Below are 55,227 nucleotides of genomic sequence, written 5' to 3'. Positions count from 1 at the left end.
CCCCACTCCTGCCCACCCCACCCAGACCCTCCCGGACCCCGGGCAGGAGTGACTCAGCCCAGAGCACTGGCAGCGGGTGGCTCTGCCCATGGCATTCCTGGGCTGAGCCATTGCTGGCTGGGCACTGCCCGGGGCCCAGGCCCACTGCCCGGGGCGTGCTCATTCCCCCTGACTGGGATTGCGCCCCCTTGGGGGTGGAGAAAGATAAGCAGGGCCAAGGGGACCTCAACGCTCGGCTTTGAGTGGAGGTCTGGGCTTTTCTGAGAGCTGGGGAAAGCCGGGTGGCTTCTGTGTGGGAGCAGGTGGGCTTGGGAGCCAGCTGGGACGGAACTGCCAGCCAGGTGCACGCCTTGCAGCGGGGAGGGCCGTCGCAGGGTGGGCGAGCCCGAGGTGGGCGTGCTGGAGGGAGCACCATCTCAGGGACCAGTGAACGTGGCCAGAACGAGGTCTTGGGGCAGCAGGCATGGTTTTTGGTACCAGTGGGCCTGGTCTGGGGTGGTGGACATGATTTCATGCACTGATGGATGCAGTCTGTGGGCTGGTGGGTGGCCTCAGTGGGCGCGGTCTGGGGCAGGTGGGCTCTGTCTGCACAGGTGGGCGTGGTCTGGGGCAGGTGGGCGCGGTCTGGGGCCATGGACGTGGTTTCCGGGCGGGTGGGCACCGTCTCAGGGCCCTTCTGTCTCTCCCTCTCCCCCAGGGCTGCCCAGGGCCCTCCCAGCGCCGTGCCTAGTGTGCCGTGGCTCGCTGCCGCCCGCCGGTCCCTGGAAACGCTGCTGCTCGTTCTGCGCCGCCGTCCTGCAGGGCGCCTCCGTCGTGCCCCCCGGCAACGGGCCGGGCGGCGGCCTGTGCACCCCGTGACACCAAGGACCAGGCCCCGCGGCCTCCAGTGCGTGGCGTGCTTCTCTGGAAACCTTGGCATAGACGAGGGGCCTTGTGCACAGAGCTATTTTAGCAAAGTTGTGCAGTCTTCACCATGGTATTTCTGTGGAGCCTCAGTCCCCACCCTCTCCCAGCGCCTGCAGCCCATGCCCACCCGCATCCCGGGCCCCTCGCCCTGCATCCCACGTGCCACACCCACACCCGCGTCCCCAGACCCACACGTCTCTCCTCACCCCGCATGTGAGAGGCATGCCCTGGGCATGTGAGAATGAGAGCCTCCTGGTGTGTGGGCTCCCCCGCAAGACACCCCTCCTCTGGAGCCCCTCCCTCCTTGCTGGAGGGCCCCGGCCGGCTCCCCAGCGGCCCCTTGTTCACTCATTGATTCAACAAAAGTCTGGCTGTGCTGGTCCAGGTTCTTTGCACCCAAGAGCCTCCTTTCAACCTGGGCTGAGCGAGGGGGTGAAGGGGGTCCCTGCACTGGGTCAGATCCCCTCAGATTGTACCGCAGGTGGACTTTCGGGCCTCTGGCTCTCAGTGGGCCGTGCAGGCTGTGGAGACCAGAGGTGGGGGAGCCCCTGCAGCCTCTCTGGGCTCAGGCTGGGGTGTCCCAACCACCCGAGCCTACAGGGGACAGGGGGCCTGCGAGGGGTCTCGAGGGCCGCTTCTTTGTGGACACTGGGGGGATCTGCAGCCCCCAGCCCTCAGAGGCAAGACAGGAGACCCAGGGGTCAGGGGCCTGTCCCCACCATGGTTCTTCCCCATGAAGTCGTGTGGTTGGACTTGCCGTCCACTTCCGACCACCTGCATCTCCTTGGCACCGGGATGGTGTGCTCAGCACACCAGGGTGTCACCTGGTGGGTGGGCCTGTCCTGGGGCGGCCCTGTAGAGAGGGCCACTGCGGTGCCTACTGGGCCGCATGGGGCCTCTGTGCCGCTCTGGGGAGAGTCACTGAGTGCGGCGTCCCCAGCTGTCCCGTGGGTGATGATAAAGCAGGCTGTGGTGGAGGGCAGCGCCGGGCCGCGCAGCCTGAGCTCCGGCAGCACGTCCTCTCCCGACTTACGCCGCCCGGCTGACCTAGGGCCCCAGGGACCTCCTGCAGCTCAACTCGGGGGGGGGGGTGGGCAGAGCAGGGGCAGCGGGAGGACTAGCGCCTGGACTTCCTGGCCACCCCGAAACACGCCAGCCTGTGGCTGACCGCACCCTAGGCCAGCCCCACAGGTGAACGCGGCCGGGCATGCGCCATCCCCATCAGCTCTGCCTCACTGACAGGGCAGAGTGAGGGGTGGTGCCCAGAGCCCCGCGGTGCTCACACGTGCTCCGGGCCTGGTGGGAGCAGCGGTGAGGTGCAGGCCCGGAGGGAGGGAGGCTGGGCCGTGGGCTCTGGTGCCTGGGCGGGGGTGGGGTGTGGGGCCCGTGGTCTTGCGTGCCGTCTGCCTGTGGGGCCCATCCTCTGGTGCCGAAGCTCCATCAGGTGTTTCCCAAGTTCGTTCCTGCCTCGGGCCTGAGCCCACTTCACGGAGCACTCGGGTCAGACAGGGTGCAAGAGACGGGCCGGCAGCCAGGGCCGCCCCAGGGGCCCGCCTGCCCAGGGTGCCGGCCTGGGGTCAGCTCCGGGTCAGCTCCTCTCCACACCTGGGGTGCCCTGTTGTGGTTTCAAGCAGAGCCCCAGCCCCCAGGGCCAGCACAACGGGGGCGGGGTGTCCCCAGCTCTCCAGCCATACGCCTTTTCCATGCCCCCTTCATGGGACAGTGCCCTCCCAGGCCGGAGGGTGCAGGAGGAGGGCTGGACACAGGGAGGATACCAAAGGGCCCCAGAGCCACACCTTGGCTTCTGGGGCCGGACAGGGTGCTGGGAGCCGCTGCCTGGAGACGTCTCCCCTGTCCAGGAAGATCCGAACGGGAAGGAGCAGAGCTCCGCCGCCAGCAGAAGCCAGGCCCCAGAGTTACAGGCCAGGGGGCGCTGCCCTCTGGGGTGAGGGATGTCTAGGCAAGGGCTCAGCAAAGTGGGGGGCAGCCTCTCACATACAGATGGGTGACGGGGGCACTCGGGGTGTCCCCAGGCTTGCAGGAGTTGGGGCTGGCGCCAGCGGCCCTGGGAGACAGGCGCCTGGGATGGCTCCCACCCCTCTGCCAGCCCCGCTGAGCTCGACGACCACGGCCCCTGACCACCTTCCATCCCCCAACCACAGGACGGGGGCCTGAGAGACAGGGGGACACCCGGGAGCCGTGGGGGAGGCAGGTGGCTCCCTGATCGCACAGGCGCGCAGCCAGCCCCAGGGGAACGCGGTTACCTGAGACCCCAGAGCCTCAAAGTTCCAGGATGTCTTCTGTGACAGCCTGGAAACAGCAGGGCGTCTGGCCAGTGTGAGCCTGCAGGAGGAAGCTGCGGGCTGTGGGCTGTGCCCGGCCCATCGGGAGGGGCAGCACCCGCCCCAGGGAGCGAACTCACTCCAGACTCTCTCCTGCTTGTCTCGGGGCTGAGCTGCGGCCAGAGGGCGAGGCGCAGCCACGGGCATCCTGCTAGCCTTGCCCGGCCGTCACTTCGCGTCCAGATGCTGGCTGGGCGAGCCCTCGCCTTCCTCTCCCTGGCCTGGAGCGCTTACCGGAGCCTGGCCGTCCCCAGGGTCGCGGAATGCAGCCTCTCCTGTTCCCAGGTGAGCCCTGCCCCCCAGGCTCTCCTCTTGCCCTGGTTCCCCTCGGTGGGCACTAGCCGTTCCCACCCCAGCACAGGCCAGGGAAGCCGGCCCGGGGCGGTCGGTGGCGGGGGCCTGGGGGCCTGGGATCCCCACGAGGTGGTGGCCTGACCCCGCAGCGCCAATCTGGGAAACGTCTGCCAGGAGCCTGAGGGGCAGGGGCGCTGACGCACCTGTGACCTGTCCCTCTCCGAGGAGCCACGTGGTGGGGGGCAGCCCGAGAGCCCCTCCTGCGTTCACAGACCCCGATTAGTCACCCAGGGCGGCGTCCGCGCTTCTGTGGATGCCCCGCTAAGGAAACGCCGCGGGTACCAAGCTCATCCTGGGCGGGAAGGAGCCGCAGGGCCGGGATGCGGCTCAGAAGTGGTGGTGTCCCGGAACTCTCACTGTCCCTGGGAGGCGTCCCATCCGGCAGCACCTGCCCGCAGAGTGTGCCCGCGTCCCGGGGGGTCCCCCGGTGCGAGACTGGCGGCCGGCCCGCTGGGACGGGCTGGGGAGCGCCTGCTGTGTGCGCTCCTCCAAGTGTGGGCACAGCAGGGACCTGCGGAAACGCACCTGAAGCAAGATTAGGCGGTGGTGACTGCTGAGCAGGGTAGCCTGGCGTGAGGGCTCATGGGCCTCTCAGGGGCAGTGGCCGGGCCCCCCGGGGGACACGGGGACACCCGGCTCCCAGTCAGGAGGAAAGGCAGCTCCACGAGGCCTGCGAGAGTGTCCAGCAGAGGTTCCAGGGAGCTCACGGATAGACAGAGTGGGCTTGGGTGGCCGGGGGTCAGGCTGGGCTCAGATCCGAGGTGCAGGGACCCATGGTGGCGGTGGAGGTGCGTCTGGCTCCTGGTGGGAGCAGGTGGGTGCAGAGGAAACAGCTGAGCCCAGGTGGGAGGGGTGGTGGCCTGGACCGTCCCCACGGAGATGGAGAATGGGACGGGGCCACTTTGGGGTGTACTTTGGAGGTAGAGCTGGCAGGGCAGGGGACCCTTGACCTTGAGGGAAGGAGAAATCCAAGATGGACCTTAAAGTGTAACCGTAGCCCCTGGGCCGATGGAGGAGATGTTTCCTGTGACGGGGTCTGGCGGGCAAGGGTTCAGGGAGGAAACTCGTTTTTGAAATATGGGATTTGAGAAGCCCGTCAGACGTGAGAACTGGCGTTGGTGCAGCTGGGTGTGGGATGGGCCGGCCCCATGGTGGGATGGGCCCGGATGTGGGGCGGGCCGCGAGGAGGGGAGGGACCCCGGAAGAAGGAGGAGGGCCAGGCCAGGGGAGGGAAGCAAGAAGGGAGGGTCCCCCCGCCCCGCCGCTGCCCCCCATGGGGACGGCCAGGCCTGGGCCCCACTTTGCACTTGGCCGTGGAGCTCCAGCCACTGTGGCACCCGGCTGGGGCCGTGGGATTACAGGAGGAGGGCGGAGGAGCAGGGGACGCGGAGAGCCCGCGAGGCCCGGGGGCTGCTGGCAGCCAAGGGAGGGGGTCGGAGAGGGGGAGTCACAGCTCCGGAGGAGGGGTCTGAACGGGAGGGGCTCCAGAAGCCCAGGGCGGCGGGCGGGGCTGCCTCTGTGGGGCGAAGCAGAGGACTGCTGGCACGGCTGGTGCCCCCCGCACCAGCATGTAGACCGCTGCAGCCCATCGTGCCCCTAGGAGGGCTGTTCTGGGCCTTGGCACGTCTTCAGTCATGGCACAGGGTGGGGCGGACAGGAGCAGATGACCGCAGGGTGCCTCAGGGCGGAGTGGGGCAGACCGAAGGGGCCCCTCCTGCAGCATGCAGGGCCCCGCCCTCCACACCCAGTGGAGCCGCAGGGTCAGGGCCCAGACCCCACCCTCGGGTCCCTCCCCACAGACCCCCCCCCCCCACGCCCGCCGCCCTGGGAAGCCCCGGGAAGCCCGACGGAAAACCCCAGAGGCGGGGAGGGGGAGGTGGGGCGACCACTTCTCCCTCCTGGCCCCACCCTACAAAGGGCCCCAGGGCCCCGGGCCAGCTTCTGCCGGGTCCCCACCCCCAGCTCCCAAGATGCCAGGGTCCCTGGGCGCCGGAATCCACAGGTGCTCTCTGACCTCGACCTTTGCCCCCGCTGGTCCCCAAGGCAGGAGAGGGGTTGCGGGCACCGAAGGGCCAACTACTAGACCGCGCCCACCCCCGCTCCACTGGAAACCCAGGGGCCACAGCTGCGTGGTCCTCAGGCACAGGGGCAGCAGGAGGTCCCCAGTGGGCGGGCAGTGACCCTGGGCCAGGATGCAGCTGCCCTCTAGCTCCTACCAGCTTGGGAGGGGGCTGGGCTCGGGCCACAGGACAGAGGATGCCAGGGGGTGGCTCCAGGCATCTGGGGCCGTGTCAGGGAGGGAGGGTGGGCGAGGACCCAAGCCACTGCCCCTTTGTCCACTCAGGGCTGCGGCCCAGGCCCAGCTGCTGCCCAGTCACCTTCTGGGCGCGGCACCCAGGTGGGTGCAGCCCCTTAGTCCAGCAGAGCCCTCCTGCCACCCTGGGCCGGCCCCGGAGTCAGGCCCCTCACCCGTGAGAGCCGTGGGCAGGGCCGCAGGTCGCCTCCGTGGGGGTTGTGCGTCTGGAGGCCTAAGGGGGCGAGTCGGCGTCTCTGGGAGATGTCGTGGTCAGAAGACAGGGTGGACGCGGGGTGACAGTTAAAAGGCTGGAGCGGAGGGCTTCCCTGGTGGCGCAGTGGTTGAGAGTCCGCCTGCCGATGCAGGGGACACGGGTTCGTGCCCCGGTCTGGGAAGATCCCACATGCCGCAAAGCGGCTGGGCCCGTGAGCCATGGCTGCTGAGCCTGCGCGTCTGGAGCCTGTGCTCCGCAATGGGAGAGGCCACAACAGTGAGAAGGCCGCGTACCGCAAAAAAAAAAAAAAAAAAAAAAAGGCTGGAGCGGAAAGGCACCTGGGTGGAAACGGGCGAATCCCGGAGTCTGGGGCTCGCCCAAGAGTGACACCCACTTACCCGAGACGTTAACGTCGGGCGTCACTGGGTAAACCTCAGCGCCACCTTTGCAACTTTTCTGTAAATCTAAAATTATTCCAAAATGAAAAGGCTGTTTAGAAAGGGGGGTGGAGCTGGAGCTGGACCACCCTGCAAACCCCAGGGACAGGAGCAGACCCCCTTCGCTCCTCCACCTCCCCACTTGTGCCGGCAGGGTCTCTACCTCGGGCCCCCAGCTGTCGTTGCTCCCTGGGCGCCCCCAGAGGGCCCCCACTGCGGCTGAGCCCGGGCCCAGGGCAGCGACCCTACTGGCTTGTATTCCGCCGCTTCAGGTGCCCGTCCCCGGGCTCCCAGAACTCTGCCGACCCCATCCTCCCAAGCTTACCGTGGAGCCCCTCAGCCCACCCACCAAAGTGGGGTCCACGGGCACGGCCCTGGCGCCTTCCCCCACCCACCCTGTCTGAGCCTGGTCCCTGGTCCCTGGTCCCGACCCCTCGGGAAGCCGTCAGTCCAGCGGGAGAGGCAGTGTGCATGGGCTAATCCCTGCCCTTCCCCGGCGGTCCCCAGGCCAGACCCAGCGAGGCCACCCCCGGCAGTCACAGCTCTCACCCTCCTGACCGCTCGGTTATCGTCCCCCACACTTTTCAACAGCTGACGTTAAATGTCACTTTCTGACGTCGTGTGGCTGCCCCGGCTCCGAAGGCAGCTCCTCCGAGGCCGGGATCGTCGCCCATTTTCTTTTCTTCCTGAAGCCCAGCACCCGCCCAGCACGGGCACAAGGGGGCCGGGGGAGCCGCGGATGCCAGCACGGGAAGTCGGTGCGGTCAGGGGGTGGGGGCTCTGAAGGTGCACGGGGTCCAGGTCACACCGGGGCGGGGCCCGGGGTGGGCGGGGGACAAGAGGCAGCCAAGCTGACCTCCCACCCCTCTCACTGTTCCGTCCACAGGGCTTCGCCTGCAAGAGCCGCGTAAACCGTGAGTACAGCTCAGGCCGAGGGGGACTCGCTGCCCTTCTGCTCCTCGTCACCCTGCCCTCCCGGGAGCCAGGTCTGCCAGGCGGCCGGGGTCTCCCTCCTGTGCAGGAAGAGCTGCCGCCACTGCCACCGCCCCTCCCCTAGCAGAGCGCCGCCCCCCTTCCCTGCCCACCGCCTGGTGCAGGAGGGCAAGCGCCCCGTCAAGCCCAGTCGTGGGCTTGCTGGACGTGGGAATCATGCGTTCCTGTTTTCACGGAATTCATTGCTTTGCAATAAATTTCTCATATCACACTTTTTCATTTTTTCCCATTGTAAAACGATATTCCATTTTAAAAATAGCTTTATTGTCTTTGCAGACACTATATTTCATTAAAAGGGGCATAAGAGATGCAAAATATATACGGCAGAAAGTGCAAATAATCTTGCTCCAAAGCCCCCATATAGACATAAACATTGTTTACATTAGGAAAACATTATTCTAGACACTTTTGTAGGCGAATATACTGTTTGTGGGATAAACGTAACAAATATTTTATAGAGGTGAAGTTACCTTATGCCATGTAAACTAAGTATTTTATTTAATTTGACTTGACTGTAATAGGAAAAACTAAAGAAATGGTTAAACTTGAAGTGTTTCTTCACCTCAAGAGGTGTTGTTTCCTCGAGGACCCCTGCAAGGTTAAGGAGTGAGATTATGACACGGGCTGCTGGGCCCCGAGCCGGGGACACGCCCCCACCCCAGGCAGCATCCCGTCACCGGTTTGTCGGACCAGCGGTCAGCGGTTGTGGGGTGTTGAATAGCATCAACTCGGCGGCAGTTCTGTCCCTGGACTCTCCCCGGAGGGTGAGAAGCCGAGGCCACCCTGGCATTTCTGCCGAGGGGCCTGCGGGGTTCTCCTCCGCCCCAGGCCATCCCTGGTCCAAGCCGGGCTCCGTGATGCCCGTTCTCCCATCTGATCTGACCTCAGTCACCTCCGCCTTCCATCACCTGCTTCCATTCATTTTTCTCTTTCTCAACGGCTTTTGCCATGATGATCTCAACTGTTCCAAGCCGGCAATTTAATTTCCAGCCACGTCTCCTGGTTCCTGCGTCCTCACTGTACTTATTTGTCCTGAAATTGGGTCGTCTGGCTCCTTGACTGGTCCTCGGCGGGCACGGCTCCGCTGAGCCTCCTGCCGTGTGATCCCCTGTCGGATCCCTTGTGTCACTGAAGCCGTGTCCTTGTCACAGTGGAGGTGCCTGAGGAAGAGTCCCCTCTATTCCTCCGTGACGTTTCCTTGCCTCCCACGTTCTGTGTTCCTTTTCCCCTCCCTTCTTCCATGTCTTTCCTCCATCCTTATTTTAATTTTTCCTACACTCCGTCTGACACGCTTTCCATCCTGGTCACACTTCGGCAGCTCCCTACAGACCCCTGGTTACTCAGGCTGGCTTCTCCTCTCTTCTGACTGCAGGTCCATGGTGTTTCCCCCAGGAGCTGTGTGCGAGGGCTAGGTGTCAGGACGGCCCCGGGCCTGGCTGGGGAGACAGGGGACTCGGCAGGCGGGTCCTGGGGGCCGGGGAGAGGTGTGGGGAGGGGCCCTCGGCTTCTGGGGGGCCCTGGGGCCGCCGCAGTCTCGTCCCTCCCACTCCTTCGCCCGCACGCCAGTCGGAGCGGTGACAATACAGGACACCCAGCCGGCCTCCTTCTCTCCGGACTCGGGGGAGGGGGGCTTGTCGAGAATTCCGAGGCTGAGTCACCCCACGAGCAGGGCTTCTGGGGAGCGGGGTCGCCAGGCAGGGAGACACCACGGCATCTGGGTGATGCTCTGGCCTGTGTCCGTGTGCTTTGCCTGCTGCGGGGGCCGTTCTCTGGCTCTGTGGCACCTGTGGTTCTGGTCGTTATGGGGGAGGGGTTTCGTGAGGCCACAGCTTCCCCACCCCCACTTCCGTCTCAGTCTGTGTGTCTCTGATGACGCTGAGACCCGTGTGGTCTCCCCCTGTGCCTGACCCGCCCTGGGCCAGCGTGTGGGGGTGGTCACCCCGCGTCACAGAGAGTCCTTCCACTTTCTCAGTCTCAACCTCATGGTGTGAGTCACAGGTTTCAGTTTTGATGCAGCCATGTCTACAAGCCTCCCCCTTCATGGATTTTGTGGATATGGGGGGGTCTTTCAAGAAAGTCTTCCCAATCCTGAGGTCAGAGAGATTTTCTCCCTGTATTTCCTATATTTCTGTATTAAAGTTTTCTTTCTCAGATTTAGGTCTTTGATTCATCTAGAATGTATCTCCGTGTATGGTGTGAGGTAGGAACCCACCTGTGATCTTTTGCTACCTGGAAATCTGGCTGTGGCCGCACCACGTACTGGACGCCCCCCACCCCGTCAGATTTCCACGCTGTGTGCACGGTTCCCTGACCCGCCCCTATCCCTGAGCGGGGTCACACTGTCTGAGTCCATATGGAGCTCAGCTAGATACTGATTTCTGGTGGGGCAAGCCCCTCTGGTTCCTTTCTTTCCTAAATTGTCCCGGGAGATTTCCTAAATCTTTCCTAAATTGTCCCGGGAGATGATGGTGTGGTTGTAGCTTCCCTGAATCCTCAGACCCAAGAGCAAGGATGTAAAACAGAAGTGGGGTCCACGCTCCCAGACCCCAGAGACGAGCCCCAGAGCCCCAGGCGGGAGCATCAGTGGGGTCTGTGCAGCAGGGAGTGGAGGGGTGTCTGAACCCCACAGACGGTGAGAATCGCTGGGGAGCACACCCCCCCCGAGGGGCTGCCCACCACTGCGGCAGGTGGGTGCAGGGACCCCTTGGGAGAGGCCCTGCACAGAGAAGCTCGGAGTGGCATCAAGGACAACAGAGGCAAGAAAAGAGCAGCTTCAGGTACGAAGGCAAGGGGGGAAAGAGCTAAGAAACTCAACAGCGATCCACCCTATTTTTAAACACTACCCAAAAGTGACAGCAGAGGGAGCTCTGCGCAGTCAGGAAAGCAGACCAAGTCTGCTAAGAGCTCTGGGAAACTGAATTCACGTAAATGTGGGCAACGGAAGACTGTCAAGGGCAAGTTCCAGACAAGTTATGATAATTAAAAAGAAAAGAAGGAATGGAATGATGTGCCGACAGGCAAAGGAGGTGCGCCAGAAGAGCATCCTGAAACCCACAAGTGTAACAGTTCATTTCAAAATGGCTTAGAATATTCAAGACAATGATACGTTAAAGAACGACGTGAACAAAAATTAGAAACGTTCGGAAACGAGGTGACTAGAAATAAAGGAAAAAATCATTGTATAAATGAAGACTGCATTGGAAGTAGTGAATACACCCAATATTAAATGCCTTGAGAGAAATAGCAGGTGAAAAGGAGATTTTTTTTTTAATCAAAAAGGAATGTCCTACTGTATAGCACAGGGAACTATTCAACATTCTGTGATAAATCATAATGGAAAAGAATACTTTAAAAAAAGAATGTATCTATACGTATAACTGAATCACTTTGCTATTCAGCAGAAATTAACACAACATTGTAAATCAACTATACTTCGACTTAAAAAAAGAATACGACTAAAATTTGAAAGGAAAAAAATCAAAAAGAAATGTAAAAAGAGATAAAATGATGTGTGAATAATGGTAAATGTTACAGATAGTCAAATGATGTCCGGAAGGCAGATGATATGAGACCCTAAAGAAAACCAAAGCAGCAGAACAAACACTAAAAACTACAGTTCACGGAGAACAAACATTTCTTTCTTGACAGTAGATATTGAAAAGGCAAACCATGAACTGGAGAATACCAGGCCTGGATACCACATCCAAAGTTATTCTAGTAAAATGGCTGGATTTTAAAGGGAAAGAGAAAAATCTTTGGGCCTCTCGGCAAAAAGAGCTGTACAATTTATAATGGAAAGAAAAGTATATCAGGCTTTTCAAAGAGCGACATTTTAACGCTAGAAGAAAATGGACAGCAAAACCATAATGCAGCTATGGTGCGTATAGACACAATACTGCATTATAATCACCACACTTGCTAAGAGGCTAGATTTTAATTATTCCACAAAAGAAGAAACGATAATTATGTCACTTGATGGGGTGCCTTTGCTACGATGACAATTATTATTACAACATATAAATGCATCAAGTCAATATGCCGTACTCCTTCGATTTACACGATGTTATACGTCAAATATGTTTCCGTAAAAGAAAACTGACCTTCATGTATAAAGGTACAACAGGCGGGGACTCACGGACTATTGTCCCACGGCCCCTCCTGGGGACTCTCCGGGAGAACAAGCCTCGGGCAGCCAGACTGCAGGAGGGTCAGATAAGAAATGGGTGAGAATTACTACAGGGCTAGTCGCAAAACTGAGACTACCTGTGGAAAAGGAGACAGTGCGGTATTCACAGCTGTACGCTGATGGTGTAAAAATGGGGAGAGACTGAGAAAAGTCTACGCAAAGGCACGTTTCTGCTGTTTCCAGTCACCCCGGTGGTTTGTGCTGTGACCCAGACTCGTGTACGGCGTGTGCAGTACAGCAAATGGCAGTTAGGACATATTTTCATTCTATCCTCCCCTGTGTTCTTGAGAATCAAGCATGGAAGAAAGGAGATGCAGATGTCATGTAGAAAAGGTGCTGTAAAACCTTTACTCTGAATTGGTAACCTCAGTATGACCTCACGAGGTATTGCTTTAAATACGTTGCAGCTCTGTCCACAGAAAAATCCTAGAAACAACGACCAACTCATAGTCATGAGCCTCCCTAGTGCTGTGGCCTTGAAATACCATTTTTCACCAAAATAAACTGATTTCCAGTCTGGGGCAGAAAATGTACCAGAAGAGCCTGGGACATCTTGTCATTCCAGATGGAGGAAGCTCTCAAAGGCGGTGGTGACAGGTCTGCAGTACATGGAGGCCAGAAGGAGCTCCCACCTGCCAAGAGGTATTGTTTGAGCTTCAAAAAAGAATAAGCACTGCGATGAGTTGCAGCCCATACTTAAACCCATGCATTCTTAGCGGTACTGTTTAAAAAAAAAAAAAAAAAAAAGAATTGTTCGTCTCTGTGGATGATAGGGAACCAACTCACCTTGAAGATTGGGTAAATAAAGGGAAGGAATCAAACCTCCATCGTGCCTTTCTTCTACAAATGCTCCCTTGGAACAATTACTCCAGCCAATAAATGGAAGCAAAACAACAGAATTATCGTATCACCATTTTGCGTCTCCCAGTGAATTGAGCGTCCGTGACAGCTGGCATTAAACATGGCCAAGGTCCAGACAGGACACGAAGGCATTCAACACCAGGTCTATTCCCACCAGAGACTCAACCCTGAGCCCTTCAAATCTTCAATCGGAATTTTTGATTGTCAGTTTCCTGAAAATTTCAGCAGGCATTTTCCGGTGTGTGTATTTTTCAACACCACCAAGTAATTAACTCAACTCTGACACTGTCTACCTGGAGAGAGCCTCAGTTCCCACAGGTGAAGGGCTCAGTCCCACAAGACACCCCCACTTCCGGTGCCAGTCAAAACTCCAGGTGTCACCAATACTTCTGAGTGACCGGCTATAAATTGGAGACTCCCCGCCACCTGCTCCTCAGGTTCAATTAATTTGCTTGAGTGGCTCACAGAACCCAGAGAAACATTTTACCTACTAAATTACCGGTTTGTTATCAAAGGATATAAGTCAGGAAAAGCCAGATGGAGGAGACGCCCAGGGCGAGGCATGGGGAAGGATGAGGAGTGTCCCTGCGCTCTGACTTGTCATTTCTCTGTGTTCATCAACCCAGAAGCGCTCCGAACCTGTCCTTTTGGGGTTTTATGCAGGTTTCATTACAGAGGCATGGTTGATTAAATCATTGGCCATTGGTGATTGAACTCAACCTCCAGCCCCTCTCCCCTCCCCAGAGGTCTGGGGGGTGGGACTGAAAGTTCCAACCCTCTAATCCCATTGTTAGTTCCCCTGGCAACCAGCCCCCATCCTTAGGTGCTTCTAAAAATCACCTCATTAACAAACTAGGTGTGGTTGAAACAGGTTCGTTATAGATAACAAAAGACACCTTTATCACTCATCATTTAGGAAACTCCAAGAGCTTTAGGAGTTGTGTACCAGAAATGGGGACCAAGACCAAATATATATTTCTTAATATAAATCACAATATCACATGTTTTGCTTGGAATTGCACTGAATTTATTGACCAATTTGAGTCAGAAATGACATCTTATCCGAGGTGAGTCTTCTAACCATGAACATGGTATGCCTTTCCATCTTTGAGGAAGTTAGGTCTTCCTCAAAGTATTTATTTATGCCCTTCAGAGGTTGAAGGGTCCATGAATGGGTTCCTTATTTTATCACATTTTCTAGTTGGTGTTTGCTGGTGTAAAGCAATGCTAGTTTCGTGTATTAATCTTGCATCCACACATTTGTTACACTTCCTTTGTTATTTCTAGTAGATTTCCCACTGAGTCTCTTAAGTTTTTGTATATAGATAATCACATACTCTGCAAATAATAACAGTTTATAACCTACGTTTGTTTTTGTCCTTATGGAAGTGGCTCAAATCTCCAGGACAATGTTGAATGGGGAACCACTGTCTCAGTCCTGATATTAAATAGCAATGATTCCCAAAAACGTACCATTAAGGATTAGGTTTATTGGGCGTTTGGAGGAGACGCCCTCCATCTAGACAAGGAAGTGTCTTTCTTTTCCTAGTTTGATAAACCTTCTTTCATCATGGGTAGGTGTTAAATTTTATGAAAATTTTCTGTGTCTATAAAGATACTCATACAATTTTCCTCCTTTAATCTTTTTAATGAGGTGATAGATTGTCTAATGTTGACCACACCTGCAGTCCTAAAACAACTCCTATCTGGTCATGTTTAATATATTATTAAATCAATTTGCTAAAATGTTATTTAGGATTTTGCAGCTATATTCGTAAGTGGGGTCAGCTTATACTTTTACTTTTGTGTAAGCCTTAGAAAATTTAACCATCATCTCAGATATTGCCTCTGCCCCATCCTCTCCTTTCCTTCTGCAACCTCGATGGACACACCTCAGACATTTCACGTCTTTCTTCCTATTTCTCAGTCTCCCTTCTGCGTTTTCCATCCTTTGTCTCGTTGCTGATTTCTGTATCATCCACTGTGATCTTTCTCCCACTAATTCTCTCTTCAGTGATGTCCAACCTGCTCTCCAAACCATGTATTGCTTTTTAATTTCTGTTTCTGTGGGTTTGCTTCCAGAAATTCTATTTGTTTCTTTCAAACGTGCTAGGTCCCTCTTTATAGTTTTTTCCCCTATATTTTCAAGCCTATCCTTTTAGCAGGTTGGTCTGTCTGTGTCCGACCTGTTGTAGCCCTCCATGGACCCGTCCATGGCATGTCTCTGCTGGTTCTTTCTCTTGGTGCTTTGTTTCCCCAGCAACTTTGTTTATCACTAAATATATCTGCTCCAGGGAATTCCCCAGCGGTCCAGTGGTTAGGGCTCCGTGCTTTCACTGCCGAGGGCCCAGGTTTGATCCCTGGTTGGGGAACTAAAATCCCACAAGCCACGGGGTGTGGCCAAAAAAAAAAAAAATGTCTGCTCCATGCCCCTGAGAAATGATGCCTTCCCCACAGCCTAGGATGTAGGCGCCTTCCCCCAGACCAGGTTCCCCGTTGCTTCTGAGTGGCACCCAGGCGGGACATGTGACTATCAGGACCATTTCTAACTAAGTCATAGATTGAAGTTTCTTGGATCTTCCTGGGGGTGCAGACCACGGCCGGGACCCAGCACCCAGGCCCACGGAGGCTGTGGGCTCTCCAGGAAGCTCCGCTGCCCCTGCCCTCCCACCACGCCCCAGGACTCGGGGAGGGGGCAGGGTTCTCCTGATTCCCCTCGCCGTGACGGGGCAGCCCTGGGATCCCCTGGTCTGGGCCGCACGCTTGGAGCCCTCAGCGTCCGGGCTGGGAGACGCCCAGGAACGCGGCTTCCTGTGCTCTGCGTCCCTCTGCCCTTCCTCAGGGTTTATACTGATGATCCTGATTCTTTATCAGCTCTCACAGGTTTTTTTTTTTTTTTTGAGGTACACGGGCCTCTCACTGCTGTGGCCTCTCCCGTTGCGGAGCACAGGCTCCGGACGCACAGGTTCAGCGGCCATGGCTCACGGGCCCAGCCGCTCCGCGGCATGTGGGATCTTCCCGGACCGGGGCACGAACCCGTGTCCCCTGCATCGGCAGGCGGACTCTCAACCACTGCGCCACCAGGGAAGCCCTCTCACAGGTTTTTAAGAAGTTTTTTTACATGTATGTTTTTTTTCTCCAGCATTGTAAGTTGTTTTCAGTAGAATTGGTCCAAACAGCGTGGGCTACCGTAGGCTGGGAAATGGAACTCGCAACTTGTTTTTAAACAGACAGGAGTCCTTCTTTCTCCTGCTGCCCTCCCAGCATGAATTTAAATTCACCACCGTGTTCTACCCATTCCTGTGTTCACTGTTGCTTTCGTAACCCACTTCTTCCTTTTGAGTTCATATTTCTCCTTTTTAAAATACAGCTGTCAGGTCTTCTTTTAGGAAGCCTCTCTAAATGAGACCAAGTATATTTACTTCTCCGTAAGTATTTATGATGAGCTTTGGGTTCACAATTCTTTCCACACAGTAGCAATGAATTATTTTCCCCATTTTGAACCACAAATAATTTAGTGTTTCTGCCTCACTTTTTTTTTTTTTTTTGGCCGTGCTGCACGGCATGCAGGATCTTAGTTCCCCAGGGATTGAACCCCAGCCCCTGCAGTGGGAGCGCGGAGCACTAACCACTGGACCGCCAGGGAAGTCCCCTGCCTCACTTTCTTCTATATACTCTCTCCTGTTTTGTGAGCTTAATTTGGGACAAGAGCCTGTTCTTATTTTTATTCATTTATTTACAACAAGCGACTTCTCCTTTGCATCCATTATACTTAACTATGTATTTCATCATTTCCCATGGTCACCACGCTCTTCTATGGCTCTACCTTTTTTTTGGCTCTGATCCTTTCCTTGCTTGGCTGGAAGGTCTTTGTTTTTTTCCAGAAAAGGTCAAAAGTTGCAGACTTCTCATTTTCTGCGCAGAGGAGGAAGTTTTCACACGCATGAGAGAAAATTCTAAAGCACAATCGCTTCTTTCGAGAAGGCTGCACACCGAGCTCTAAGGATGACTCTCAGAGCAGGGAAGCGTCAGGCTTGGGACACAGTCCTCGCCACGACGTTACGTGACGAACCCACCGGGCTTGACCACTAGCCCCTGTGGCCAGACAGACACTCAGCTGTCTCCTGCAGGTGGCCTCTCCTCCTATTCCAGCCACTGCCCTGGGGTGCTGTCCCCCTCTGAGTCGTCCATCTGACCCCACACCTTAGGTACATCAGCTCCAAGATGACAGTGGGCGAAGGATGCAGTTGGGGGCCAGGCTGGGGGCAGGCTATCATTTAGATCTTCCACCAACGGGGAAGATTTTATCACCAACACTGTTTAGAACTGCCAGCGCGTGTTGATAAAAAAAGGCAGACCAACTACTCGCTGGCTTTATTATTTTTTAAACCTCCATCAGTCTGGGGGGAGGATGGTGGAAGCCTGCGGCCCCCTCCCGCAGTCTACCCCTCCTGCATTGGGGACAGACAGGCACTCATTTTATATTGTGTGGTTGGTTTCCTTATCATTGAATTTGGAAAGTTCTTTATAGATTCTGAACACAAGTTCCTTAGCAGGTGCATGATTTGCAAATATTTCCCCCCAATCTCTGACTTATCTTTTCACTCCTTACCAGGGTCTTTCAAAGAGCAGAAGTTTTAAAGTTTGATGAAATCCAATTTATTCATTTTTTTCTCTTATGGGTCACGGTTTCAGTGTTGTATCTAAGAATTTTTTGCCTTACCTAAGGTCACAGAGATTTTTATTGAATAAAAATGTGTTTTCTTTTAAAAGTCTTATAGTTTTAGGTTTTACATTGAGGTTGACGGTCCATTTTAGGTGACCTTTGTATGTTGTGAAAGCTGTGGACAGAAGCGCATTGTTTGCCTGGGGACACCCGGTTGATCCAGCACCATTTGCTGAAAAGACTACGCTTTTCCCTCTGAGTTCCCGGCATGTCTGCTGAGAATCAGTCGTGCATATGTGGGCAGGGATAGGATGCTAGGCGGGCGGGGTTTGTTTCTCAGTCCCGCAGGGTCTTCGTCCCCATCATCTTCTCACTTGCGTTGCTCCCGAAAAGAATTCTGCACCTTCCTTACCTTGGCTCCTCTGCACATCACGTCTTTTTTCCTCTGGTGGCTTTTACAGTTTTCTCTTTACCACTGGCTTTGAGCAAACTGATCCTGGTGTGCCGTGTAATTTCTTCATATTTCTTATCATTCATCAGGCTTCTTGGATCTGTGAGTTTATAGTTCTCACCAAGTTTGAAAATTTTCTATCGTTTTTTCAAGTTTTTTCTTTCCCTCATTCCTTCTGGGACCCTAACCACACATACATTAGGTCACTTGAAGTTGTCCTACAGCTCCCCAATGCTCTGTTCTATTATTTCCTCACCACTGTCACCACCACCTTCACCATCATCATCAACACACCTTCACCATCGCCACAATCTCTCTCCATCTACTTTTGGATGTTTTCTGTTGCTATGTCAAGTTCTCCAGGGTTTTTTTTTCCAATGGCTAATCTGTTATTAAACCAGCTGTTGTATTTTTCATCTCAGGCACTGTAGTTTTCATCCCTAAAAGTTGGATTTGGGTTTTTTTTTTAAATCTCTTTCATGTCTAACATGTGGAATACAGTTACAGTAACTGTTTGAATGTTCCTGTCTACTAATCCTAACATCTCTGTCGGTTTTATTTGATTTTCCCCCTCATTCTGGGTTATGTTTTCCTGATTCTTTGCATGGCTTGTAATTTTCTATTATATGGTAGACATGGTGATTTTTACCTGTTGTGTGTCGGATATATACTTTTATCCATACAAATATTCTTGAGCCATTTCTGAAATACAGTTAAGTTCCTTAGAAACAGGTTAACCTTTGGGGGTCTTTAAGATTTGTTAGGCGAGGCCAGAGCAGTGCTCCATCTAAGGCTAGTTATTCTCCTACAGAAGCAAGACTCTTGCATACAGTGTACCCGGGGCCCCGTGAATCACGAAGTCCCCAGTCTGGCTGGGAATGGGGATAGTCCTGGCCCCGGGTGCGGACAGGACGCTGTCCCCGCAAACCCCTTGGGCTTCTCCTCTTCCTGCAGCCCCTCACGTCCATGTGCTCATCCGCTCTCTGCCAAACACGCATTCCCCTGCTCTCTCTGCATCATCCCTCCTCTTGCGCTCATCCTGCAAACTCTGGCCACTTCCGTCTGCCCCATTTCTCCACTTCGGGAGGGTGTCAGGGGTCCCAAATTCCCCCTCCCTCTGCCACAGCCGGGAAAGGCTCTCAAGACAGCAGGGCCCTCGTTGGGCTCCCCCGTCTGTCCCCATTCCTCGGGCATGGCCGTCTGTCCCCGTCCCTCGGGCATGGCCGTCTGTCCCCGTCCCTCGGGCATGGCCGTCTGTCCCCGTCCCTCGGGCATGACCGTCTGTCCCCGTCCCTTGGGCATCGCCGTCTGTCCCCGTCCCTCGGGCATCGCCGTCTGTCCCCGTCCCTCGGGCATGGCCGTCTGTCCCCGTCCCTCGGGCATGGCCGTCTGTCCCCATCCCTCGGGCATAACTGTCTGTCCCCGTCCCTCGGGCATCGCCGTCTCTCCCCGTCCCTCGGGCATGGCCGTCTATCCCCGTCCCTCGGGCATGGCCGTCTGTCCCCGTCCCTCGGGCATGGCCGTCTGTCCCCGTCCCTCGGGCATGGCCGTCTGTCCTTCCCCACGTCCGGTGTCTTGAGACTGTATCTTGTCTGGTTTCCAGGCTGCTTCAGGCTCGAGGGAAAATCTGACCCCTGTGACTCCATCTTGGCCACAGTGGGATCCACAGCGCTGGGTTTCTTTCCCAGGAACATTTCAGACCTCGTAGTTCCTGCTGCCTCTTTGAGTTGTTTCTGATACGGTCCAGTCGGGGCTCTGTTGAGCGACGGGCCAGCGCGTCCGTCCGTGTCTCAGCCGCGGTGCCTCTGCCCCCCCTTCTCCAGGGTCTCGGTGGTCAGCCACCGTGGTCCGTGGGGATGCCTCATTCCTGCTCCACTTTCTCTGCAGCGAGGAAGCCTTTGATGCGCCCTCGGCCTCTGCTTCCCCCCATCACGTGCATTCAACAGTTCCACCTGGTCCCACCCGTGTCCCCTCTCCTCCCAGCATTTTCGTCCTTTACTTCCCCTTGACTGTCAGCCCAAGAAGCTGGTCTTCCTGACATGCTCCCGGCGTTCGCCTGGGGCCCGGGCCCCCTGGAGGCACCGCTGAGCACACACACCTCCCCTTCCTGGGCGCACTGTCCCGCCCGGGGTTACTCCCCAGTCTGACACGTCACCAGGCGTGAACGCCACGGCCCTGAGCGCAGCAGAGAACCTGGGCTGCCAACTCCGTGGGGCGCGGGGCCCCCTGGGGTGTGGTGGCTCCCGTGGAACCAACGCCCCTCCCCGGACCTGAAGCGTCCGCCGGCGAATCTGCAGAGCCGCGGCCGAAAACACTGCTCGGCCCTCGCGCCTGGACGTGAGAGCCCAGCTCCCTGCACAGCCCCTGGGCCGGCGCAGCCGCCTGCCGGCGGTCAGGGCCTTAGGCGGCAGTGCCCTTGAGGTCAGGTCCCCTGTGCCCCCAGCACACCTTTGCTGTCGCCCATCTTTGTTGTCCGTGGGGCCCGCCAGCTTGCCGAGGGGGGCTCCTCTGCCCCCTTGCTGGCCAGGCGGGGGCCCACTCCTGGCACCCAGCGGCCATCTCTGAGCATGGCTCAGGGTGGCCCACCACTCACCGGGGGCCTGGTTCCCTGACTGCACTGGGGCAAGTAGGGAGCACTCTCCCCGCGACTGTGCAGCCCCAGAGCCCCCCTCCCCCACCCCCACCCCACCACCCAAAGAGCCTTACCCAGGCCCTGGGAACCGTGGTACTCACTCTCCTTCTCCCCTCCCCAGGAAATATTTTCAACAGCTTCTGCCGCAAGCCCCCCACGTCCATGTCCGGGTCCGTCCTGGAGGCCCTGACCCTCTCCACTGCCATGAAGTGTGCCCCCCCCGACGGCTGCTCCCTGTTCCTGCGCGTCAAGGCCTCTCTCACGCTGCATGGTGACCATGATGGTGGTGACACCCAGGAAGTGGGGTGGTGGGCTCAGGGCTCCTCTAATCCCTGTGACAAGCCGGGGGTGGGGTGGGCCAGGGAGACCCTGCTAACTGCCCTTCACAGAGGAGGGGAGGGAAGGGCTCTGACAGCCCTGCCGGCCCCTCCCTCCACCCAGAGGGCCTGCGGGGCCTGGAGGCCTGCTCCATGAGCCTGGACACCCAGGAGACACAGTGCCAGAGCGTGCGGGTCCCCAGGGCCTCCCGCCGGCTGCAGGTGGGGCAGCAGGTGAGACCAGGGTCTGACCCGGACTTGCGGGTCCAGCCCCAAGCCGGTGCCGGGCAGCTGCACCTGTCCCCTGGCCTGCTCCCAGCTGCCCTCCCCTCTTGGCCACCTGATCCATAGACCGTCCTGGGGCTCTGCCACCCCAGGCCCAAGGAATGGGTGCCCCTCCTCCTCTGCCCCAGACCCTGGGTTCCAGCTGTGCGGTGTGGAACTGGCCTGGCCATGGGTGGGTGGACAGAGGTCCCAGCTCCACCAGTTCCCACCCGTCCCTGCCCAGCTCCAGGTGCACTTTGACTGCTTTGAGGTGAGCGTGGCCCAGAGCCTCTACGTCACCCTGAGGACTGTCCCCCACTTCTGCGGGGTCCAGCTGGACGAGCGGTACCATGTGGAAGGTGGGCCGGTGCGGGTACAGCTGCCATCCAGCTTCCCGGGACTGATTCAGGGCGGGACTCACCCAGGGCAGGGGGCAGGGGGCAGGGCCCCGCGCTGGACGGCTCCCAGCAGTGCATTTGGCTCAATTCAGCGTCTCCGCTTCCCTGGAGAGGAAGGCCTTCTGGAAACCACACGGGCAGAGGCCCAGCTGGGGGGCGGCCCCTGGTGCAGAGCGGGCTGGGCCCAACACTGCCTCTGTCGTTCTCAGACTGCGCAGACGAGGACGTAGGGAGGAACGTGCCCGACTGCTTTGGTGAGGCCCCCTCCCCGGGTGGGACCTGGGCCCCATGGCTCCTGGGAAGCCTCTCAGGTGGTGGCAGACACCCACGGGCCTCCCACTGGGCTCTTCTGCCCTCCGCACTCGGGAAATCATGATGGGTCCTCAGGTGGGAGACCCCCAAAATACCGGGGTCTGGCAGGGGTCACCACCTGGAGGCTGTCAGCGCAAGGGAGCCCCGTGCCTGGTGACCTCTGGCCCCAGCGTGACCTCACCTGCTTCCCTTCTACAGCTGGGAAGCTCTCCTACTCGGTGGACCGCAGCCGCAAGGTCATTCTGGTACAGGTGCCAGAGTCAGGGGGCCCCGACTACCACGACTACTACGTGCGACTCTGCCTCAAGTGGTTCACCTGCGAAGACGCGGGCGCCCCAGTGCGAGTGAGCCCCGCCCCGGCCCCGCCCCCGGCCCGGCCCCGCCTCTGATCCTCGCTGGCCGCCCGCCCACGGTGCCTTCACTCCCCTGCAGGTGACAGCGAACGGGGTCTCCCGGAGGGTCTCTCTGCCCTACAAACAAGAGTTGTCGTGCCTGTGCCTTGAGGTCAGTGAGGATGTGGCCTTGACCGCCGGGAGTGGACAGAAGGATGGGCAGACCCTGCGCTGACCCCAGTCCCTCCCGCAGGGCTGGTCCGCGACGCCTGACGCCGTGCGGATCCAGACCTGCCCCTTCGAAGATGGCAAGTGCCCCGTGGTGCCAGGGGGGAGCGAGGAGAGAAGGGTGGGAGATGGGAGGGTCAGAGGTGCCCAGCAGGGTAGGGGCTGGCCTGTCCAGCTGGGACGGCTGACTCGAGCGGGGGTGAGACGGGGTTGGGGGACAGGCCCAGCCTCAGCCCTTGAGCCTGCTTCGGACGGCAGGCAGCCAAGTGTGTTCCAGGCAAGCCCTCCAAGGCGGCAGAGCCTGCGCGTGGACGTGAGCGTGCAGGAGAGCGCGTGTCGGCCGGTGCACGCACGTGTCGCAGCCAGGCCACCTGGAAGAGCCCAGGCTGCCAGGAGGGGCTCCCGGAGGGGTGCGGGGTGCTCACAGAACACACACACAGACTCGGGTCAGGCCCAGAGCCCCCGAGAGAAGGCACCTGGGTCCTGGGCCAGCCCGATGGTTACTCTAGCAGGTGCTCAGTCCTGTGGCCCACGGGCGGCTGGGGTAGCGCCAGCTGATGCCAGCCCTGGGGGAGGGTCCCTGCAGACACGGAGACACTGTGGGACGCCATCCACTACCACCCGGGGAGCCAGGAGCTGAGTTGGGAGCCTGCCTGTCCCATGAGTGGCCGTGTGAGTCTGTGCTGGCGCCCAGGGCCAGGGCCCCAGTGCCTGGAGCTGGAGCAGTCCAGCCGGCCTGCACACAGCAGGGTGAGTGCCCCCCAGGCAGGGATGGGGCGGGGATGGACGGCCAGGGCCCTGACCTGAGCGCCCCTCAGGTGCAGTACCCTCTTGTGGACACCCAGCCCCAGCTCTGCCTGAAGGTGAGTGGGCCAATCCGCAGCCCGCCTCGTGCACTACCAGGGCTTGGGGAGGGGGCCCAGGGCATTGGGGCAAGGGGCCTGCAGCCACATATCCCCCTGTGCCTTGTCCAGCCCTGGGTCCAGCTACTCAGTGGCCCCTCTGATCCCCTCCTGGTCCCACGGGGGCGGGGCGGGGCGGGGGGAGTGTAACCAGTCCCAGAGGGCCACGAAGGAGGCCCGCCTGTCCCGGCCCCCCACCCGGCCCCCCGTCCCTGCACACGTGGCCACACCCCGTCCCTCGGCCTCCCTGCAGTTCTCCACGAGCCTGGGCTTCCCGGTGAAGTGCCCTTTTGAGCAGCTGCGCTTCCCAGGTGAGCCCCCCGCGGGGCGGGAGGGAGGCCGGCTGGGGCCGTTGCAGGGCGGCCGCAGCAAAGAAGGCCCTTTGCTTGTGTAAATGCCTCTTGGTCGGGGGGAGGGGGGGCAAGACGACAGGGTGCGGTCACTTGTGGGGTGGCGTGCTGGGCCTCACCCCTGCCCCCCGCAGCCTGGAAGATGACCGTCCAGCTGGCACCCGCTCCGGGCCACCTCCGGGTGGCCTTCTTCTCGCCCAGCCCTGCCCGCTTCCAGGTGTGCCTGTGTCACCGAGGGAAGACGTGGCCCCCCGCGTGCCGCCGGCTGCTCCAGGCCACCCCCATCCCTGCGGTGAGCTGGGTGTGGTGGGCACCGTCTTGGGGACCTGGGGGGGGCGTGCTGACCCCTTCAGCTCCCCGCAGTCCCCAAGCCAGCCCTGGCGGGGAGGCTGCTGAGACGGCTCCGCACTCCGCAGGGACGCAGAGGAGCCTGGTCTGCACCCCCGCTGCCCGTGACCCACCCCTCCCCCGCTCAGGGTGACCCCACAGAGGACCCTGCGGTGGCCTTTGTGGACATTCCCGGGGACCAGGCCTGCGCACCCGGCACCTGCATCCAGGTGGGTGGTGCTGTCCTGCCCACCTCCTCCACTCCCAGACCTCAGGGGAGCCCCCGCCTCCCCAGAGCTGCCCTGGGGGCCCCTCCAGCTACGCAGTCCCTCCAGCCGGTGCCTCTGGGGAATGCGGGCGGGGCTCAGGGAGCGGCTGCAGGCTGTGCTGACCCGCTCTCGCTCTCGCTCTCGCTGCCTTCGACCCCGGCCTGCAGGGCAGAAGGACCGACATCCAGTTCTCCGTCCCCCAGCAGCTGTGCGACCTCCAGTGCGGTGAGCACCGGGGCCAGGCCTCAGCCAGAGGGGGCAGGGAGGACAGGCCCTCGGGGGGCTGCAAGAGGCAAGGGCTGGACCCCAGGCTGGCCCCTGGAGCCCCGTCTCCCATGTTGGAGTGGGGGCGGGGTGCACGGCACAGTAGACTGGGGCTCGGCAGGCGACAGAGGGGCCACCTGCCTCGGAGTCAGGCCCGGCCCCGCCCTGACTTGGGCGGTCAAGTCCGCCCCAGAGCCTCCAAGCACCCAGCCGGGTCCCACGGTGTCAGGTGCGCTGCGTCTCCTCCCTGACTGCTCCGACCCCAATCAGGGCTCTGGTTCCAACTGTGCAGGAACGCGATGTCCCCAGCCCACCCTTCGCCCAGCCAGCCACGGATGAGCCTAACCCTGCAGGGCCTGGGTGTGGCCCAGCGGGGTGGCTCCTGCCCCGGGGTGGGGTGGGGGGGAGGGGGTGGGGGGGTGGGGGTGGGGGTGGGGGTGGGGGGAGGGACGACACCAGCGCAGGGTGAGTGACAGCAGGCACAGCCACCTGCAAGCACAGAACCTCTCCTGGTAGCTGTGGAGAGTGGACCCCCTGGTCACGGGGGGAGCATTCCGGCGCCCAGGGCTCTCGCAGCCCTTTCTGCACATGGGCAGCTGGGTAGGTCTTGAATGGCCTCTGAACTCAGCTGAGTCACAGCAATTCCAGGGCAGCCCCAGTCCTGCCCGCCTTCCCCCGGGAAATGCCCCGGGGCCCGCGGAGGCTCCTCACGCCTGTATCCCCCAACTGCCCCCCACTCCCTGACCCAGCAGAGCTTTTCAGCCGAGTCTGGGTCCCATTCCCCAGCAAAGGTCACCTCCAGCAGATCACAGGTCAAAGGGGCGATGGTCACCCCTAGGGGCCTCATGTCTGGGCTGGGGCTCTAATACCTGCCAGCCAGGTGGCCCGGTGGCTGGCCTGGGGCCACGGCTGGAGCCCCAGTGTTATGCTGGGCGAGTCCCAGAGTCCCAGGAAGCAGTGAGAGTGACTGGGCCCAGCTCAAGTGTGGGCACCTGGGGGGCATACTGCCCTTGGGGTCTGGGCGGACTCCCCCGGAGACGGGACCCTTGCCTGCCGCGCGGGCACTGGCTCAGCTGCACTGGGCAGTGCACCCTGAGCGACTGGGGTCTCGGACCCCTCTCCTGCCTTCCACTGCACAGGCAGGGCTGGGCTGGGGACGGCTGTGCCCCCAGACGAGGGTGGCACTGGGCCGCCTGAGCCAGCCCCCCATTCCTGTCTCCCCAGCTGCCACCCAGGGGACAGCAGCCTGAGGCCACGTGTCTCACCAGGAAGAAGCAAGTGCTAGGGCCAGATTGCTGGGACGTGGTGAGTGGCAGCTCACGCCTGGGCACGCCAAGCCTCTGTGAAGGCTGGGCCTCAGAGCAGGCGGTGGGGCGGGTCTCACCTGGCCCCAGACCGTGGCACCTATGTGCCTCAGCTCTCCAGAGGCCTGCGGCTCCCGCGGGCCCTTGGGCCATGCCGGGGCTTCCAGTCAAGGACCTTCAGCCCCTCTGAACCCCCCGAGTGGGGTCCAAGAGAACGGCTGGGTGGGATGCACCCTTCCCCGGGTGGCCCAGCCCCTGACCTGCCCCATCGCAGCGTGGTCCCGGCTCCCTCTGGACATCTGGGGGCACGGCCTGCACCCCTGGTCCTGAGGACAGTGTTCTCTGAAGTGCAGAGTGTGGCCGCGCCCCTTCTGTAGCTGGGCGGGTCTGGGGGCCGGGACATGCCCACAATGGCCGGGCTCCACATACCGGGTGGCCCCCTGCTGCCCAGGCTGGGCCTTCACTGGCCCCCCAGTGTCCCTCACACAGCTCTCCCTCGACCCTTCAAAGACTCTGCTAAGAGCTCGAGGGAGCCCACGGCCCGAACACCACCCTGCACCAGCCCCCCGCAGAGCTCAGCCCACCTTCCACTCCCCAGGCCCCCAGCGAGGCCAGTCCAGTGAGGGCCGGCTGCTTCCGTTGGCCTCAGGGGCCACGTGCCAGGACGAACCATTCTCAGACAGTCACACTCCCTGAGGGCCACTATGTGCCATCTGTGCTCAGGGACCACAGGGGGACCCTTGACCCTGCAGTGTCACTTCCGTGTCCCAGGCCAGGGGTCACCCAGCAGTTGGCCGGCTGGGTCTGCCCTCCCAGGACCCTCCTGCCGGCTCACAAGGACCACCGGGCCACACCTCCCAAGCTGTGTCTGGGGTCACCTCCACGAGACCACGGTGCATCCAGGCCCCGCCCTGGACGTCAGCTGCGCTGCGTCTGCAGATGTGCCCCTACACCCAGGCCCTGGCTGGGCTGTCCCTCCTTCAGCCGGACACAGTCCACCGGGCCTTCTCCTATCCCTCTCTCAATGGGGCCTGCTGCCCCCAGCCGACTAGGGGGGCAGGCAAAGCCAGCATGGCCCCTCGCTCAGTAAACACTTGTCCACCTGGCTCGCCTCTTTCCTTGACGACAGAGATGGCGTCTGCAGGGCAAGGTGGCCCTTAGGGTGGGGTTGGGAGGACCACGGGCCTGGGCTTACCTCCTAAAACGAGATGGAGGTCAGGACTGCAGCTGGGGCGAGGGTGGAGCCATGGACACGGGCGGAGCCTGCCGCCCTCCGCCACGTACAGCCCCGCCTGTATCGCAGGACATCCCCAGGCTAGGAACTCCAACAGCCCCACAGCCGCCCCTGTGGGTGGGGGGAGAGTGGTGCCCACAGGCGGGTCAGGGCCACCCCATGCCCACTCAGCCCGCAGGCCCGCCCCCTGACGATTGGCAGGGGCTGAACCACCCCTCAAGCCCCAGGCTCCCACTCCCCTACCCCAGCCAGGCCCAGTCCCCTGCCCAAGGGCCCCCTGGAGACCCCTGTCTGCCCCAGGTGTCCCCTCCCCATCAAGGCACCCGGGAGGGTGGGGGACCAAGGTCCCAGCTCTGGCTGGGGCCCCCTCTCCCCGTCCCACAAGCTCCTGCTTCCCATGCCTGGACCATCCAGGGGTCCCCTGGTCCACGCACAGAGACCCCAGCGGGACCCAGGGCCACCCCAGGAGTCCTTGCCGCCTGGAGCTGGAATGGTGGATTTGCTGGCGGGGGGTGCGGGGAACTGACCGGGTGCAGGCTCCCCCAAGACTCCTCAGCAGCCCGGGCTGCCCCAGATGGCGGAAGCAGAGGCCCACACAGAGGCAGCGGCCGTGCTTCTCTCCAGGACCAAGGGTGTGCAGGGCCACAGGGGACGGGGAGGGGAGGAACACGCTCTGGTCCCAGCTGCCCCACTGTCCAGTGTGCACCGCCACCAAGTGGTGGCAACACTCAGCGCCCGCTTCTGAGCTGGACCTTACCTCCCGCCTCCACATCAGGATCTGGAACCACACCCGGAGCCCCATGGCCCAGCAGGCCCACCGCCTTGGCCATGGACCAAGTAAGACTGGCCCCCCTGCCCGCCAAGCGGGAAACCCCATCCTCACCCCTGCCCCGGAGAGACGTGCGGATGCGCTCAGGCCCCGGATGAGGGATGACTAGGGTCACACCCGCCAGGGCTCACAGCTTAGCTGGGACGAGCCTTTGGACATCTGTGTACCTCAGTCATTCCTTAAGCGGGTACTGAGCGCCCACTGGGTGCCACCCTGTCCCAGCACTAATAACAAACAGCACTGGCCCCGGAGCGGGGGAAATACCTGGGTCTGCCCTGAACTGCGGGGCTTCTCAGGTCAGGATTTTCAGCCCTAAACCCCAGGCAGACAGGGCCATCGGCCACCCTACCTGGAGCGGACCTTTGCCTGGGGAAGACAGACCACAAACAGCTGAATATGTAACTTATAACGGGGTGCCCAGTGCCAGTGCGAGAAGAAGGAGGTCAGGAAAGCAAATAGGAAGTGTGGAAGGGCTGCCGTTTAGAGGAGTGTGGTCCCGGCAACGCGTGAGTCTGGTTCTAACAGGATGGACAGGTGAGGGGCTGTGGCAGGCAGGTGGGGCCATGGGGTGCCCTGGCTTGGATACGGGGGTACGAGTCAAATAGACCAACGTTCCTCAGTGTCTGGGGTTGGGGCTCCATGGGCTGGGACGGAAATGTAGCAGCAGGAGCTGGTGTTTGCACGTGGTAAGTTTGAGCTGCCTCTGTTCGCCAGTGCTTCTGTAGGGCCTTCTGGGTATCACTCCCTCAGTGAACAAAACAGACACAGATCCCTGCCCAAGGGAGAGAAGAGAGGCATAAACATTAAAAAAAAAAGAGTAAATTATCTAGGACATAAAAGGTTTATTCAGAAAGAAAAATTGGAGCAGGTTAAGGGAAGGAGATGGTCTTGGGGGCAGAGTGGCAGGCTGGGTCTCACGCCAAGACAGGAAGGAGATGGAGCTGGTGGACCAACAATTAAAGCCCAGTGAGTCAGACTTCCCTGGTGGCGCAGAGGTTAAGAATCCGCCTGCCAATGCGGGGGACACGGGTTCGAGCCCTGGCCCGGGAAGATCCCACATGCCACGGAGCAACTAAGCCCGTGCGCCACAACTACTGAGCCTGTGCTCTAGAGCCCGCAAGCACAGCTACTGAGCCCACGAGTCACAACTCCTGAAGCCCACGTGCCTAGAGCCCGTGCTCCGCAACAAGAGAAGCCACTGCAATGAGAAGCCGCGCACGCAACGAAGACCCACCGCAGCCAAAAATAAATAAATAAAATAAATAAATTTATTAAAAAAAACCCAAAAACCCAGTGAGTCCTTCCACAAGGGTAGAAAGGGATAAAACAGTTTTATTATTGGATGAGCATTAAGAGACTGCAAAGACAAAAACCTCACCCTTTATATGATCCAGGCAGGTACAACCCATTCCATACGGGATCTCAAGAAAAATAACTGAACTCGAGCCCATTTTGCGTGATAATAACGCAGCCGCCCCAGCTTCTCTGGTTCCTGTTTGCATGGAACGTCTTATTCCATCCTTTTACTTTCAACCTCTTTGTGTCTTTGTATGTAAAGTGAGTTTCTTGTACACAGCAAGTGTACAAAGGTGGATCGCCTTTGCCAATCTCTGTCTTTTAATTGGAGACTTTAACCCATTTAAAGTTTTAAAAATATATATTTTATTTACTTACTTATTTTTGGCTGCGTAGGGTCTTTGTTGCTGCGTGCAGGCTTTCTCTAGTTGCCGTGAGCAGGGGCTACTCTTCGTTGTGGTGCATGGGCTTCTCATTGCAGTGGCTTCTGTGGCTGTGGATCATGGGCTCTAAGTGCATGGGCTTCAGTAGTTGTGGCGCACGGGCTTAGCTGCTCCGTGGCATGTGGGATCTTCCCGGGCCAGGGCTCAAACCCGTGTGCCCCGCATTGGCAGGCAGATCCTTAATGACTGCACCACCAGGGAAGCCCTCCATTTACATTTAAAGTGAATACTGAGGGACTTCCCTGGTGGTCCAGTGGGTAAGACTCTGCTCCTAACGTAGGGGGTCTGGGTTCGATCCCTGGTCGGGGAACTAGATCCCACATGCATGCCACAACAGAGACCCTGCGTGTCGCAACTAAGACCCGGCACGGCCCAAATAAATAAAGAAATATACTTTTTAAAAATAGAGTGAATACTGAAAAGAAAGGACTTACTTCTACCATAGCTATTTGTTTTCTTATATGTCTTATATGGTTTTTGTCCTTCAGTTCTTCTATTACTGCCTTTTGGGTATTTAGTTGATTTTTTGTGATGTACTATTTTGATGTCCTTCTTCTTTCCTTTTCTGTATTTTCTTACTGGTTTCCTTGGGAGTGACAATTAAAATCGTAAACTTATAGAAAACTAGTTTGAATAATACCAATTTGGTTTCAGTAGTAAACACTCTGCTCCTACACAACCACAGCCCTCTGCTGCTGTTGTCACAGATTCATCTTCATCTATTGTGTGTCCATTAACATAGATTTATAACTGTTGTTTCATGCATTTGCCTTTTAAATCATACGGAAAAAAACGGAGGAGTTACAAACCAAAACTGCAATAACACCAGCTTTTAGCTTCTCCCATGCAGCAACCTTTACTGTATTCTGTACTTTCTCGTGGTTTTGAGTTACTGTCTAGTGTGTTTTCATTCAGCCCCAAGGACTCTCTTTAGCATTTCCAGTAGGGCAGGAAATGAGCTCCCTGAACTTTTACTTATCTGGAAACATCTTACTTCCTTCATTTCTGAAAGATAGTTTTGCTGGATATAGAATTCTTGGTTGACAGGTCTTTCTTTTTCTTCAGGACTTCAAATATGTCCTCCCACTGGCTTGTGTTCTCCAAGGCTTCTAATGAGAAGTCTTCTGGAAGGCTTGTTGAGGATTTCCATGGAAAGGCCAGAAGGGCTGCGGTGGCAGAGGCCCCAGCGTGCGCACAGCGGGCATAAGGAGAGGCTGGGTGAGGACGCTGGGGGGCTGGGGGGTGGTGGTCAGAGCTGAGGAGGGGAGGAGAGTTTCCAGGAAAGGATCGACTGTCACCAGGCTGCGGGCCAAGCGAGGGGAGCTCTGATCATGGCCATCTGGAGACAGGAACTCACCTTGACGAGATGAGCCCTGGGGGGGAAGGCCGACTGCAGAGGGCTCTCGGAAGGAGGGTGGGGGGACACTCCCTGAGTTTAGTCAGGAAGGAACAAAGAAATGGTCGATGCCTCAGAGTTGCTGGGCTCTGACGTGTTTGGCAGTTGGGGGGTTTCTAGCTTGCAGGAGCGACAACTCGTGTCGGGGGGCCGGGCTGCAGCTGCGAGCTGGGCTCTGCGCTGAGGAGGGCGGAAGGGCTTGTCCCTGGCTGGTGGTCTCTGCCCCTGGAGGTCGAGCAGAGGCCAGGGTTTGGGTGTCCAGCTTGGGCCACCAGAGGAAGGGGAGGCAGCTCGGCAGGCAGGGCGGGGAGACGGGTCCTGGCAATGGGGCCTCCGGACAGCAGCGCCTGGGCCTCGGCGGCATCTGCACCTCTCGGGGCAGCTGTGCGCGCCCACCTCGCCAGCCCCCAGCAACAGGTTCCCACATTCACCCTCTTCCAGCCAAAAAGCGAAGAGCTGTCAGTTCCCGCAGAACCTTCATGAGTACAGCTTCCAATAAGATTCTGATGATTTTAAACGGCTGCTTATTACTTTGAGGCGATTGACTCTTTTTTTCTAAAACTCTTCGTGTGCACGTTTAAACATACTTTTTCTACGTTTCTCTGGGCGCCACTGAGCACAGCCTTAGGACAGGACACAGTGGGCCGTGGCGGCAGACGCGGACGCGAGTCAGGCTGGGGAGTGGGCCCCAGGCTGGGCGAGCCGAGGGGAAGATGCAGCCTCTGGGCGTGCGGTGTGCGGGGAGCGGGGCGGCGCATTCCGGGGCACGTCTGACCCCAGAACTTGGACGCAGCAGTGACCACTGGGGAGGGCGTGTGTCCAGCCGGCTGGGGAAGAGGCGCTGTGGGTGAAGCAGCCGAGAGCTCGCGGTGAGGGGCGCACCCGCCTCTCCAGCGGGACCAGTGTCACTTGGCGCCTCGGGCGAGGGTTCTCCGCAGCTCTGACCGCCCCAGCGCCCGCAGCGCTCCCAGCCCTTGCGCCCCAGGAGCCTCCGGGGATCTGCCGGGTGCGAGCTCCGCGAAGAGCCAGCGGGATGGGCGGGGGGGCGGGGCCGGCCGCTAGGATACCCCGCCCCCAGCCTCAAAGTCTGGTCTCCGCCCGGTCCCCGCGGCGGGCTGGGGAGGGTCGCGCTTCCTCCGGAGGTCGGCGGCTGGGGCGCAGGTGGGGTGCGGAGAGGGAGCAGCTGCGGGGCGGGCCCGTCGGAGGAGGGAGGCTGCCCCGGGGGACGAGGCTGGGGCTTGGCCTACACGCCCTGGAGGGCGAGGGGCAGGGCGGCCCCGGGAGGCCTCCGGGAGCCGGATAGGGGTGGGGGGTTAGGGAGGGGCTGGGGAGCCTGTCTGCCCCTCCGCGGCAGGTTAGGGACGGGGCTCCAGGGCCCGCGTCTTCTGCCCCCCGTCCCGCCCCGCTGTGGCTTTTATTGGGGGGAACATCTTTAAGGACACCTCCCTCGTCTTGGGTTGCAAGGCTCTGTCTCGCCTTTGACCCACTCAGGAGGGACCCCACGACCATCCTCCCGGCTCCCGGGCGCATGCGCCAGACTGTGCGACTGGGTGCCCCGAGAAAGCGCGGCCGTCGCCCCTCGTCCCCAGCAGAGAACTCGCTGCGAGGAGAAAGCCCGGGCGCGCGTAAAAATGGCCTGAAACATACATTTTAAAAATATTTTGTTCATCTAATTTTTAATTGTCACATAGTAAAACTGACTTTTTAAAATTTAATTTGTATTTTATATTGGAATATAGTTCATTTACAATACTGTGTTAGTTTCAGGTGTACAGCAAAGTGATTCAGTTTATATATATATATATTCTTTTTCAGATTCTTTTCCCATATAGTTTATTACAGAATATTGAGTAGAGTTCCCTGTGCTCTACAGTAGGTCCTAGTTGATTATCTATTTTATATATAGTAGTGTGTATATGTTAATCCCAAACTCCTAATTTATCCCCTCCATTAAAAATTGACTTTTTAATTTTGGTGGACAGTTCTCTGAATTTTAACACATGCGGATAGCCGTCACTGTAACAGGTTACACTTACATCACCCCGAAAACTACCCCCTGCCATGCCTTTCGGGCACACTTCCTCCACCCATAACCTCTGGCAACCACTGATCTGTTTTCCACGATGGTAGGTTGGTCCTGTGGATGGAAACAGATAGAAGGCCACCTTGGGGGACTGGCCTCTCTCACTCTGTAATGTCTTGCGATTCATCTGGGAGGTTGTGTGAATCCACAGTTTGTTTCTTTCGTGACTCGGTAGTATTCCATGGTCTAGATCACCACGGTCCGTCCATCCATTCACCCACTGAGAGATGTTTGGGTTGTTTCCAGCTGTTACAAACAAAGCCACCACCAGTGTTCACGCACAGGTTTGTGTGTGAACACACGTTTTCACTTCTCTAGGACAAACGCCTGAGGTTGCGTTGCTGTTTCCCACGGTAAGCATATAGTTACCTGCATAAGAAACTGAGAAAGCGTCTCCCAGAGTGGACGCACCGCTTTGCCTTCCCAGCATCCGCATCCCAGAGTTCCCGTTGCTTCACATCCTCGCCAGCACTTGGTATTGTCAGTGTTTCTTCTTTACTCGTTCTGAGAAGCACGCAGCGCTCTCTTATCAAGGTTCTAGTTTGCGTTTCTGTCGTGGCTAATGGTGCTAAGCATCTTTTCATGTGCTTAGTTGCCATCTATACATCCCCTTTGGTGAAGCGTCTGTTCAAGACCTTTTGCATTTGTAGTTACATCCCTTTTTTTTTTTTTGCTACACTGCGCAGCATGCAGGATCTTAGTTCCTTGACCAGGGATCAAACCCATGCCCAAAGTCCCAACACCTTTCCTATTTGTAAATTGTGTTGTTTTCTTAGTGCTGAGTTTTGTGGGTTTTTTTTTTTTTACATCTTTATTGGGGTATAATTGCTCTACAATGGTGTGTTAGTTTCTGCTTTATAACAAAGTGAATCAGTTATACATATACATATGTTCCCATATCTCTTCCCTCCTGCGTCTCCCTCCCTCCCATGCTCCCTATCCCACACCTCTAGGTGGTCACAAGCACCGAGCTGATCTCCCTGTGTGTGGGGTTTTCTTAACTTTTTTTAAACTGTCTTTATTTTTAAATTAATTAATTTATTTATTTTTGGCTGTGTTGGGTCTTCGTTGCTGTGCGCGGGCTTTCTCTAGTTGCAGCGAGCCGGGGCTACTCTTCGTTGTGGTGCGTGGGCTTCTCATTGCGGTGGCTTCTTTTGTTGCGGAGCACGGACTCTAGGCACTCAGGCTTCAGTCGTTGTGGTATGTGGGCTCAGTAGTTGTGGCTCGCGGGCTCTAGAGCACAGGCTCAGTAGTTGTGGCGCACGGGCTTAGTTGCTCCGCGGCATGTGGGATCTTCCCAGACCAGGGCTCGAACCCGTGTCCCCTGCATTGGCAGGCGGATTCTTAACACTGCAACACAAGGGAAGTCCTCAAATTGTTTTAGTCATTCCAGTTTCATTGCCCTTCCATATAAATTCTAGAACTGGCTTGTCTACATCTACAAAATAATCTTCCTGGAATTTTGGCTGGTAATGTGTGAAGTCTGTAGATCACTTTGGGGAGAAATGACATTTTTACTATGCTGAGTCTTCAAATCCACGAACATGATAAGTCTTTCCATTTGTTTAGATCTTTCTGATGTTTCCAACAGCATTTTGTAGTTTTCAGCACACAGCATACATGTTTTGCTAAATTGACACCTAGACATTTTAACGTCTATTAAGTGGGAGCTATTATAAATAGCAACTTTCTTAAAATTTTGGTTTCCAATTATTCACTGCTTATATACAGGAATATGATTGACTTCTTTGTGTTGATCTTGTATCCTGCAACCTTTCTAAACTCACTTATTTGTTCTAACAGTTTGGTTCTTTTTTAAAAAATAGATTCCCTGGGATTTTCTACATAGATAATCGTGTTGCTAGAAAAAAGGACAGTTTTATTCTTCCCTTCCAGTTCGTATGCTGTTATTTCCTTTTCTTGGTCTATTGCACTGGCTACAAATGCTGGTACTGTGTTGAATAAGAATGACAAGATGGGCATCCTTGACTCGATGCTGATCTTCGGGGAAAAAGCCTTTCACAGTAAGTCTTCCACAGAGAGTATGATATTAGCTGTAGGATTTTTGTTGATGCTCTTTATCAAGTTACAGAAGTTTGCTAGGTGTGGAAACCTGAATTGACGTTTCTTTTCTTGCAGTGCTCAGAAAAATGTTGTATTACCAATACTTCTTTCTGGTCTCTACGATTTCTGAAGAGAAGCCCAGTCATTCAAATCCTAGCTCCTCTATAGGTAATACATAACTTTTCTCTGGCTGCTCTTAAGATTTTTCCTTTGTTTGTAGTTTCCAGCAATTTGATATTGAAGCGTCTTGGTGTGGATTTCTTTCAGCTTATCCTGGATGGGATTAGCCCTGCTTCTTCAATTGTAAGTTTATATCTTTCACCAAACTTGCAAAGTTTTCAGTTATTATTTCCTCAAAATATGTTTTCAGCCCCACAGTCTTTCTCCTTTCCTTCTGGGACTCCAGCACCACAAATATAGCCCTTTGTTGTGGTCCCATGGGCCCCTGAGACTCTGTTCAGTTTTTTAAATCTTTTTTCTATTTTTCAGATTAATTTCTTTTTTTTTTTTTTTCTGGCCACACCACACAGCTTGTGGGATCTTAGTTCCCTGACCAGTGATTGAACCTGTGCACTCGGCAGTGAAAGCGCTGAGTCCTAACCACTGGACCACCAGGGAGTTCCCACAGATTCATTTCTATTGATATATCTTCGAGTTCATTGATTCTTTCCTCTGTCATCTCCATTCTGCTATTGAATCCATCTAGTGAGGGTTTTTTGTTTTGTTTTAGTTATTGAATTTTTCAGTTCCAAAATTTCTATTTGCTTGTTTATATCTTTCTATTTCTTTGCTAAGTTTTTCTGTGTTAGTGTTTTGTCAAGACTGTTTGCAATTTGTAGTTCAAGTATTTTGATATAATCTGCTTTAACGTCCCTGTCAGATGATTCAAACATCTGTGTCATCCCACCGTTGGCGTCTATTGTCTTTTCTTATGTGAGTTGAGATTTTCATGTTCTTCGTATACCAAGTGATTTCGGTTTCTACCCCGGACATTTGAGTATTATGGGTCTCCCCCTGCCCATGGAGAATGTTAGTTTCCTGTGGGCTCTGGTTCCAATGTCCAATCGATATTCAATGTTTGCTGTTCTAATCAGGTCTGGCCCCATGGGCACCACCTAGTACTCACTCTGAGACCTGGGTGGAGGTCTACCTGTCAGATCAATTTTCCAAGTATTTGATATGCTAATTAGGATCAGATCCACACACTCGGATTAGGGGTGACAGCGGGAGTTTAAATTTTAAAGCTTCTGGCGTCATTTCACTGAACTTCTTCCTCTCCATTATTTTCCTGGTACTTTCCACGTACCTGAAGGTTCCCTTTTCCTCCACCGGAAACTATCCACTTCTGCATTTGTGACACATTTGGGGCCAAATGGCAGGAGAACATAGAGGGAAAAAGCTGCTAATATGTGAGTTCAGCAAGGTTCCAGGACCCAAGATCAACATACAAAAACCATCTGCATTTCGATATGTTACCGATGAACGATCCAGAAAGGAAATTGAGATAACAACTCCATTTACAACAGCAATGAAAAGAATACAATGGTTAGGAATAAACTTAACAAAAGGAGAGCAAGACTTGTACACTTAAGACTACAGAGCAATTCTAAGAGAGAGTAAAGAAATCTAAATAAACGGGGAGAAATTCAGGGTTCATGGGTGGGAAGACTCAATACTGTTACGATGCACACAGACTGAACAGACTGAATGCAATTTCTATCAAAATGTGAGTGGATTTCTGGGGGGCAGAAATGAGCAATCTGATCATAAAATGTGTATGGAAAGGCAAAGGACACAAAGGAGCAAAGCTGGAGAATTTAGAGTTTCCAATTTTAAAACTTACACTAAAGCTACCGCGATAGAGACAGCACGTTTTGCAGTAAGGACTGACATCCAGGTCCATGGAGCAGGACTGAGATCCAGAAATAAATGATCAGATGATTTTTGACAAAGGTGCCACAGCTTTCACTGGGGAAAGGGATACTCTTCAACAAATGGTGCTATGGTAATTGGACATCCACATGGAGAAAGAGGAGTTTGGACCCTACCTCACACCGTACACAAAAATTAACTCAAAATGAACCATAAACCTAAATGTAGGCACTACAGCCATAACGCTTCTGAAAGGAAACATAAAAGAAAACCTCTGTGCCCTTCAGTGACGCATAGTGTTCTCAGGTGCAGCAAACACTAAAGACAGGACCCATGGAAAAGACAGACAAATTGGACTTGGTCAAAAGTAAACGTTTTGTGTTTCAAACACCAGCAGTAAGATGGTGAAAACTGGGTTAAATGTTCCCAAATCTTATATGTATTAATAATAAAGGACTTGTATTTAAAATCTATAAAGAACACTCACAACTCAAAATACGACACACGCTGAAAGTTGTTGTGTGTATTTTACCACAATTCACAAACATATATAAGATTTTAAAGAACAACAATAAGACAAGCAATCCAAGTAAGAAATAGGTCGAAAGTTTGATTAGACATTTAACCAAAGAAGGAGGGGGGAAGCTGGGTATCCTCTTTGGTGCAATGTCTAATCAAATGTGAGAAGATGCTTAACATCATTAGGTATTAGGAAAATCAAATTGAAACTGAATGCAACACCGCTTCACATCCACTAGGATGGCTACAGTCAGAATGAAAGATGATAATGAGCGTTGACAAGGACGTGGAAACATTGGAAGCCTCGGTCATTGCTGGTGGGAATGCAAACTGTAGAGCCAGCTTCTTCAAAAGTTACATGGAAATGTCCCACGTGACCCAGCAATTCCATTCCTAGGTGTCTACCTAAAAGAAATGACAATGTATGTGCACACGAAGACATGTACCTGAATGTACATAACAGCCTTATTCGTAAGAGCCAAAATGTGGGGGAAGAAAGCAAACATCCATCAGCTGGTGAGCGGATAAGCAGAACGTGTTCCCTACAATGGAATATGTTTATGGGAACCAACTATGGACGTGTTACGTCACGGATGAACTTCAAAATGCGTGTGCTCAGCGAAAGCAACCAGATACCAAACGCTACAAGTTGTAGATTCCGTTTATATGAAACGTCCAAAAAAGGCCAGTCTGTGGGACAGAAAGCAGGTGCGTGGTTGCCAGGGGCTGGGGTGGGGGACGAGTGACTGCTCGTGGGGAACAAGGGATCATCGAGGGGATGGAAAACGTGCTAAACTCGGACTGTGGTGGTTGCACAACTCGGAAGTTTTACTAAAACCATTGAAGGGTGGGTGGCTCATTGAAGTCGTTGAACGTGGGTGGACTTCATGGGATGTAAATTACACCTCGATAAAGCTGTTTTAAAAATACTTTTCACAGATTTTATTAGATTTCCATTTAACTCTCTGAGAAATGTTTAAAGTGGCTTAGACTATTTTTAAGAGGAATTTTGCTTGTTATTAAAAAGGCAGCCAGCTGAAAGGAAGGGCCTGACCCGGACCCTGCCCCCGGGGCTCTCCCCTGGCGGAGGCCCCCTCATCACCTCCGCCCCACACAGGTCCTGGAGCGAGCAGGCCCCTCGGGAGCTGAGGGACCCAAGCACCTTGGGGGGCCGGAGGGAGGCTGGGGTACTGTCTAGGGGAGGTGGGGGTGGGCCCCGAGGCGGGGGCAGCTGGCAGCTCTTGGGCGCGGGTGAGAGGGCGGGGGGGGGGGGTGGCGCAGGGTTGACCAGGACCCCCAGTGGCTGTGCAGAGAAAGGCCTGGTGTGTGCACGGGGCCGGGCGGGGGCGTACCTGGGCGGGCACACCTCGGGGGGCAGTGAGCAGGGCCCCGGAGACAGACACGGCCTGGAGGACCCCAGGGGGGACCCCCATGAGGATGGGCAGGGTGGGCTGCCTGGGCAGAGACAAACATGGTGCCAAGGGGCTGGGCCTGCCCCACAAGTGCCACCACCCTGCCCTGGGCTCTGCCCCTCCCTGAGACCCCACCCCCAGGCCAGGGCTCCTCCACTCGATGCTCCAGTGTCCCCAGGGAAGGGACCGTTGCGGTGTGGCCGGGGTGAAAGGTGGCACCCACCCTGCCAACCTGACGGTGCACACCTCTGTGTTCCAGGCCCAGCTCGGCCCTTGCTTCTCGCCCCATGACAGACCCCACTGGCCCCGGGGATCCCCAAACTTCAGCCCCTTTGTGCCCACTAGGGAGTCAGGTACAGGGCAGACAGAACTGCTGGCCCCCAGTGACCACATGTGACGAGGAAGGGGACGTAACGTCTCAGGGTGGGGAGGCCAGTGGATCACAGCTCCGAGCCCCCGGCCGCCCCCAGGTCCTGAGATTCCCCTCCCGCACGGCAGCGCAAAGAGGTGTCCTCAGGCCCAGGGCAGGTCAGCACCAGGATGGGACAGGGCCTCCCCTTAAGCACTCATCGGAGGCGGGTGCTGTGGAGGGAGGGGCCTCACTGTGCCTGCGGGGGCGTCCTGGGCACGTGGACAGGGTCCTGGGGAGCCTCCACTCGCCCTCGGGTCTGACTGCCTCTGCTTCCCGAGTCATCGGGGGCCCACCTGCCTCCTGGACTTGGAGGACCCTGAGCCCCCCACGTGCACCTCACGCCCGGGACCCCCCCTCATTCCAGCACACTCACCTCCCCTCGGCCCCCCGCCCCCACCCCCCCTCAGATCTCGGCCGGGCCCTCTGGGAACCCCCACTTCCCATGACCCTGATGCCCTCCTGGCTCTCGAGCCCCCTCTGGGGCTGAAGACGGTCCCTACACGTGGGCCAACACGCCTTTGTGCCCTGACACCGTACACGCGTGTGACCGCACTGCCACCGCGGCCGGTGGCCGCTGGGCGGCGGGAGCGCTCGGGGGGCAGGACCTTTACTGCCACAGCCTCCTGCCCTCTTCTCTGCCTGGTTCCGGGCTCCTCCTCTGTCACCTCCCAGCCCCCCGCAGGCGCTGAGTCACAGGGGCTCCCCCACGGGCTGCTGCGGCGTCTGAAGGGAGGGTGCGTCACACAGCAGAGGCAGCTGCGGAACACGGGGGGAGGACACCCCGAGTCTTGGCTCCGGGCTCTGCCTAGATGAGGTCCTGCCCGGGTGCACACACACTCGACATGCACAGATACACACGCGTGCACACACACTACCCTGCGCTGGATCACACACGCGTGCACATGCACACGAGCACCCAGACACATGCACAGGCCACACAGAGGCGCACACCCACACACACTACACACACACTCACAGGCACACACAGACGCGCACAGTCAAGGGCAAGCACGCACCCTTTCTGCGGTGCCCCTGGGCCTTTCTGGAGGGGAGACAGGAGGCTGCCGAGGGGCCTGCACTGGGCAGGGGCAGAGCTGGGACTCCGGGACCCCACAGCAGCCCCTGACCTGCGCCAGGGCCGGCTCGGGTCCCTGGGCGCCTCCTTCGGCCCCTGGGTAGGGGGCACCCCCCCGCCCTGCTGTGGCCTGTTGAGAAGGATGCTGAGTCAGCCACGGCACCAGGGACCTCGGCAGCCAGCACATGCTGGGGTCTGTGGGCCAGCTGCACCCTAACCCTCATCTCTCAGCAGAGAGTGCTGCGACCAGCAGGAGCTCGGGCAGGAAGGCCCGGAGCGGCCCCACGGCTTTGCTCAGGGCTCAGGGCCTCTGAAGCCCCCCACCGCCTTCCCCTCAGCTTACCCACCCCCTTAGCCCACCCAGGTGGAGCAGGCTGTCAGGAGAACCCAGGGCCACTGCAGGAGCGCGTGTGCTGGTGGAGGCCGTGCAGCCCCTCCTGTGTCTGTCCTTTGCTTCCAGCCCTGAGTAAGCTGGGCCTGGGCTCCTCCACCTTCCTCAGGGCCTTTGCATCTGCTGTTCCCCCTGCCAGCGCCCCCTCCCCAGATCTCTGCAGAGCGGCCAGTGCCATCTCTCGGGCCCACTCAGCAGCAGAAAGGCCGACAGCGACCCCTAGGAACCCCACCACCGTGTCTCTGTCACATCCCGAAACCATCATGCCCATTTGTCTGGGTCACTGCCCCTCTGGCAGGGGTGAGCCCCCGGGGTCAGGAGTGTCTGCTTCCCTCCAGAGGGAAGGGGCCCTTTGAGGCGGCTTGGGGGAGGCATGGTGAGCAGAAGTCAGCCGGCAGGGAGGGTCAGGAGGCTTGGGGCGACCCCCTTGGGGTGCTCCACAGGGTGGGGCTGCAGACCCCTCCCCACACTCTCACCAGGATGGGGGTGCCTCTGTGGGGACCCATCAAGCGGGCCATGCCGTGATATGAACCCCAGTCTAGATGTCTCCAGGCCCCGTTCCCCCCGCCAAGGTGAGAAGTGGGAGACCAGCAAGCGGCCTGGTGCTTTCAGGTTCACACAGCCTCGGGCAGTGCCCCAGTGGTCCAGGAACCCTGGCTTCCTGGCCGGCCTTGCCCAGGAGGTGGAACCTCCCAGGCTTCCTAGTCACTGGGTCCCAGGACCCAGGGCATCTACAACCCAGAGAGGCCCTGCCACTTGACACCAGCAGGGCCTTCTCACCGTCACAGTCCAGCCCCCTCCCCATAGCCCAGGCTCTGGCGGGGACCTGGGGGCCGCAAGGAACGGGGCAGATGGCTCCTGGGCTGGGCTTGGCCTGGTGCCTCGGGCATCAGCAGCTCTCCTCTCCATCCTTCCAAGGAACTGGCTCGGGTTCCTGCAGGGCTGCCTGGGGTGGGGAAGCCTGAAGGCCCTGGACCAGATGCCAGCCTCCCCAGCAGGTGTGCAGGCCCAGTGATGTCAGGTGCCCTGCCCACCAAAGGCCTGAGCCTCAGATCAGGGCAGGCGGCCTCCCGGCAGCAGGGCAGGCAGGAGGGGCCAGAGGCCAGGTCAGAGCCAGCCCACCTTTCCGAGCTCTGTGTGTTAGGAAGATGGGGTCCCGCCCTAGGGCACCTCCCCTCCCTGGGTGGGGCGGCCTTCTCGGCTGTTTATGACGTTGGGTAGGTCCCTGAGCCTCAGTTTCCCTCACCTGGCTCATTCAGTGCCGAGTACAGGTGGCCTACCCCCAAAAGAGGGGCCCCTCATTCACGCATCCAGGAGCAGGCCCCCATACACCGCACCCCGGCCGGCACCCGGGAAGGGCTGGCCCCCATACACCGCACCCCGGCGGCACCTGGGAAGGGCTTTCTTGCAGGGACCAGGCCAGGAGGAGGACCGTAACCAGTGCTGGAGGGGCAGGCCCTGCTCCCCTCCCTGCCCGGACAGGCCTGACTGCCAGGAACCCTTGGGAACCGGGCGGGGGGCAGGCAGAGAGGGGTGTCAACTGTGTAATCGAAGCTCAGGGGTTTGCCAAGGCTGCCTGGAAGTCATGTGCCCAGGGCTCAGGCAGCTCCCCCCGCCCCGCCCCAATCAGAGACCTCTGCAGAGAGGGGACAGACCCACTGAGGAACCCCAGGGCCAGCAAATCAGCTTGGGTCCTGCACCCCTCAGCCACAGCTGCAGGTCAGGGATGAACTGGGCCCAACGACCTCCTCTCCCTCCCCTTGCGCTGTGGGCCGGCCGGGCCTGGCCGACACCGTCCCTGCTGCCTGCCCAGGACCCTGGGCCCCGCCGCTCACAGGGCGCCCTCCCCGGAGGCCCCCGTGTGTCTCCAGCTCAGTGCGCACCCTGTCCTGCTCCAGCCCCGGCCTGTGACGTGCCAGCGTCCACAGACCCGGGTGCCCTTCCCAGCCGCAGCGCTCAGGGCCAGGGTCACGCAGGCAGGTGATGGCCCCCCAGCCCCTGCCTGTCCAGTCTCCACCGCCCCCGTGGGAGCCACCCAGCCTGTCCCCTTCGGAGAGCACGGGGATTCCCCCAGCCAGGGTCTGGGTGCCCGGAGGGTTGGGTAGGGCTCCCAGGTGGGTTCACTTCCCTTTTCTCAGAAGCCGAGGCAGCAAAGCCACGCCAAGGTTTCCTTTTGGGGGCTGCACCGGAGGAAAGAAACAGCGAGGCCCTGACAGCTGCGGCACGTGGGTTTGGATGTGCCTCCCCGACGCTGCCCCGGAAGCGGGGCCGGCCTCAGGCAGGTGGGTGAGCAGCCCGGAGAGGTCGCCCGCCTGCCACCTCATGGGCTTGACCCCCAGGAGGCCTGGCCGTGAGCAGTCACAGTGCGGGGTGTGCTGCGTCGCTCCCGTGGGTGTGGGCGCCTCCGAGCAGAGGTGCTCGCACCCCCGAGGGCCATAGCGCGTTCAGGTTTCCGGTGCTTTCCGTGATGATTTCTGGGTTCCGTGCAACCCCAAGGAAAGCCCCTGAGGGCTGGAGGTGAGCAAGTGGTTCTAAAGGAGCCTCGATACGAAACTGGTCAAGATATCAAAGGCTGAGTGGAGATGGGGGCTGGCCTGGCAGAGCGCAGTCAGAGCCCCTGGACCAGGGGAGCCCCTGGGACTGCGGCTGCTGGAAGAAGCCTGGGCCTGGCCCAGAAGCTGGCAGCCTCGAGGAGGGCAGGACAGGGTTTGGGGGGTCGGGCCCTCCACGGTCTTCAGGCAGCCTGTCCCCTCTGCTCCAGCCGCAGGCCGTCCACACAGCCGACAGTGCCAGCAGCCTCAAGGCGGGGCTGGGGATCCTGCCCGTGGGAACAACCCCATCCTGGTCCCAAGAGGCCCTGCGCCAGAGGAGCCCCCAGCCCCACCGACGGGGCCAGTACTGACGGCCAGGACAGACCCCACCCCGGCAGAGGGGCCCGCAGACACCAGGGGCACCAGGGGCACAGACCATCCCCCGCAAGTGGGTCCCCGATTCCACGAGCCCCTTGCCTTCCCAGCAGGCTGCGGCGCCTGGCGGCTCCGTGGGGGGTGCCTCGCCCTCCCTAAGCCGGACTGGGTCCCACACTAAGGCGGGCTCTGGGAGTGCTCACTGGACGGTCTGGAAGATGGACCGACTGAGGATGGGGGGGTAAACGGGCAGGGCGCACCCTCAGCTGGCAAGAGGGGGAGCCGGGATCACGGTGTCACCAGGGTGGGGGGCGGGGCCGCTGCCCGAGTGCCCCGCTCCGCGGAGAGGCAGGGTGAGCAACGGAGAAGAGCCCCACGGAGCCTGGGAGGACTCGGGCAGTGCTGCCCGGCACCCCACACACCGAGGGGGGCCACCCCGGGGAGGCGGGGGGCTCAAAAGCAGCTCCGGGGGGAGGCGCCAGGCCCCAGGCAGGCCACGAACGCCCGCTGACTTCTGAGTGGCCGAGCCCCGAGCCGCACCCCAGCGCCTGCCCGCCGGGGAAAGGCCGACTCCACTTCCTCCAGCTTCGCCTTCCAAAACCTCCTGCCTCTGCTCTAACCTTCGGCCCCCGGACGCCCTTCTGTCCAACTCTGCTCCCAGGGCCCACCAGCAGGCATGAGACACGGGGACCTGGGCCATGGGACCCAGGGACAGGCCTCTGGGGGCTCCAGCACCTGCCCCAGCACAAGATGCCCAGCACAGGGCTCCCGTGGAGGCGGGGCAGGGCATGGCCAGACGCTCCACGGACTGCCCTTCACACTGCAGTCTGGCCCACGTGTCCACACCTGGACTTGGCCGTGGCTCCCATCCGCCACCTCACCCTGCACCTGTCAGGCCGGGGCCCAACCCGCCACCTCTGTTCTCCGCACCTGGAACACCTCCCACCCCCCTCCCCTGGCAAACTTCTCCTCATGCTTCAGAACCCCTTCCAGCGTCTTGGGGCCACTGCCAGCCATGGCCTCAGACTCGTGCTGGCAACACCCCCAAGGCCTGGCTCCCTGCTCCTCCCCCCAGGGGCCCGAGGGCACAGTGTGTTTCCTACTCCCCTGGGGCAGCAGGGTCCAAACGGAGTAGCAAGAAGGCCAAAAGCTGGGAGGGAAGCGCCTGAGCCCCTCGTGCGGCCACCTCCCCGCAGGAAATGCAGAAGGAGCTATGCAGGGACCGGATGCCCCTTCTCCCCAAACCTCTTCTCTTACCCAAGACGACCCAGCCCAGTAAACACAGAATATCCATTTCATACAAAACAGTTTAATTGAAATACCTGTATAAAAAAATATGATTTCCAGACATCTCACTTTTTGAACTGAAAGAAAACCCTATCCGCAGTGCCTACGCACACCGGGATCACACAAACACAACTGCTGAAATAAATTAAAGGCTTGAGACTCCGTCCCCCCACCCCCCAGCCTCCAGAGCCAACAAGCAGACTGTACAAGGTCAATAATTTAAAACCCACCCCCCAAGGGCGCAGAGCCGCAAGGGGGCGGGGTCACCCACTCCCCTTAAATTAGCCACTGTAAAAGTCCACCTTCTGACAGACACGGGTAGGATTGGGACCTGGGGTCCACACGCACAGCCGCCCCCTCCTCTGCCCACAGGCCTTGAGGAGCTAGGGCTGCTGGGAGGGAGGAACCTCAACAAATAAATTAAACAATAAATAGCCCTCCTCGGGGTCACACCATAAATAAGACGGTTGCACACGCATCGGGTGGGCGGGCGGGCAGCAAGGCCTGAACGTTGCATTGCTTGTGCACAGACGTGCCCAGACGAACACCGAGACACGAGGGTGGGAGGGGGGGCATGATGAGGGACCCCGTGCCCATGTGAGACGAGGCCACAGGACACGGGAGAGCTCCTGGTCCGACACGTCAGACGCAGAGGGGCAGGGAGGTCAGGGCCACCTCCGGAGCAGCACAGGAGAGGGACGGTCTCGGGTCAAGCGCCGGCCGTGAGCAGGCGGGACCTGGCTTGGACCGGAGTGTCTTTGGACAGACAGAGCTTGAGAAAACTAAGTCCCGTGAGAGCAGCGTTCGAAAAGGCACTCAAAGCAAAGGAACCGGCCGGTGCCAAAGGCGAAAGTCACCAGGGGTCGGAGGTCACTGCTTTCGCAAGGGGCAGACAGCCCGGCAGAGCCGGCCCAGCGCAGGCCCGGGCATAGCGCAGGGGTCCCCTCCGGTTCCCACGGCCAGGGGCAGGCCCTGCTCACAAGCTCTCGCTGCTGGACGTGGTGCTGGCCCCATCGTCCGTGTCCAGGGCGCAGAGCCGCAGATCACAGCTCTCCGGGGTGCCCCCCTCAGCCCCCAGCATCCAGGGGTGGGCAGAGATCTGGTCCAGCGAGGGCCTCTCAGACGGCCGCAGGGACAGACACCACTGAATGAGCTGCTGGCACTCTGTGGGGGAAGAGGGGGTCAGGACAGGGCCGCCCCGCGACACCTCGCCGCCAGTGGCAGGCCCAGCCCCTCAGCGCACCTGGGGAGACCCTCCTGCGGAAGAAGAGGCGGCCCCGGAGAATCTCCTCGTCCTGCTCGAAGGGGATGTCCCCGCAGACCATGTCGTAGAGCAGCACACCCAGAGACCACACGGTGGCCGAGCGCCCGTGGTAGCGGTGGTAGCGGATCCACTCCGGAGGGCTGTACACGCGGGTGCCTGGGGGACACACGGGGCTTAGCAGACCGGCTGCCGGGTCGGCGCCCCACCAGGCCGGCAGCACGCGAACACCGAGACCCCTGGCTCCCAGCAGATCCTCTCCGCGTTGGAGCCGGGGGCCGGTCCTCACCCTGGAAAAACCCCGGCAGGCGTGGCCTCCCCTGGCGCCGCCGCCCCGCCCCCCCAGCTGGCCCGGCGCGGGAGGCGGGTCACATGAGCGCGGGGTCCGGTTTCACAACAAACAGATGTGAGGTGAGGATACCGGGAAGGGGAGGGGCAGGGAGCCCCGGCTTCCCCGGCACCGCAATGCGGGGATTTCTGCGCGGCGCCCCCGCGTTCCGCACGCGCGCAGGGGAGGCCCGAGGCGGCGCCGGCCAAGAGGAGTCTGGAGTCCGCCCCGCGCCCCAACCTGGCGGACCCAACGGCCCGAGGCCCCGCTCTGGGCAAGCCAGCGCGGCGCGCGGCCCCAACAGTCGCCAGCCCCTCGGCCCTCGCCGCGGGGAGGGCGCTCACCGTCGAAGTCGGTGTAGACGGTGTCGCGGAGTAGCGCACCCGAGCCGAAGTCGATGAGCTTGAGCTCGCCCGAGCGCAGATCCACCAGCAGGTTCTCGTCCTTGATGTCGCGATGCACGACCCCGCAGCCGTGACAGTGGCGCACGGCGGCCAACACCTGCGCGAAGAAGCGGCGCGCCAGGGCCTCGTCGAGCGCGCCCCGCTCCGTGATGAAGTCGAAGAGGTCTTGCGCCGGCTCGGGCCGCTCCAGCACCAGTAGGAAGCCGTCGGACCGCTCGAACCAGTCCAACAGGCGAATGACCCCGCGCGCGCCTCCGGCCGCGCCCACCTTGCGTAGCAGCACCACCTCCAGGGGTACAGCCGCGCCGGCCTAAGGGACACGGCGGTCAGCGCGCTCCGCCCGGCGCCCGCGTCCCCCGCTCCGCCCGGCGCCCCGCGCTCCCCGCCCACACTTACGATGCTACCCCACTCGGTCACCCGTTCCTTCACCACGTGCTTCACGGCCACCTGGGGGGAAGGGACCAGTGGTCAGGCCCACGCGGACGCAACGACGCGCGCGGGCCGAGAATCCCGGGTGCCGGGCGGCCAGACTCACCGGGAGCCCGTCGGCGATGCGGCTGCCTGCGTAGACCGTGCCGAAGCCGCCGCTGCCCAGCACGGCGCCCACCTGATACACCTTCTCGAAGCTCTCCTTGTCTGCCTTGACTGTGGAGAGCGCACGGGCGGGGTTGGTGCGACCGGAGAGCCCGGCCCCCCGACCCCGGTGGACGCCCAACCTCGGTGCGCGCCCACACCCCCGGCCCCCGCATACCTGGCTGCAGGATTTTCACCGGGAGATGATCCACGCCGCCTGGTCCGCACAGGTGCGCCAAGGAGCCGAACTTGGAGAGCAGCATCGCGGGCGGCGGCCGGGCGCGGGCCCCCGGCCTCCGCGCCGCCTCTTGCCCGGCCCGGCTCCCCGCGCGGTGGAGAACGCGGGAGGACGGCCTCTCCGGGCCGCGCGTAGCCCCGACGCGGACAGCGGGCAGGTGCGCCGGGAGCGCCGGCCTCGGAGCGCGGGCCTGTTCGGGCGAGGCCGTCCGCGCGGCGCACTGCCCGACCAAGCCCCGCGTGGATCACGACGACACGCGCAGCAGGCCGAGCCGCTCACACGCCCGGGCCGCCTCACCCCGGGGTTTTGGGCCGCGGCCGCGCGTATCCCTCCGCGGGGGCGGGCCGAGCCGGGGCCCCGCCCCCTTCCGCCGGGGCTGAGCGGCGGGGGTCGCCTCTGGAACCCGCGTAAGCTGCCGAGGCGACGGCGGGAAGAGGCCGGCGCGCCTTCCGGAGTGGGCGGGGGCGGGCGGGGGGCGCGGCGAACCGCCTGGGACTAGCTGGCGGGAGCGGAGTCGCGGAGGCGCACGGCACGGCGTGGCGCGTCACCTCTCCGCGTTCACACACGCCCCCGCGCACGCGCAGTTCCCGCGCGGGCGGTGGCCCGGGAGTGCGGGGCGGGGCCGCGGGAGCCAATGGGAGCCGGTGTTTGCAAAGGGCACGGGGCCCAGCCAGTGGCGTCGCGCGGACGGGGCGGGGCCAGGGCCCCGCCCCAGGCCGTGCCGGGAAGGTCACCGGCTACATCGGCCGGGCGAGGGCGGCTGAGCCAGGAATGCGGCGGTGGGGTCCCGAGGAGCGGCGGGGTCTGGGAGGCGCCCCCGATACCCCAGGCTGTGCTTGTGCCTCCCCGGCAGTCCGCGCACCCCGACGCGCCCGTGGCCTGGAGCAGCTGGCACCTCCGCCCCCTGGGGGACCCCGCCGGGCGACAGCGCCCCGGGCCTCGCAGCCCCCGGGTGGGCTGAGGCTCCACTCTGCCTACCCCGGGCCTTCGTTCTTACCCGGGCTTGACCTCAAAGCCCGCAGCCCGAGGTCCCTCCCTGACTCCGCCTCCCTCCCAGGAACTTTGCCCTGCTGACCCCGTGCCTGGAGAGCCCTCCTCGGCTCTCCACCCACCTGGTTGCCCTCCAGGCCCAGCTGCTGTCCACCTCTACCAGGGAGGCCACCTTGCCCGCCTCTGTCAGAGCCAGAGCCAGACTAGGTCTTCAGGGCCCTCGTCTGGACCTGAGCCTGTCCTCTGCCTTTTGTATAGCACAGACTCATCCAACCCCACGGGTTGCCAACCTCAGCCCAAGTCACCGGCCTGAGCAGCTCAGGTGTGAGCAGCCGTCTGCCAGTCCCAGTGGCTGAGCTCAGGACGTCCACTGCTTCCCACAGCCATCCCAGAGAGGGTTGAGGGTTGGGGGAACCAGGAGGTCAAGGTACTGGTCCTTCTGGCATCGCAGGTACTCCCCGTGGCCCCTGGGGACCAGGCTGGGACCTAATCATGGCATCCACATCCCTGGGCCCATCAGAGGTTACCTTCAGGTGTGACCTCCAAGCATGTGCACTCACCTGCCTCAGGGGCCCTGGCCAGCCTGCTGGCTCCCTCAGCACACCCAGCCTACCCCAAGTCACATCCCTTAGCTGCCACAGTCACTCTCCCAGGGCAGAGAGTGGACCCTCCACTGGTACAGCTTTTAGGTTTTTATCTTTCTGAGCTCTGTCCACCGCCCTCCTGCGATGTGGACCCATAAAGGCAGGGCCAGGGCCGGCCGGTTAACCACAGTCCCCAGGCCAGTACAGTGCTCCTCATGGGGTCAGATCCAAGGCAGGATGCCTGCCCCTGAAGTAGAATCCAGGGGCTCTTGTCTTCTTGTGGGTTTTTCCAGGGGACCACTGGATGGTCCTCAGAGGCTTCCTCCTCAGATCAGGCTGCTACAGGTTCCTGGACCCACAGCCTGTCCTGGGCTAGGGAGGGTGGGAGTGCTGGAGAGCATCCTGGATCTAGGTGTCAAGATGTGACTCTGAGGGCGGTTCCAACTTAGCCGACAGGGGCCGAGGTTCCCGGTGGCCTCCCCTCTGGGCCTCCAGACCTCCCATGTGAACCTGCAGGCCAGTCCTCCTTGGGTGTCCTGGCCTGTGCGCCCAGCTGGTCCCTGGCCTTGAGAGTCAGCCTTGGGAGGCCAGCATCCTGGGGCTGAGGGCCACCCCCTGCACCCCACCAGCTGCAGAGTCTTGATCTGAAGACCCTGAGTCTCCCCAAACTCAGAGCAGGATTCGCTCTCCTTCAGAAAGGGGCAGTGTGTGTCCCTCCTCCCCCAGCCCTGAAGCTGGGCTGAGCCACCTGTGGAAGCCCCTGGGGGCTCTGGGAGTGGCGAGGGGTCCCCTGCTTAGTCTGGGAGTGGAGGACAGAGCAGGAGGCAGCCTCTTTCCTGAGATGGAGGTTTACTCAGAGCCTTCATCTCATCCAGACTTGTGTGTTCTGGACTTTCTAGTGTGTGTGTGTGTGTGTGTGTGTGTGTGTGTGTGTGTGTGTGTGTGTGTGTGTGTGTGTGTGTGTCCTGCATGGACTGTGAATCCCTGAGGGTCAGAATGGACTTGGACACCCGTCCCTACCAAGGGCTGTCCTGCAGGGGGGCCTCTTTCAGGCCCAATCTGGCCCAAGGAATAGGCCGGGCAGGGGGCTGGCATCTCTGCCTGTGCAGCCACCCAGGGCCCATGTTTCCTCAGCACTGGGGGCCCCCAGTACCCAAAGTGACCCCGCCTCATGGGCAGGACTCAGGCAAGGTGCTGCCCACCTCCCCCTGCCCTTACCCTGCAGGCAGACATGACCCACCCGTTTCTCAGCTTGGCACATCGAGGTTCTGAGGTGTTCCCCCGGGTGTTCCTCCTTGTACAGGGAGGCAAGGCCAAATCTGAGCCCCAGGGGCCTCTTGCCCTTCTGCCCTGGGCATGGCCCTTGGTCAGTAACCCCAGGCCACCCCTTCCCTGCAGTTCTGATCCACACTGCACTTCCAGCCACACCCCCAGCAGTGCAGGATGTCAAACCCTGCCTGTTTTTTCCTGGTTCCTGGAAGGCCCATCCGGTGGGCCTTAAAAATAGCTCTGGGCCCCACAAGCAGGCCTGGCCCAGGTCAGCAACTCCATGGGCCACAGAGCTGGGGCCACTCCTGCAGACGGCGGGGAGAGGCCCCCAGGAGGAGGCTCAGCTGAGGTTGAGGCACCAGGCCACCGCACTGACCACAGAGGTCAGGCCCGGTCCCTTGGCCTCCCACCATTCCTTGGCGTGCCCGAGGCTCAGGCCAGCGTGTTGTGAGCGCCTCCCTCCATGGGGCCATCCTGCTGAGAGGGGCAGCCTCACAGCGGGGCCAGGTGCCTCTTCAAGTTCCCAGTGGCCTCTCAAGGGAGGTGTTTCCTTAGTGGGGGGGGCAGCTTGGATCTTCCCAGGGGGCTGCACCCCGCCCCACCCTGGAAGCAGCCTACCCCAACCCTGCACAGCCAGCCCCACAAGGTAACCCTGTCCTGCTGGTGGGAGGGGCGGCTGTTGCCATGGTGACTGGAGCCAGGCTATCCTCCCCAGACTGGGGAGGAAGAGGAGGCTGGGCTGCAGATAGCCTTGGCCAGCACCCTGTCTTCCATCCACACACATCCACACTCATGGACACACGCTTACAGACACGCCCACAGAGCAGGGAGCACGGGGGGGCGGGCACTTACTCCGGGTCAGGGCCCTCACCCACCTTGTCCCCCCATGTCAACAACCAAGGCCTCCTCAACTGGCCTCTTTCCAGCTGCCCCTGGACATCCCACAGGTTTGCTCGGCCCAGCCCTGGGCCTCTCCATGCCCCTCACCCCAGGCCATGCCTGGAGGACCCCCACTTGCTCCTCAACCCTGTCTGTGCTCCCATGGTCCCCAGGTCTCCCCAGCACCCGCCGTCAGCACACCATCATCCTGCCTCCAATCCTCCCGGGCCGCTCCAGCCGTCAGGGTCCGTCCCGGTGACTTGGCCCACAGTCACAGCTGTCCCCCTGAGCCCCGTCCAGCCTCCACTCCCACTGCAGGAACCCCTGGCCCGCCAGGCCTGACCCCTCCCCAGCCCATAGGGCCTGGCTCGACAGCACCCAGCTTCACACCAGTGCCACCCCTGCCCCGGCCCCAAACTGGGCTCTGGGAGCCCTGGGACCTGGCCCTGCCTGCGTGCCGCATGGAAAACCCCCGACACAGGGCCACAGCCTGGCTGAGGCGGGAGGGGCCTTCCCTCTGGCCTGCTCTCGCCTCCGTCCTGGCCTCTCACCCACCGGGGAGGGGAGTCAGCAGAGCCAAGCCAGGGTTTTGCAATGCTCCCCAAAGGCAACTGGGGTGGGGCCTGGGCTGGGGCTGGGGTGTCCCTCAGTGGGAGCTGGTGGGTGGTGGCCTGTGGGAACTCTGGTTGCCCCGCCCAGGAGACCCCAGCCTGACCTGACTCAAGGCCAAGGCTGGCCCAAGTTCAAGGGCTGCCATTCCCTCTGGGCACACCCCCTGCTGCCACCGCACAGCATTCACACCTTGAGAGCCGCCCACGGCCTGGCAATGGTCACCTGGACTCTTGGCCAAGGGGACCCCGAAAAACGAACGAGGGAGCACCCGGGCCCAACCCAGGGAAAGGCTGGGGTCCCAGTGGACCTGACCGCAAATGCAGCTGGACTGGAGCGCCCAACACCGGCCTTGGGGGTGGCGGCGATGGGAGCGGTGACAACCCATCGGGGACCTGCCTGGGCTGCAGGGGTCCCCTCCTCACCCGGCTTCCGGCCCGGCACTGGAGCGAGGCCCCCGCAGGCCGTGAGCACAGCCTTGGCACTGGACCAGCTCCCTGGCCACTTTGCTGGGGCCTCACCTGTGGGGTTCTGGCCACCCCTGTGCTGGGGCCTCACCTGTGGGGCTCTGGCCACCCCCGTGCAGGGCTGTGCGGAGGAGCCAGTGAGATGCCTGTGACGTGCTTCTGGGGCGCACAGTACACGCGTGCTACACGCGGCTGTGACGGCTTTAGCTGTTGTCCTGTGCAGAGGTCCCAGATTTCAAAGGGAGAGCCTAGGGGCTCCCTGGGATGGGGATGCCTGGGGCGGGGCCCAGCCGACTCTGGCAGCTCCACCATCTCTGTGCTGAGAGCCCAAGGTCAAGGAGCCCAGCCTGGATGGGACTGGGGGAGGGCCGTCCCATCTCACGCCCCCTGCTCACCCCAGAAGCCCAGTCCCCGGGGGGCTGGGGCCGGCAGGGCTGCCCCCTGCAGGGACCCCGCGCCCCGACCCCAGAAGCAGGTGCAGCCTCTGAGCCCCGGCGGCCTCTATAGATGGTGCCCTGGCGGCTTGGGCTCCTCAGTCCCTGCTGCTGCGGCCCCAGCGCGGAGGTGAGGGAGAGGCACAGAAGGGGCCTCGGAGGGCGGTCTCCAAGGAGCCGGAAGCTGGGCCGACCTGCCTTTGTCTGCCTCTGATTTGCACGCGGTGTCCTGCGCTGGGCTCCAGGAGCCATGCAGCCAGTGGGTCCCACACCGGGGCTTCCTGGAGGAGGCCCAGTTCAGCTGAGTCTCCAAGGCCGAACCAGAATGGGAGGGTGTGGGGGGCATTCAGCCAGGTGGGAGCCACAGAGGGTCAAGGGTCGGGGGTCAGAGCAGCGCAGCTTGCCTTGGAGACCTTGGGGCCCAGGGCCTGCGGCAGGAATGACCTTGTCTTGGGAGAGTTTCATTCAGTCCCAGGGCTGGCCAGGGCCACACTCAGACCACGCTCAGGCCACGGAGAAACTGCCTCCTACAGATGGACCCGGGGTCTCCGGAGCACGGCCGGGAGGGCCTGGTCACAGTAAACATGGGGTCGGGACGAATAACGGCCGTGGAGACCCGCATTTAGTGAATATGTGCCCGTGCTCAGCACACTCATGTGCCCCCCGCGCAGCTCTCCGTGGGCCTTGCTCTCACACCACGTCACACAGATGAGAGCGGCGGCCTGTGGGGCTGTTGTGGTAGGGAGACAGGGGCCTCAGGGGAAGGATGAGCCCGAGGGCGGTAACTGGCCCCTCCAGGAAGATAGGAGAGTGTCACTGCCAGGGCATGAACCTCGCCCAAGCAAGACGGATGACGCTTTCGGACCAGCCTTGATCTGGCCCTTCCCTGCCAGCCCCAGGCGGCGCCCACACAGCTCAGAGCCCAAAAGCCTGGGCTCCCCCTTTATGGATCCCTCTGGGTCCCCTCCTTTAATGGTTCGGAAATAGAGAGCTAGGGGGACTTCCCTGGTGGTGCAGTGGTTACGGATCCGCCTGCCAATGCAGGGGACATGGGTTCGAGCCCTGGCCCGGGAGGATCCCACATGCCATGGAGCAACGAAGCCCGCAAGCCACAACTACTGAGCCCGCGAGCCACAACTGCTGAAGCCCGCGCGCCTAGAGCCCGTGCTCCACAACAAGAGAAGCCACTGCAATGAGAAGCCCGCGCACCGCAACGAAGAGTAGCCCCCGCTCACTGCGACTAGGGAAAGCCCGCGCACAGCAACAAAGACCCAATGCAGCCCAAAATAAATAAATTTATTAGAAAAAAAAAAAAAGAAATGGAGAGCTAGGGAAGAGCCCCCCCACACCTGGGCATTGGCGGCCGGGGGCGGGGGGGGGGCGGGGCGGTTAGTGGTTTCTAGGAAGATACAGTGTGGTTCAACTGCTGGTGGGGCGCGGTAAGAACTGCGCTGGCGAGGGCTGTCTTCACGACGCTCAGCACCCTGCCAGCACACAGTGGTGCACGAGGCTCCCTGGACCCAAGCCTCAGGCGACCCTCTCCTTCCATGCCTGCTGGGAGCAGACCCAGGCCTGCGGGCAGCGGCCAGACCCCAGTGGCCATAGCCTGGATGTGCAGCCGGGCCAGGGCAGGGGGCAAGCCTGCCAGACAGGCCCCGGGAGACCTGTGTGGTCTTCCAGACTCTCCCCGCTGCAGCACTGGCTGTAGGGACCCAGGTTGGCACCCCCAGCGCCAGCCTGTGCAGGGAAGCAAGACGCCCCTGGGCATGTGGATCCAGGATGCAGCGGGGGCAGAGTGCTGCCCACTGGGGAATGTCAACGTTCAGGAGTTGCTGCCCAGGCCTGTGGGGGATGATGGGGAGAGTCTGGTGACCCTGAACCCTGAACCCAGGCTGGAGGCCCTTCCTGGCTCATCGTGAAGTCCTGGTATGGGGGGGGGGCGTTAAGAGCAGCTAAAGGAGGGGGGTTCAGGGCTGCTGGAGCTCTGGAGCCGTCCCCTGAGTTCAGGCTGCAGCACGGACTGGGGAAGTCCGAGGGCCCACTGAAGCCCTGGGGTGGCCTGTCCCCGTCTCTGCTCAGGGCTCCCTGGCAGCCTTACCCAGGGCCCCGAGCTGGCCTGGGCACAGCACCGCATCCAGAAGAAGTGGCCAAGCTGGTTTCCAGCCTCAGGCCACTCGCCGCTCCCCAGGAAGTGACGGCTCGGGGGGGAGCTCGAGAGCTGCGTGGCCTCGGGACGCCCCCAACTCTTGCCCGGCTCATCCCTAAATGCCCCATACTCACTCCCACCAGCTTCCTGGAGGAGGTGGTGGTGCCGGGGGTGCTGCAGAGCCCAGGAGCCAGGAGGAGCTCCCCGTGGCTGTCGGCGGG

General features: G+C 59.7%; 2 protein-coding genes across 2 annotated transcripts; one reads left to right on the top strand and one right to left on the bottom strand.

Moving 5' to 3' along the window:
• Window positions 1–3,431: 3,431 nt before the first annotated feature.
• IL17REL (interleukin 17 receptor E like) lies at window positions 3,432–43,533 on the top strand. The gene is made up of 22 exons (XM_060026010.1): window positions 3,432–3,533; window positions 7,436–7,463; window positions 20,460–20,609; window positions 20,780–20,889; window positions 21,164–21,278; window positions 21,527–21,571; window positions 21,828–21,973; window positions 22,062–22,133; window positions 22,215–22,269; window positions 22,776–22,939; window positions 23,008–23,052; window positions 23,345–23,402; window positions 23,576–23,733; window positions 23,858–23,998; window positions 24,205–24,262; window positions 24,572–24,693; window positions 25,526–25,606; window positions 39,013–39,106; window positions 39,224–39,281; window positions 39,573–39,899; window positions 40,214–40,340; window positions 43,393–43,533. Exons 1-22 carry the CDS (start codon window positions 3,432–3,434, stop codon window positions 43,531–43,533), a joined length of 2,397 nt encoding a protein of 798 aa, XP_059881993.1.
• Window positions 43,534–44,836: 1,303 nt separating this feature from the next.
• PIM3 (Pim-3 proto-oncogene, serine/threonine kinase) lies at window positions 44,837–47,934 on the bottom strand. Its single transcript, XM_060025850.1, has 6 exons — window positions 47,569–47,934; window positions 47,353–47,462; window positions 47,214–47,264; window positions 46,758–47,127; window positions 46,068–46,244; window positions 44,837–45,988 (listed from the first exon to the last, which is right to left on the bottom strand). Exons 1-6 carry the CDS (start codon window positions 47,651–47,653, stop codon window positions 45,801–45,803), a joined length of 981 nt encoding a protein of 326 aa, XP_059881833.1. The 5' UTR covers window positions 47,654–47,934; the 3' UTR covers window positions 44,837–45,800.
• Window positions 47,935–55,227: the final 7,293 nt, after the last annotated feature.

Source organism: Delphinus delphis, chromosome 11 (assembly GCF_949987515.2).
Source record: "Delphinus delphis chromosome 11, mDelDel1.2, whole genome shotgun sequence".
Taxonomy (NCBI): domain Eukaryota; kingdom Metazoa; phylum Chordata; class Mammalia; order Artiodactyla; family Delphinidae; genus Delphinus; species Delphinus delphis.
The sequence above is the reverse complement of the archived record's forward strand: the minus strand, read 5'-3'. Positions and strand labels throughout refer to the sequence as shown.

What these genes read in the sequence shown, in the direction of transcription:
- IL17REL (XM_060026010.1), top strand. Translation starts at nt 3,432, where the DNA reads ATGCTGGCTGGGCGAGCCCTCGCCTTCCTCTCCCTGGCCTGGAGCGCT. An exon ending in GCCGGCCTGCACACAGCAGG is followed by an intron (nt 22,940 to 23,007) that starts GTGAGTGCCCCC and finishes AGCGCCCCTCAG; the next exon opens with GTGCAGTACCCTCTTGTGGA. An exon ending in GCGCCTCCTTCGGCCCCTGG is followed by an intron (nt 40,341 to 43,392) that starts GTAGGGGGCACC and finishes CCTCTGCTCCAG; the next exon opens with CCGCAGGCCGTCCACACAGC.
- PIM3 (XM_060025850.1), bottom strand. Translation starts at nt 47,653, where the DNA reads ATGCTGCTCTCCAAGTTCGGCTCCTTGGCGCACCTGTGCGGACCAGGC. An exon ending in GGTGAAAATCCTGCAGCCAG is followed by an intron (nt 47,463 to 47,568) that starts GTATGCGGGGGC and finishes CGCTCTCCACAG; the next exon opens with TCAAGGCAGACAAGGAGAGC. An exon ending in TGACCGAGTGGGGTAGCATC is followed by an intron (nt 47,128 to 47,213) that starts GTAAGTGTGGGC and finishes CGTGTCCCTTAG; the next exon opens with GCCGGCGCGGCTGTACCCCT.